This window comes from Gossypium raimondii, chromosome 8 (assembly GCF_025698545.1).
Source record: "Gossypium raimondii isolate GPD5lz chromosome 8, ASM2569854v1, whole genome shotgun sequence".
In the NCBI taxonomy this organism is placed as follows: domain Eukaryota; kingdom Viridiplantae; phylum Streptophyta; class Magnoliopsida; order Malvales; family Malvaceae; genus Gossypium; species Gossypium raimondii.
In genome coordinates, this window is record NC_068572.1 from 34,335,970 (window position 1) to 34,408,058 (window position 72,089).

The window sequence follows — 72,089 nt, forward strand, 5'->3', positions numbered from 1 at the left end:
CAAGGTGCCTCTCACAAGGGCGTACTGATAAATTCACGCAACACGTCATCCCAACACTTTAACAAAAAATTCAACCCATTACTACTCTGGCTTACTCAATTATACGCCAACATATCGATATGATCTACGTCGGACGAGCTATTACACATCTCTTTAGGGTCCTCATTTTCAACTGTTGGTTCGTCTCATTTTCAACTGTTGGTTCGTCCATGTTGTCAATGTCAGATTCATGCGCAAGGTAGTGAACTTCTTTAAATGTATTCGGCATCCTTCCAAAATATAATTTCAATCGGTGCCCGTTCACCAAGAATGATTGACCATCCTGAGTTATTAATTTAATAGCTCTGTTAATTAACACTCGATTGACTGTGTATGGTCTTGACCATCGTGATTTCAGTTTACCAGGAAACAATTTCAAACGGGAATCGAATAGCAAAACTTGTTAACCCGGTACGAAGCTATTGCGTCTAATCATAGCGTCATGGCGGAGTTTGCTTTTTTCTTTTTACAACTTACAACTTCGCATTTTCATATGCCAAAAATCAAAACTCCTCTAACTCATGCAATTGAAAAAAAACAAGCTTCATTTGCCAAGTCCAGATCCAGATTCAATTCTTTGATAGCCCACTACACTCCTTTTTTCAACTCAATAGGTATCAACCTACAAACGTGTTATCACTTATAATAAAAATAGCAGACCAAAAATGTAAGAAATTAAATCAGTGGTGTCTGCAAGTAGGGGTGAGTGTTCGATCGAATCAATCGAATGAAAAAATTTCGAGTCAATTGAGTTGACAAATCCTATTTTATCATCCTAACGTGCTTTGAAATTTTCTTAAATCGAGTCGAGTGAGATGGAATTCGAATCGAATCGAATATATCTTTTCGAGTTAAATTTAAAAAAAATGACTTTGGGACCTTGTAGCCACTATCACCCATCATAATCAAATTTGTTATTAACTTTCATCCCCTCATAATTTATTTATTAATCTTTTATATACAAGTTAGCTTCTTTGTTTTCTTAATTGCTTCAATTATCTTCTCATTCTTGTCACTATATATTTTGAAATTAAAAATATATTAAATGAAAAATATGATTTTTAATAAAAATTATCTTAAAGATAAAATGTGAAATTGATACCAACATAAAATTTTAATACTGAATATTTTATGGCATCATCAATAATTCAATTTTCACATAAATTTATAAAGATTTAATATGATTAAACAATTCAATAATATAAATAGTACAAAATGTGAAATTTAATTTAATAATATAAATAGTAGATATAAATAAAATTATTACTATTTAGGTTCAAGGATTTTTTGGATAATTTTTATTTGGAGGTAAATGGTGATAAGTAAAAGTTTAGGGGGAAATAAAAAGTTTTGAGGGTTGGGGGAGTAAAATTTTGGGAGGAAAGTAAATGGGGGTAAATTTTGGGGAAAATATTAAAAAAAATTGGGGGGGGGGGGTAATGGGTTTGGGATAGAGAGGGTGGGATGAGAGTAAAAGTTTTGGGGTGAAAGTAAAAAGGTTTGGGGGTTTGGGGTAAAAATGTAAAATATTATACTTTTGTATTCGGTTTATTCGAATTATTTGAGTTACTAGAATTCAAAAACTAAACTCGATTTGATACTAAAATTTGAAAAAAAAATCAAGTTGACTCAAATAACTTGATTCGTTTAACTCAAAATTCAAAAAAAAATTGATTTTTTCAAGTCGAATCGAGTTTTGCTCACCCCTATCCGCAAGCGTACAGGTCAAAATGTAATATAGTAAAGTTTACAACGAAACACTAGTAAGTATTTCGAGGATCGTACCCAAGGGATTGCAAATTGGAGAAATTATAATTAAATTAATTGCAAAAAATAATTACTAATTTAATCGAGTCACAAATTAGTAGTGTGAATCAAAATTAATATTTTAATTAAACTAATTAAATTAACTAACTTAAATTACCCTAATAGACTTTCCTATTCCTAGTGTTGACAATGCAAGTCTCTAGCATATGATCGATTAAAACCCTAATTATCTAATTAAATAATTAATTATCCTAGATTGAGTTATTTATCACCCTTAGCAAGAATACCCTTCTAGTCTCATTTACACTAAGGATTACCACTTAAGTCACTAACCGTGTTCACACTTGCGAATAAAACAAATGATTTTATAAAACAATTTTAAAGCGCGGTTTTAAGTGCAAGTGTATAGTGCCAGTTGTAATATTTGTAGTTCCGATGGAACACAGAGTGTTCCAAGGGGTCGAACCCAAAGGATTGTCAAGTGGGTATGTATCGCCCCAAAATTTTAATTTTGGGTATTGTGAATATGTGACACAAAATATTTGTCTGCTTTAATGGTTATGTGTTCTGGGTGTGTTTAGGAGGTCTCAAGTTCAAGCTAGAACTTGGGCAAATTTTGGTATTTTTTTTGAATAAGCCCTATCTTTGGTCAGTAGGCTTTTAAGTAAAAGTTGGCAAATAATTAACAGAATGGGCATGCTGGTTTGGTGGATAAGTGGACTGTTGGTGTGAAGGAGGTTCTGTGTTCGAATCTTGGTGTGGGCATTATTTTTGCTCGTATGTCCAGGAGAGTTTGAGATGTACTAAAAATCTGAGTAGTGGATTTAGTAGGGAGACTGATGGAGAGAAATAAGGGATTGGGGTGGTTATCAAATATTTTGTTCATCTTTTTTTTTTCCTTTTTTTTACTTTCCCCAAAATCCCTCCACCCTTTTGCCATTTTTCTCTTCATTGCTGCCGAATTTCTGCTCTCTTTCACCCTTCATCTTCTTGATTTTTCTTTTCCCACTTTGCCTCGTGTCGTTCCACATTTGTCTACGATCATTCGGTAAGTTTTAGATAAGTGATTTGTCTCTGTTTGTTAACTTCTTCTGAAGTGTTATGTTTATTCCAATTAGGGGAGGATTCAAGGGCTCGTAATCACCAATCGAAGTCTTAGTTTGTGTGGGAATTAATGTTCATCGGTTGAAGGTAAGGTTTAGTCGCTTATGGGTTAAAACATCGATACAAGTTCGATTTGGGATCACATTATGTAAGATTAAATTAGTGTTATTTGTTCAATTATAGACTTTTGAGTGCTCGAAGACTGTTTTAGCATCAAACAAAACCAGGTGTGTACCCAAAACGTAGAAAATGGGATTCAGCGAAAAGCCGAAATTGCTTGCTATTTGAACAGCAGCAGTACGCTAACTTTGAAAAATCACCATACATTGTTAAAATCAAATTAGAGGATGAAAAAAATATGAAATTAAATCTTATTGAGTTTAGTTTCTCATAGAAGAAATGGTGTAAGTAATGGAATTGTAAATCGTGAGATATAATAAATTTTGTGAGACAATATCAGAATGAATTCGGGTTCCCCTATTCTGATTTTAGAAAATCATCAAAAATTGGAGAAAAATAATTAGGGGTTAAAATTTACATGTTTAAATTTAAATTATTAACTAGTCTATTTTCAATAAAAACAACTGGAAACATCATCCAAATTTTTTACTAAGAGATAATTAATTTTTAGCAAAGAAAGGTCAAAACTGTCAGACAGTAGAACAAGGGTAAGATTGAAGATTTTATTGTACTTATTGGATGAACCAAAAATTCTGAAAATATTATGGTAGAAAGATATTTTAGTCTAGTTTCAAACACAGCAAGCGGATCTTAATTTGGAATTCTGTAGCTCAAGATATAAATAATTTAGTAACAGTGACTCAAGTTGACAGCTTTGAAGGAACATATAAGTAAATGGTGAAAACATATATGAATATTTAGCTAGCACAGGTTACATTAAATGGACCAAGTGGCCAAGGCCAATTTGGGCCGAGTGGGCCACATGGGTGTGTGGGCCCACACGGACAAACCACATGGGCGTGTGAGCCTATTTTCACTGAATTGATTGCTACCCAAGTCGACTATGAACCTACTGTAGGGTCGGTAAGCATCACTTAGACCCCTAATTGTACGAACTGACTATTTGATTTATATATGTGTTCAGCATGATGATAGTATGCTTGTATACTGAACTGGTTATATGTATTGATGTCCTAAGATAGCTTGTCATGACTTGTATGTTGCATTACATGGGGTTGGGTTAATTATATTTAGAGGAAGTGTACTGAAAGGCTCTTAAGCCTAACATACTGGCAGCTCAGGTGCAAATTACTGTTTTGTGCCGCATTTGATACTATCTGGAGTGTAGGGATGGGTGGGTTGATTTGATCCCCACATGGAGTGTAGGGTTGGACGGAGATGGTGTGTAGAGGCTGGTTGGGTAGGACTTTGTTACTAAATACTGCATGACTGCTCACGACATCGTGATATGCTAAGGCCCTCTCGCATATTTGGTATCAGATTGAGATGGGCTAAGGCCCAAATCATATCGATCATCAAAAAGGCTTAGGCCCAAGATTGTTTTATCTGTGCACTATGATTTGCTATTGTTTTTTTTTTCTGTGGGATTACACACTGAGTTTTCGTAAACTCACCCCTTTTGTTTAAATGTGCACAGGTAATCCCCAGATCTAGACGGATCAGTGCGGTGGAGGACTCGGCGATGACCACGATTTTGGCCTTTCATGGTTTTTAACACATATTTTCGATAATTGGTTTTATTTCTATTCCAATTTTACTGGCTAAGTTTTTGGGTTGTAATTGAACTTTCGTACTTTGGTTTTGGGTTTTAATTTTCTTTACCTTATGGATTACAACTGCTAATAGTAGGAAACCTCAATTTTTAAAGGAACAAATGTTTTTCCTAAACGCCCGATTGTTTAATCTGTTTTAAAAGCTTTCGCAAGGGAATAACGTTTTGAAACTATCGATTAAATGAGCAACACAATTTTGGAACTAATAAGATATTAAGATAAGGAATTCAATGGAAATGGTTTTAATGCGATGACACGGTTTACAAACACCCTATCATGTGACATCGCTAGATCCGGCCATAACGTCTCGGTCGGGTTTGGGGTGTAACAGGGTAAATGCTTATCAACTTAATTACAAATTAAGAAATTACTATTCTAATCAAGTTGGATATTTTTAGTGCAACTCCAAATAAAATGATTTATAAACTAAAATCAAACTATTAACTAAACTAACTAAGCTAAACTTTCTTCCTAATGTTTTAGATACTGTAAATGATTAAATGATGGTCAATTGATTAGTTGAGTGCTAATTAAACTAATAAACCTACATCGATTACATTGGTTGCCACTCTTAGTTAGGAATCTCCTCTTGGTCTTATCCTAGACTGAAAGATACCACCTAAGATTACCTCTCGGTCTCACTACTCGGCACGATTATTTCGAACTATCTAAGGATAAACTCTCCTCTCTGTCTTGTTTATCTAGGTTTTCTGCTAGAGGCGTCAATTTTAACATATTAAGTATTTTGATATAATCGAGCAATCAATCAATCAAGAATAGACATTAAATTAAGCTAACAAACAACCAAATCCAACCATCCAACAATTAGCACATGATAAAGCTTAACATCTAAACAAACATTTCATCGAACAATTAATAAGCACAATATAGAGATAAGGATAAGATATGTTCATTTAGATATGTAACAAATGGCACCCAAAAGCTTCATCCATCTTCATTTACAAAGTCCTTTACAAGAAAGAAGAAAGAAAACTACAAGAATAAAATCTACTCTAAAAAAAAACAGAAAACCTAAACTAAAAAATGATTAAAAAAAACCTAACCTAAAAACTATAAACCCTAAAGAAACTATATAGCCACCAAAAATATAAATTTAAAGGCTTATAAATTTGTATTTATAGCCTACTAAAATTTGACCTAACAATGACCATTTTGCCCTTCAGTTAAAAGAAGACATAAGCTTATTTGGACACAAAATTGCCCTTACAACTTTTTCACTTGTTAGGTAGTGATATCACGGTACCGAGGCTTAGGTGTTGTGATACCCAAAACAGTCTTGAGATTGAGAGTCTTGGGGGTCTTAGTATCGTGATACCGATGGTCTTATATCGTGATACCACTATACATGGCCTCTATTCATCTAATTTTAGCACTGTCAAAGGTATTACGACTTTCATGCTTCAATATCGTGAAACACCATTCTAAGTGATTTTTTCTTCATGTTCAGGCCACTGTCGACTCCCTACAACACTCAATCAACTTGTTAAGTTCCCCATGGCACGATTGGTCAATTTGGATCTCAAAAATGGCTTAAAACTAATAAAAAATTTATTAACAAAACTAAAAATCGACAAAAACATATAAAAGACACTTAAATTGCTTGAAAATAAGCTCCTTAAGTGCAATGGAGAGCCTAATTTGACATATCAAATTCTGGAAAATCAGTCACCCTTTCGATCTCTTCCTAGGCATACAAATACCCTCCCGGTCTCACCGCTTGGTACAAGTTATGCATGACAGGATACCTTTTTAGTTTCACCTATCTAGATATTCTATTAGGGTCGTCAGTCCCTAATATACTAAGTACTCTTGAAAAAACAACCAATTTCAGATAAATAATTACTTAACAGATAAATTAGTTTAGTAATTGAATCACGCGAGATATGAAATAAGCACAATAATTTATTCAATTATTCATACAAACGCTAATTGATAAGGTTGATAAAAATATAAATAAAATAACAAGATATATGAGAAAGCTCATGAATATATATTGAAGCGCGGTTTCAGAGCAATCTCTGCTCACAATTGTCTTCACATTAGAATAGAAAAGTTCTAACTAAACAAGCATGAAAATAAAATACAAAGAAAACTAGATAGGGAAAATAGTATATCTAAAATTGTACACAATTCTGGTGACCCTAAGGTTGCTTGTATAGGGAACGGTCTACTTCGTGATCACTAAACCCTAGATACACTTAGATACCAATTAATGCAAAATTCTAATAAATTCAAGGGTCCAAATATGGATGTAACACCTTATACTCAACCTGGTCGTCAAGCTCAAATATCAGGATGTCACACCACCGTCTCATATCATATTCACAATAAATAGCCACATTATTATGAAATCATGCTCTTTATCAGTTATCTTATAAATTTTTAGTCAAACATATAACAACCATCATTAAAACATGTCAAACATACTTTAAATAAACTTATAGTAATAATTAAACAAGTCTTAGGGTCACCTAGCAAAATTTCCAAGACAATCCCGTAGGTATCAATACTAGAACATTGGTATCAATATTTTCTTGGCATGGTATTGATACCATTTGCAAAATTGGTACCAAATCAGTATTTTATTTCTCGTCTAAAATCAAAGTCTCAAAAAATATCGGTACCTTTGCAAAAGTATCGATAACATTACCCCAAGTATTGATACTCTTGGTATCAATACCAATTTATGATTCTAACTTCCTGCATATTTCAAAATCACAGAGGTATCGTTTTTACAACATGAATATCAATAACCCTTCATAAAAACGATATCTCTACTCCAGACCAGAAAAATACAACATTTTAAAGAATATAAGTGATTCCAACATGTATCAATTCATCCTACTATCATATTATCATCAAATAAACATCAAAACGACCATAATAGTAGTCTTAACATCGAAAATAAGTCCAAATGATAATCGGCATAGTATGACTCAATTCTCAAAATCCTAAGAGCAATTAAGCTATGGAACTTCCAAAACAACATTTCAGATATCATTAAAAGTCTACCACATTGCCTTATTCTTAAAACGAAAACAAATAATGATAACACCTACGAAAACACGAAAATAGACTTGCTTAGATCACCCCTCGGAACCACACCGCTCACACCAGCACTTAACTACTCTACAAGGGTTTAAAATGAGTGGGTGAGCTTAACAAGCTCAGTGAATGCCTAGAACTACTATCATGCAAACAATTCATCAAACATTAACAAAACAACCATATAGCACAACCTCAGTTGTTCCAACTCTAGTGTCATATTATACTCACTCATGCATCATTTACTAGTACATTTACATGGTAATCACATTCACTTTTAAGCATATATCACATTACACATATAATAACATAACATTTAAGCATATATCATAATACACATATGATCACATAACATTCAAGCATGTATCACAATACTCATATAATCACATAACATTCAAGCATATATCACAATACTCATATAATCACATAACATTCAAGCATATATCACAATACTCAAAAACATGTTTATAGACAAATTGGCACTTCAGCTATGAAACATAAAAGTGAGTTTTATCATCACTCATCGAATACACGGATCTCCAACCCACCACATAGACTTATAGAGTCAAACATGTCCTAAAAGTGAAGCATAAAGCTAACACTCTCCTTATTTCCCCTCAGATGTCCCACTGAGTGGAACTTAGCTCATATTCCCTTATCCCTCTAACATGTCTCAAGGCCTCAACGCCCAAAATCACTGTACGAATAGGTGAGTACTCACAATCCTATGGCATGCTAACTATATCCAACTATTTCGAGATCACAAGGCCAAAATATATGAAATCAAACACATATCACTTACCGATTATCTGTGCACTATCACTGCATGTTTGCATCTTTAGCAAAACACTGTCTCTAATATTTAACATATACATAACATGTACACATTTTCACTTTCACAACGATTATCATAACCACATATCACATGTTATAGCATCTCATCTCAATTCACATATTCACAAACACATAAGCACATTATTCACAAGATAGCATAGTTATGAGAAAGCTTACATTCAGAATTTAGAGTAAGGGTTTACGATACTACCAAATTCCAAAATAACGCATTGAATCATGTCCATAAGAAATTATTCCAAACACTCACCAATTACGCTTTCACTGAAAAAGCCAAAAGCTCAAACTAGCTTTTCCTTGCCTTTATATCTACTCGTAGAAAGTCCTATCGATTCCAGCGCTACAACTAAGTAAATCACACAACAACACAATCAACATTCAGCCAAAGACTTACATCAAACAATTCAAAAACACAAACCTAAACTAGGTTCTCTTTTGATCGAAACCTTTAACATAGGAAACTTAAAATTTGAATATCTCGGTCTATACTTAATATTTTTTCCTAAAATTTATTTCATTCATCTATTTATTCACCTACGATTGATTCTCAACCTTTAAACTACATAAAACTACTCAATTCATGGTATTAACTTTTTCGACATGTTTTTTGCTATTTTCTAAAAAATTATTAAAACATTGGAAATTCTTAATGAAACTTCAAAGTAAATTTAGAAACCTTCTAATCATGTTAAACCAAGTTGAAAAATAGTTTGAAACCATATTTTTACTCAAAACCCTAAAATCCACCATTAACAAGCCAATTTTTGGCTTTTATTCAAAACATGCAATTTAACGGAAAAAAAAACTTAGTTTTAAAGACTAAATAACATGTAAAACTATTTAGGAGTTGAACAGTTACCTTAAATGGCAAAAAATCAAGCTTTTGATCGACAACCTGAAAAACTTAGAAGCTTGGCAATGGAGGAATCAATGGTGATTTTGGGTGTTTTTCTTGGTATTTAATGGAGGTTTAAGGCTTGAATGTTGATGGAAATCAAGAGATTGTAGTTTAGAAATCAAAAATTGATTGGAAGAGCAAGAGGAAACAAGGGACAGCATGTAAAATCTTTGGAGAGAAAACTATCGTGAATATGAAACTATAAATGGGGGTTTTTAGGTTGAATTTAAAAATTTGGTCTAATTGCCTCTTAAAAGCTCTAAGTTTTTACTTTTTTACAAATCAGTCCTATTTTTAAAATTAAAGGTATTTAAAACTCATTTTCAGAAATTGATTTAATTTTCTAAAAACCATAGTAAAAAAATTACCGATAAACCATATTGCAAAATTTCGAACACTCTGAAGCTAAAATCCCTAAAATAGCCCTAAAACTCTTAGACCCTATTTGGGGTGTTACAATGGAAATATCCCAAAAGTGTCATCCAAGGAATCAACTTCAGTTTGGCCCGCCATCATCGCGTCGTCATAACGTGGGAATGCTCCTCGTCACGATGTCGCCATCGTGAAATCCCTCTTATAGTTGTCATGACGAGAGGAAGCTCCTCATCATGACGTCAAGTGAATTTCGAGCCTTGGAAGCTTCATTGTGCTATCAGGCTCCCTTGTCTCGAGGCTCGATCATCATCCCTTGTATTCTTAGACCTGAATTGGAATTCTACACACTTAAATAACTCATTAGTCACTCACAAGGCCTGTGTCAACCTTACGAGTCACCGAAATAGAAAAAAATGTATAATAACACTTATTTTATTAATATTTAGTTCCTAACTTATTAATAAGAGCTCAAGGTGTCTCGAATCGTGAAAAAATTTTCTTTTGGAGGAATTTAATAACAAATTTCGTGACATTTGTTGGAAGAGTAACAACCTCCACCCACTTTGACACGTAATCCACTACTAGCAAGATATATTGGTTCCCAAAAGAGTTCGGGAATAGTCTCATGAAGTCAATCCCCCATACATCAAAAACTTTTGCTTCTAAGATTCCTTTCTAAAGCATTTCATTGCATTTGGAAATATTGCTCGTTCTTTGGCATCGATCACATCATTTCGCAAACTCATATGCATCATATATCATAGTGGGCCAATAAAAGCAAGATTGAAGAATTTTTCCAATGATTTTTTTGCCCTCGAAGTGTCCCCCACAAGGAGAAGTATGTTAGCCGCTAAGAATATCCCCCATTTATTCTTCTACAACACACCTTCAGATGATTTGGTCAGCACACTCCCGAAACGCATAAGGTTCCTCCCAAATGTGTTCCCTAGCATCATGAGCAATATTTTTCTTCTGTTGACTAGATGCTCCTACAAGGAAACTCTTTGTACCAAATAATTAACAATATTCGCGTACCAAGGCATGGATTCAACTTTGTCCTTTACATGATAACATTGGGTGATAGTTGCTCATCTATAAAATATTTGTTTATGGTGCCAGTTTCCCCTTGTCCATCTTTGATCTCTAACAGCAATAAGTGATCAACCACTTGATTTTTTGTTCCTTTTTTGTTCAAAACCTTCAGATCAAATTCTTGCAAAAGTATAACCTAATTCATCTGTCAAGATTTAGTATCTTTCTTTTTCATCACATATTTCAACGTCGAATGATTTGTATATACATAAACCTGATTAGCCATCAAATATGATCGAAACTTTTCACAAGCGAACACCACAGCTAACATTTCCTTCTCAATGGTTGTGTAACTACATTGAGTAGAATTCAGTGTTTTACTCGTGCAATAGATGACATGAAAGATCTCGTCTCTTTTCTGTCCTATCATTGCCCCGGCTGTGTAATCACTAGCTCACATATGATCACAAAGGGCTTATTCCAATTTGGACATGTTATGATCGGAGCCGTAACTAGTTTCTGTTTCAGCACCTCGAAGGCTTCATGGCATGTTGTGCCAAAGACAAAAGGAATATCCTTCCGGAGGAGATGAGTTAAAGGTTTAGCTATTTGGGAGAAATCCTTAATGAATCATCAGTAAAATTCCACATGTCCAAGGAAATTCCTAATTTCGCAGACTGTCCTCTGAGAAGGGAGTTTTTCAATAACCTCAATCTTAGACTAGTCGACTTCCAACCCTTTCTTAGAAATATGGTGCCCCAAAAAAATCCCTTCATTGACCATAAAATAACACTTTTCTTAATTCAAAACTAGATATGTGTCTTCACATCCTTCTAGAACTCGTTCTAAATTAGCTAGGCAATTAGTGAAGGAATCCTTGTACATAGAAAAGTCATCCATGAACACATCCAACCCGTCTTCTATCATGTCAGTGAAGATTATTATCATGTAAAACATGAAGGTAGCTGGGGCATTACACAACCCAAAGGGAATTCTTCGAAAGGTATAGGTCCCAAAGGGACATGTGATGTGGTCTTCTCCATATCATCAGGGTGAAACGGGATTTGATGGTATCCAAAGCAGCCATCAAGAAAACAATAGTACTCTTTCCTAGTAAAGGAAAGTGGTCCTTCCAAGTAGCATCATTGAGTTTCCTAAAGTCGATGCAAACACGCCATCCAGTTATGGTGAGGGTCAGGACTAACTCATTCCTTTCATTAGGGACCGCAGTTAAACCACCCTTTTTTGGAACACACTGAGTAGAGCTAACCCACTCACTATCGTAAATCACATAAATAAAATAGAAATATTGAAACTGTATTACATTTTCAACCCCGTTTTCGATTAATTTTCGTAGTATTCTCTTGAATCTCTCCCAAGTCTGCCCTAGAGTCTCTATACTCCCCTGCTTGAGTTCGAATAACTTCTCATAAGTGGCTACCACTTCAGTCATAGGACTATTTCGCTTCAAGAACAATTGCAGAAATTCTTCCCACGAAGTAATAGTATCCGGGGGTAACATATCTAACCACTCCCTAGCTTTACCACCTAGGGCAAAAGGTATTAACAATAGTCAAATCATATCCTTTGGAATCCCAGCATAGTTGACAGTGCTACAAACATGCTCGAATCTTCGAAGAAAAACCATATGATTTTCCCCTTTATTCACATTAAATTGAAGATTTATCATAATCCATGTTATCAATGATAGATTAATCTAAAAATGTGGCACGTTAGCATTAGGAGTCGTAATAATAGGTCGTAACCAATTACGGTCGTACAACATGGTACTTAGCAATGACGCCATGATCAATGAACAGTAGATTCCTTACTCCGCAAGAAAGCTTAAATTCCTATAATCAGTGAAAGAATAAATCAAGTACAAAAATTTCATTATCCAGTTAACCAAAACAATTAATATTTGAGGTTGTATCTATAACCTCGACTTTCGTCGATTATCTCTTTAAGTACACATAATGAAAATAAAAATAGTTCAATCAAACGATGATTCCCTAGAAATAGTGCCAATAACTTAATCGCCTCTCTCTTTCGATCTCATGAACGATGGGAGAGAGTAGAAAATCAACACTTAAGAATTAAAATGCAATATAAAATTTACAGCTTTACTACAAATTTGACAAGTCAATTGTAATATTTGTAGTGTTACAATGGAACACTGGAGTATTACAAGGATCAAACCTAAAAGAATTGTGGGTTGAACAATTTCTAAATAATGTGCGTGTAAAATAAGAGTCTAACCAACTAATCGTAAAAATTTATATTACGAAAAATCATAAAATCAAGAGAAATTAATATGCTTTACTATCTAACTAGCAAGAACTAAATTGTAAAACATGCAAAGTTACAAAATTAACAATTAAATAACACACTGTGGTTGGTTGACATTGATGTGATTCACTAATCTTTGAATTAGGGATCCAAATCGCTTAAACTCCCAAAATGCCTTCATTTTACCTCTCGATCTCCATTTTACCAAATTAGACAAATTAATCCAGATTATCTCTCAATCTCACCGGTTAACTTGGGAGTAATGAATTGGTGCTCAATAAGATCTCCTCTCGATCTCAATTTCCTAAATGTTTCCTTAGGGTCCTTCATCCAAAAATCAACTCACCACATCTCCATCAACCAACCCCTTAAAATTTTAGCTACTCATGCTAGAAATAAAACTAGCAACCATGAAAATCAAAAACAAAGAAGCCATTACAGCAAAGCTTGAGAAAAATATAAAAGTTGGGATTTTTATGCAAGAAAATTTTAAGGGCATGTAAAAAGAAGCATTTAACAAGAAAATCTGAAGCAATAAACATAAAATGAACAAATTTTAATAGATGAAAAGTAAAAGAAACTGAAATACATCAAATGAAATCTAAAAACATCTTACAACCAAGGTATCAGGACTAAAATTACAAATAAACCTAAGCTATAGTGATAGCTAACTTAACTAACACTAAGAACAACTAAAACAATAAGAAAAGTTGCTTGGAAATGTAAAATCTACAGCTAAGAAAATGAAAATAAGAAACCTTACAAAAAGAAGAAGAAAACCTAAGAGAAAACCGAAGGAAAACTAAGCCTAAACTAAGGTAATGTTGCCTCTATTTTTTCTCTCAGCCAAATTTTGGTTGATATAACAGCTATTTTGACCCAATTTGTGTGCCCAAAATACCCTTGAATAGGCATTCATTGATTGGTGCTTTGAATGGACAAAGACTACCCTTTTTGTCCAATTTTATCCCCTCACGATATCAGTATCACAATACCAAGGAAGAGGATATCGCGATACCTTAGACAGTTTCGAACTTTGGGGTCTTCTTGAAGGGTGGATATCGCGATACCCAAAGTGGATATCGCGATGCTACTGAAAGGTGGTCTCCAATCTCGAGTCTGTTAAAGGTATCACAATTCCAAGGTTTGGATATTGCAATACCCTCTCCTTTGGTGTCATTCTCACCCGGTTTCAGCTTCCAACACGTCCCTACATCACTCAACCATACATTAGGGCCCCAAAATGGCATTATTGGCCAATTTGGGTCTCAAAATGAGTAAAAAAAAGGCATTTACACTTATTAACTTAAAATCTAAAAATTACAAAAAGCTACGAAAAATACGTTACTTTGCTTGAGAATAAACTCCTCAAGTATACTGGGAAAACTTAAATTATCATATCAAATTACGACAAATCACATGCCAACTATACTCGACTTTGCTCGAAACCATTAATAGGGTAACCAACATTTCAACTATATTTACATGATTCACATATCAAAGTTCAATACATAGCCAACTCATTTCATGCTCAACTCAATTCATACCATGACACATCATCACTATGTTTCAATTTCATATATGACCAATATGGCAATCTTACATATCAAATACATATCAGATTTCATGCTTTTTCTTATCTTCCTTATCTTCTGCATGTCATTTACATATGAGTTCATATTTTCAATTTTACATATTCATACCAAATCATCACATTCATATCATCATTTATACTATAATCACATCTTTCATCAATTAACGATTTCAATTAAATATCAAAGTCAGAGGTAAAACTTACCTTTCATGAGACAAAGCACCAATGTTACCTTACTGAATTTAATATTTAGTTAAACTATGAATTTAAACAAGTCATGAAAGCACAAACCATATTAACTACCCATTTATGACTCTCGTCTTTTCTTTCTCTTGAGACGCCCTGATATTATCTAAAATAATATAAAATATTATATTAATAAGATTAAAATTAAAATAAATAAATAATCTCTTGAAAATAAATATTTATTTTTATCGAACAACATTATTATATTCTATACTTATATTTACTAATTTACCAAATAATTTTCTGACATAAATTCATTTAGTAGAAAATTTTAATACTTAAATTTTCCTTTAATCATGCCTTAATTTGGATAGTCGAGGTTGAGTGTTGGGTAAAATAAATTTTAATTTGGAGCAGCTGAGTAGTACAAATTACATTTTGAATAAAAAATAATATTTTTATTTAAATTTAATTAAAAATAAATATAAAGACGTCCATCATCCAAGTCGTACCCAAAAAAAAAAAAAGTCCAAATGAGCGCGTACCTGGATTTACGGGAATAATTATTCAAAAGAAATAGAATAATTAACAAACTTGTCATTTCCTAAAGTTGTTTAAATTTAATCATCCCTAAATAATGGAGCATCTTGCAAATCGTGTTAACCCCGAATCCAATATCAAAATTCACAATTTATAACTCCTCCAAAAACCATTTCTTACTTGTATGTTTCACGTGGACCGTCATTTTTTTGTCTAACAATCAGACTCAGCTCTGAAAGTACTGCAGATGTGCCCATCAACACTTATGGAATGTAAAAAAATGCCATGAATCTAAAATCCCAATTGGCCGTTTATTAGAATCCATCTACCTACTTGCAATATGGACTCTGGATAAACCCCTTACGGAAAAAGATGGTATTATCATTGACATAAAAGAAAAGAAAGAAAGCAAAAGGAAGAGCAGGCTTTTCTCGAACCCAAAAACATGGGAGATTTGATTGGATAACAACTGCTCCTTGCCAGCGGACATGATAAATGGCCAGAGTTGGAGTTTAAAGCACCCACTACAAAATGTTGTCTGCAAGTATTACGGAATCTCAAATATATATGCCCATTTCTCATGAAAATTTACTATGGGGAAGAAGATATAACCAGGTTGGTAGGCGATGAGAGATATGCAAACACATGCAGCAAAGACAGAGATAGGTAGAAATCTTCAAACCATACCAACCAACCAACAGTGAAACTACAAAAGGATTTACTGCCGCTCTATCTGAATTGTTACGTGACTGATATTGTATTCTCTCCTGATGTAATCTATAACCTTGTTCAATACCATGTCAGCATTAGCTTCACGCTTAATTAAGACGTGGCAAGCTAATAACACCTTACCAACAGTTATGGCCCAAATGTGCAGTTCATGTATGGCAACAACCTCGTCCATCTCACATAAACCCTTCTCCAGCCTCGTGGCATCAATTTCTCGGGGCGTGCTCTCCATCAGAACTTCCAAAATGTTTCGCAGCATCCTGATGGTTGTTGCCAATACAATAATGGAGAATACGAGGGTGCATATCAAATCAATTATTTTCCACTCAGGTTTGTACCAAATTATTGCTCCACCAATCATCACTCCGATGCTCTGAATGGAATCCCCTAGTACGTGAAGATAAGCCCCTTGTATATTGATGTTTCTTTCCTTCTTCTGAGATGCTCCACTTTCTGGGTTCTTTTCACAATCTGAGTATGTCTTAAGAAGAGGCACCTGGTGGTCAGCTTCAGCTTCGTGAGCATGATGGTGCTCATCATGTAGTTTACTATTCCCACCATGATTATGGTGAAGGTGATGGTGAGAAGTTATACTTAATCCATGACTATGTGGTTCAGTGTCATGGCTATGACTGTGACCATGGTGGTCATGATCGTTCCCACCATGGCCATGGTGATGCCCATGATCATGACCCAGCAAGATAGCCATAGCTATATTAACCACTAAACCAAATGCAGAAACCACGAACATGAGAAAGCCTTGTACTTCCCCTGTATCATGGATAAGTCTAGCTATGGCTTCATAAACAAGGATGCCAGCTAGAAGCCATATCATCTGGATGGAAACAAGGGCACCAAGAATTTCAATCCTGAAGAATCCATATGTTTGACGAGGAGTAGCCTCCCACCCTGATGCCCAGAGAGAAAACAAGGAAATTGCAAATGCTGCAACATCTGACAAGAGATGAGCTGCATCAGTTAAGATTGCAAGACTGTTGGCTTTAATTCCTCCGGCTACTTCAACACTCATAAAGACAATGCACAGCACTACTGCTGTTAACAATTTCCGCATAGAGGCTGCACGTTCGTTTGCATCTTTAGAAATGGTTTGAGCATCAGAAAACCCACATGCTGCGCCTCCACAAATCGTATTTCCACCTAGGCTTGTCTCTGCAGCTGGCACATCTCCACGTATTTCAATTATCTGCCCTTGTTCAGAATTTTGCACTTCCATCTGAAAACTGTATAAACAACGAGTTGAGAAATTTTTTATTCACAAACTGTAGAACAAAAAAACAAAATGAGGTCAAGTCAACAAAGTTATCAAGATTAGAAGGACTTTTATCAACAAAAAAACAGCTTATTTTCAATATCTCTCATCAACCCCGGCATTTCTCTTAGCCTTCTCCTTTGCCTCTCTTTCTCATCATATGGTATCTTTACCTAATAAAAATTTCACCATGTTACCAACTTCTCAACCAAAATCTGCCAATAAACCATAGATATCTTCAATCCTTTATTATGATTCGCAAGTGGTTTTAACGTATGAATTTCCAACACGCATCTCAAAACAATTTATCTAAAAAAGTGGAAAAAATTTGCAATCCAGAACTACTGACATCCTCATCAGCATCAAGTCATAGTAAATACAAAAGTAGGCAGGGAAAATAGCAGAGAGACCACGATAGGAGAGTGGCATGTAGCAATGCAGGATAACTTTTTTCTTGGAGATTATTTTTAAGGACAGTGGCCTCCGTGCTTATTTTCCTTTAAAAGTATCCGATTTGATACACATTGCATTGATATTTCTCCTTTCACTTAAAAAGGACAGCGATATATATATTTAGCCTTAAAACTCTTATACTAAAACAGGGGACACACAAAAGAAGAGGAATGAAAGGTTTTCTTTATGCCCAAGATTCATGAAGACTAAAGAATCAAATACAAACTTAGCAGCAAATATCACAATTGCAGCCCATGTATTGGATCAGGAAAAGCGTCACACGTTTTAATATGTATATACATATATATTGATACATGTATACAAGATTGTATCAGTTTTAAATCTAGAGTCAAACAAAAAAAAAGGTAATTCCAAAGGTGGTTATTCAGAATCATTTTCAACGAATAAACGGACTTAAAGGAATCAGTGGAGTAATAAAATAAAAGAAATAGAATTACCTTCTGTAGTGGCTCTTCGTTCTCGCTTTTGATTACTCCAGCCTTCTCCGAAGAATAAATCCCAATTTCTTTTGCATATTACAGAGGTACGATAATGATGAGAATAAAAAATAAGAAACCAGCAAAAAAATAAATTATACAATTAAATATTGGTGTTGTAAGAGAAACCCATTTTCTGGAGATTTAGAAAAACTTTTAAAAAGTATATATATTTTTCTTATTTCTCAGGATCTGGGAAAAGCAGAGAAAGAGAAGGAAAGAAAACCCAGATTCCAGACATATTGAATGGGATAAGAACAAACTTTGAAAAAGAATAAATAAGAAAGAACGGAAAAAAGCACCTTTAATTGAAGTAATGGTGGCTCCACCAGATTGAGAGGTTTGATGCAGTAAAAGCAAGAGCATATATTCATACAAATCGAAAGATTGAAGGTAGAGTTTGGAATGGGAGTGGGTGGGTATAAATCTTAAGTTAAGCTAAGCTTAAATTTAAGAACAGAAAAAGGGTTTTTTACAATAATATTATAAATAAAAATAAAAATTTACCAAAATATTAGAAATTTTTTTTATTTACCAAAATATATAAATTTTTTTTATTTACCAAAATATATAAAAAACCCAAAAAAATTGCAAAAAAAATCAGATCGATGTGACAATTAACTGGTCACGCCAATGAGATTGGTAGCACCAATGGTGCCATACTAATTGGCGGCACCACTCAGATATAAATCGACCTCTGTCCAAATTGAAGAGAAAAATCAAAAGAAAAAAAAGAAGAAGAAGAGTTGGCGAAAAAGAAGAAAAAAGAGAGAAAAGGAGGTATTTTTTAAAAATAATTGATTATATTGTTGTTATTATTTTGTATATTTTGTAATATTTTTGTTTTAGTTTAGTTATTAAGATTAATAAAACTCAAAATAATAGTATTAGTTAGTATTATTATTATTATTATTATTATTGTTGTTGTTGTTGTTGTTGTTGTTGTTGTTAGTATTAAGATGTTATTAATGTATTAAGATGTAACTTAGTAATATTATTGTTAGCGTAAAACCGATATTATTATTATGGTTACTTATTATTTTTATTTACTGAAAATAAACTAGTTAGTAAAAACTAGTATTATTATTATAGTTAGTTAGTTAGTTATTATTTTAGTAAAATTAATAATTTTAGTGTGTATTATTTTGAGTATAAAATTATTAATATTATTTTGAGTATAAAATTAATAATTTTAGTGTGTATTATTTTGTGTATTATTTTGAGTATAAATTTTTTTAAGTAATTGATTACTGTTCGAGATTTTTTATGAGATTTTTTTTTTTATTTGATAGATTAAATATTGAAGATGGATGCTAAGTTTCTTGTATGCGTTTATTTCGATGGAGTCATATTGACAACAAGTGTTGGATGTGTATTTGAATGTCGGCAACAAATAGCAATGAGATTTAATAGAAATGTATCGTTCGATGAAATGAAAGCAATGATTAATGCAAAATCCATAGACGTTGTGGGAGAAGGATATCAAAATTTTCTACAAGTTTCCGGTTTAACAAATCCGGTCAAATTCGTTAAATGGAACTTGTAGACGACGAAGACGTGGAGACAATGGTCGATCTCTCTGTGGAATGGGAGTGAGAAGAATGCACCGATTCACTTATTTGCCGAGTTAGTCGATATGGAGCAAAATGCATCGATGAAGAAGACGGGTCAAGAACCGCGGATGGTGGCTCCAATATCATACGTTGATAGTGAATCAACTATGGGTGGGATCGATGTCGACACGAATATTACGTACCGATGTTGACATGGTTGGTGGTGAAGAAAAAGGTGCCGGCGAAGAAGAAGGTGGTGGCGATATGAAGAGGTCGATAGTGACGCTGATCCCGATGTGGATGATGTACCTGATGATATTGACGCTGAAGATGTCAACAACGATGAAGGCATTAACGCTTCTTCAGTCGGGGAGCAGATGCGGCATATTGTGATACACAATAATCCTGGGCCACACATGTCGCTCATAGACCCCGACACAGCTTATGTATCTGAGTTTCCGGAGTACCCTGAAATAGGTCATTCTCACGGGCTGGCCGTAACATCTGATGATGATGAGTTATTCATAGGCTAGAGATTCAGTTGTAAAGAAGAGTGCGTATATGCCATTAAACGGTACAGCATGAAGATATCGGTGGATTATAAAGTCTCCGTCTCTACTCCGACAATATATGTTGGGGAGTGTTGGAAGGCTGCGGAAGGCTGCAATTGGCGGGTACGAGCTGCATTCATTAGAAGTTCTCAGATGTGGGAAATACGAAAATTTGTTGGTCCTCATATATGCACATCAACACGTATGACAGAAGATCATGGAAAACTTGATTCGAAAACTATTTGTACGTGTATCATGCCAATGGTGAAGGATATGCCGACCATTAGAGTTTCGATACTCATTGCGGAAATGCAAGCACGATTCCAGTATCGAGTCTCATATCGGAAGGCATGGGTAGCTAAACAGATGGCGATGGAGCAACTGTATGGGGATTACGATTCGTCGTATAACGAGCTTCAAGGTTGGATAGCTGCTATGCGGGAGTACGTACCGGGGACTATGATTGAGTTGCAGACAAGTCTATATTACGGCCCGGATGAGCAGTTACAGCCGGCAAAAAGAATTTTCCATCGGATGTTCTGGATGTTCGATCCATGTGTGCGGGCATTTCCCCACTGCAAGCCACTTGTGCAGGTGGATGAGACCTGGTTGTATGGAAAATATACACGATATCGCTTCTTGCGATTCGCAAGACAAGATATGAACGCGTTCTCGATAGCATTTGCTATCGTAGGTAAAAAGAACATGGAGTCTTGGGAATTCTTCCTAACAAATCTGCGGAAGTATGTTATTAGGAACGATAACATTTGCATCATCTCCGATAGAGGGAAGGGTTTAATTGCAGCTATTAGGCGTTCCGGTGTGTCATGGAGATCCGTTTACTGCATTCGTCACATTGCGTCAAACTTCCATAAAGATTACAAGTATGCAGACCGGAAGAGACAAGTCGTGGCAATGGGTAAATGATAACCTTATCTTTTCAATCTAAGTTGTAATGTTTGATGTTATGGACTTACTAGAACTTATTTTTCGTTAATACGTATGCAGCGTACGAGTTAAAGCCACATATTTTCCGGAAAAGAATGAACCGACTTGAGAGTGACATAGAGGGGCAGACAAACACATTTTTCCGGCAATGGTTGCGCACAATGGAGCCGTGGCAGTGTGCTCAAAGTTTTGACGAGGGCTTTCGTTATGGCCACATGACCACAAACTTAGACAAGGGGATCGATGCTATCTTGTTGAAAACACGTCATCTTCTGATTGCATCGGTATTTTCTGCTACTTTCTACAGGTTGGCTACGTTGATGCCAAGAATGGGGGGGCAGCAAGTCGACCAGATTCAGGCGGGACATGTGTTTGTCGAACATGTGAGGGATGCAATGGTCGTAAATCGTCGGTTGGCAAGGTCAATGAACGTGAAAATATATTCACGACGACTGGAAACGTTTCAAGTTACTGGGAACATCGGTCGTCGAACTAGGTCCTACGGAGTTGATCTTCGGAACAGACGGTGCGAGTGCATGAAGTTCGAAACACTTCATTATCCCTGTGCGCATGTCGTGGCAGCGTGTGCTAAAGTCAACCTTGATGCTAAACAATATGTCGATGATGTGTACACGCTGGAGCGCACATTGCGTGTCTGGGAGAATGAGTTCCCCGTCCTGCCGGACCTATCTACGTGGGAGGTGCCGCCGATCACTTTTGAGCTTCTCCCACGCAGGCTACAGGAATCCAAGGGTCGTCTGATCAAGCGAATCCGTAATGAGATGGACATTAGGGAGAAATCTGACAGAAAGCATTGTGGAATATGTAGGTTAAGTGGTCATAGCCGGAATAAATGTCCTAACCGAAACTTTCATGTCAGGCAGTCGTCGGGATCGAGGCGAAATTGAGCTACTGACCCAAAATTTTTATGTATATTGTTATAAAAGGTAATTTTAAGATTATATCGATTTTTTTATTCGGCTTATGCTTACGCTTAAATTGTATCCAAATTGTAACATTACCATTTAAATGTTAAAAAAAACCATGTGAGCGTTGTGGAATTATTAAGATTATATCGAAAATAGAGGCATTCATAATTTGATTGAGCTTTAATATAATGAAAAAAGTCGTGGCAATGGATATTTATACATAAAATTCAGAAGTAAGCAATACCTAAAATACAAATATGGCATTTATGGAAAAAGTGCATTAAACCCCTAAATTTGATGGTTCGATGGTGTTGTCCGAGGGGTATACCTATGCGAAGGTCGACGCTCACGGCCTGGGCGACGACTAACATCCTCATCGTCCGCAGGTGGGGGCGTGGAAAACGTAGAGGAAAGGTCTTGTTGCTCGCTCGTCGCGATTTAACTTGAACCATCATGAGTCTTATAATGTCTGCAGATCGTGTTTGACAGTAGGGCATGCCGTCATGCCAAGGGATCCAAATAGTTCAAAGTCGTGGCGATTCGCCTGTCTGGCTTCGGATAATATTCACCGCCCACCGAATCCGGACGATAGCCATGTGAATCCATATTTAACTGTGATTGTCCGGGATCTGGTTAGGGGTTCTGCTCGGGCTCTGCCTGTTGCGGAGAATAATATGCCATCGGCTCCGTATCCAGCACGCTCGTTGCGTCCGATCCCCAAACTTGTTGCACGTAGGGGGGATTACAGTCGATTGCGCTCCAAGTAAATACGGCTTCCCGCAGCTATGGCACCATTGTGCATACTCCAATGATGGTTGCAGGTCGGTAGCCATAACCATCTGAGGAATTCGGCGCAATCGATCATTCCACAGTGCGACGTATTTCCGGTGAAATATTCCCCAGTCCAATTGAACTCTTCCTCTCTTTGTCAAGCCGTGATCATCCCCCAATTGGCACGGCGGATCCGGGATAGGTTGGATGCACCCAAACTGCCGAAGCACCCGATCACCGTGATACTACTCGACGACGTTGAAATTTATTATTAGTGTGTTAGTACACCATATGTGGGAATCAACGAGTGCGGACGAGAGTACAACATTCAAAATTTTCGGCCTCCGATACGGCATCCATATAAACTGCATAAGTAATAACATTGTAACGAGTTAGACCAATAACATGTGAGTAAGATATAGAAATAGAATAGATGCCATTAATAATAGAATAGCAGCTTACCCCTTCCTGGGCATGTTGTTCAATCCTGAAGCGGTATATCGGGACATCACTCGACTTCCCGATGCCTAGACGGGTCCACCTACAAAAATTAGTACAGGGTTTAGGGTTGGTAACATTACCATATATATTATTCGGGACAAATAATGACAATTTGTAATATTTTTTTCACCTGAGTGCCAATGGATACAGATAGGGTTGGTGAGTAACGCGTGCCAAAAACGGCATCCGATAAAGCGCCCATAACTGCAGCAGTATGAGGCATCCGCCGATGTCTTTAACTTGCGGCTCTGTCGTCCGACAAAGCTCCCGGTACAGAGTTGCTAGAACGGCAGAACCCCAGCTGTACGATCTAGCAGTGGAGAAATCAGCTAGCAGGGGCAAGTATGACAAATGCACACTGTCGCCGTTTGCATCAGGCATGAGTACTGCCCCTATCATATGCATGATGTACGCCGAAGGCAGACATCACCACCTTCATCGGCGGTTCTTGATAATCCGCATATTTTGGCTTTTAGCCATGTAAATTTTATGCCGGAAAAATATTTATCACCATCCTCTGGTGACTCTCCTAGGGGTTGATAGCAAACTGTAGCCGGATCGGTGAATGAAGATACTCCCGTTACGGGACTCCCGTCAATTGGGAGTCCAAGCTGCACTGCAACATCCTCCAAGGTCACCGTGCACTCCCCGCACGGAAAATGGAAAGTATGGGTCTCTGAACGTCACCGCTCCACTAGCGCAGATAATAAATCAAACCGCAAGTCGGAGGACCGGATCAATGCTACTGACCCAAATCCGGCTAGCTCCAGGTACGGCATAAATCGTGCATCCGGAGCTATCTTTAAAGCACTGACACGGCCCCTTAATACTCGGAACGAGTCCTGATAGTGTAAAATTACAAAAAAATATTACGATAACATAATTTATTTGTATATACTGCGTATATCGTTTTTAAATAAATAGAACTCCTGATTAACAAATAATAAATCATACCGCGTTATTAGCCGCATCAGATATGTGTCTAATATCGGTTCATATCAATCGAGCCATTGTGATGCCTGCAAGTTGAAAAAAAAAGTTAGTAAATAAATCTTACTTCGGCCATTTATTCATATTTTTTTCTTCGCATTTTATTACTTTAAAAATATTATAATTTCTAATTTTATAATTTTACATTATTTCAAAGGCATAATGTTTGAAATTTATTACTCTAGTGTGTTATTTAAATTAATTTGGTGTAAAAATTAACCTTACCCCTGCCTTTGCTCGTATTATTTTCTCGATTTTTATTACTTTAAATAAAATTATTTTATTCTCGTATTTTATTGTTTTATATTATTTCAGACATTTTCTTTGAAATATTTTGTATTAATTATTTCTGAATTTTATAAAAGTTAGTAATACACTCTTACTTCGCCATTTGTTCGTATTTTTTCTCCGCATTTTATTACTTTAAAAATATCATAAACTTAGTCTTTTAAAATTTTACATTATTTCAAAGGCATCGTGTTTGAAATTTATTAATTTAGTGTGTTAAGGGAGAATAAAAGAAAATAATAAATAAGTAGGGATTAAAAGGTAATTAGCCACATATTTGTGCCGCCTTTTTTTCCCCTCCATCACCCTTTTTTTTTCCTCTATTATTTTGGTAAATAAAGAAAAAGTTTATAAAATTTTGGTATTTTTTTTGTAATATTTTGCTAAAAAAGCCGCAATAAACCCTTTCCCCTACCCTTTGGTCGTATTATTATTTTTTCGATTTTTATTACTTTCAATAAAACTATATTATTTTCGTATTTTATAATTTTATATTATTTCAGACATTTTGTTTCAATTATTTGTATAAATTATATTATTGATGTTTTTAAAAAAGTAATACACTCTTACTTCGCCATTTCTTCGTATTTTTTATCCGTATTTTATTTTTTTTAAATTTCGTAATTTTTATAATATAATTTTACATTATTTCAATTTATTATGTTTGAAATCTATTACATGTGCATTTTTCGCATTTTTCCTCATTTTATTATTTTCGATAAATATACAATTCCGCTTTTTCTTTTCTTATTTTATGTTTTCTTAAACATACTTCTTTGTCATTTTACTTTTAATGTTATTTTCCTAAAATTTTAATTTCAAATTCCTAAATAAATTTCATAAAAAATCCCTAATCAACATACAATGTACATACCATTATTTTTTCTTTCTAAACATATTTCATAAAATATATATGCTAAATAAAATAATAAAATAACTATAATGAAATAACATAAATTTTAAGTACACAAATATTACAAAAAAATTAAATTTATAAATAAAATTACCTTTTTTTCTTTTTTTCCTTCATTCCCTCTTCTTCTTCTTCTTTTTTTTCTTCTCATTTCCTTTTCTTTCCTTCTTTCTTTCTTTTTTCTTCTCTTTTCCTTCTCTTCTTCTTCTTTCTTTCTCTTTTTCTCTTCTCCTTTCCCTTTCTTTCCTTCTTTTTCTTTCTTCCCTCTCATTTCTTCCTTTCTTTCTCTCTTTCTTTCTTTCTTTCCTTCTCCTTCTGCCCCCCCACCACCGACCCCCCCTATTATTAACTGGTGCCGCCAATCCCATTGGCGTGACCAGTTAATTGTCACATCGATCTGATTTTTTTGGTTTTTTTATATATTTTGGTAAATAAAAAAAGTTATAATATTTTGGTAAATTTTTATTTTTTTATAATATTATTGTAAAAAACCCACAGAAAAAATATAAAAATTTCCTTCATTTTCCACCCTAGGATTTCGACTGACAATTCAATCCTTTTCCATCCTTTTCTCCAAGTCCTTTTGGTAATATAAAGTGAATAATAATAATAATAATAATAATAATAATAATAATAATAATAATAATAATAATAATAAACTACCTCTTAGATATTAAAGAATGAGTAAATTTTATTTTGATCACTTAATTAAAAAATTATAATTTGGTTATTAAATTATTTGAAAGTTTTATTTAAGTTACTAGACTGTTAAAATTAATGCTATATGGTTTTCTTTATTCGCATTGTCTACACTAATCAAAAGACTTTTTTCCTTCTCTTCTACAGTTCAGTTTTTTTCATGAAACAACTTTTGATATCACAAGTCTACAAACCAAAATTCAAACAATTTTCTTCTCCAAACTCCGACATTGACCTTTAAATCAACTTAGACCTAAGATATGTTCTTTTACTCATTGATGGGTACCAATCCACCAAACTAATTGTCGAATCGTCACTTGGAATTTATAGTTAAAACTTAAAAAAAAAAAACTTAACAGCCTAGTATTTTAAATAAAATTTTTGAATAGTTTATTGATTTAAATAAAACTTTTGAATAGTTTAATGGCTTAAATTGAAAATTTTTAAATAACCCAATAGCGAAATTATAATTTTTAAAATTAAATAACCGAAAATAAAAAATTACCCGGTTAATGATGGAAAAACTTGGATTTGAATTCGCTTTTAAATTAGGCTTTTAGCCACCAAACTATAACATTTTCTTCATTTAAGTAGTTAACACTTTTTTGGTTAAAAATAATACCTAAATTAGCAATTTGGTGTTACTTTTTCCAAAAATATATGATATCCAAAACATTTCATTATTCTTTTTTATTGATTGATATCATATTTTGATATAAAAATATATATACTTAAATGAAAAATACGATATAATTTGAAGGAAAAGTATTCAAGCTCACGGTTTGATAAAATTTACACATATCTCTACGTTTTGGAAAATAACCATTAACCTCTTTAGGGCTTGGTAAAATCTACTAACCCTCTCTGTTATTGTTCTATTTATTTTTGTTATTTTAATTTTGATATTTGATATTTTCTATTTAAAATAATAAAATTTAATTAATTATAAAATGTATTTATTATTAAATTAAATTATAAATTGTATTATACTCTTTTAATTTTTGTTTTAGTAGTTTTTATAGTTAATATTTAAATCTTAATTTATTTATAATAACTACCGGACAATAGCCAATTTCTCAACTTTATGGGATTTTCGATAATATTTATAATATATTAGTATGGTTCAACCATGCTTCGTGTTGGGTTAATTATTTATTTGTGCCAAATTATAAAGTAAAAATCTGAAGATTAAAATATACTCTAAGTAAGATTTGTAGAACCAATCAGTGGTTGAACTAGTCAGGCCACTAGTTCATACAGTTTTGATTAAATAAATCATTAAAAATTCGTAAAAATAATTTTAAAAAATTGATTCAACTAGTACGAACTGATTCATAGGTCAACCAATCTGATGCCTCTCTCTAGACTGACATCCCACTCAATTCTCGGTCCAGTATGGTTCAAACAACCATTACTCTAAGTCTATATATACTTCATACATTTAGAATTTAGTCTTACTACCTTTATTTTCAAGAATTTAATCACTCTACTTTTTTTATTTAAAAATCTGCTTTCACATTATATATAACATGCAACATTTTAATAAAAAGTTAACGATATTAACTATTTTAATTAATTAATAATATTATATAAATAAAGAGACCAAATTATATTAGAAAATAAAGTATAAGAATTAAATATTAAATTTAAGCATAATAGAGAGACCAAAACTAAAATTTAACCATTTATTTATAATGTAAAAAAAAAAACATTTTGAACCACGTGTCTGTGTAGGAAGGACCTTCCTTTTATATAGAGTTAGGGTAAACTACATTAGCAGTCATCCAACTATTAGTAAATTGTTTTTTTTTTTGTCATCCAACTATGAAAATTTACAAAATGGTAAGTCTTTTTTAGTCACCCAAGTATCTTGGATTTTTTGGTGTTTTCATTTTTATGTTAGTCAGCTAGTGACCAAAAAAGACAATATTGAATAGTTGAGTGACCATTTTGTAACTTTTTATAGTTTTGTGACCATTTTGTAATTTTTCATAGTTAGGTGACCAAAAAAGAAATTTACTTATAATTGAGTGACTACTAGTGTAGTTTCCCATAGAGTTATATAGATATACATGTAATCCATTCAAAATGGTAACTTAACTATTCAATTTTGTCTTTTTTAATTATCTAACTATCTTGGATTTTTGGATGTTTTCATTTTTATGACCAAAAGGCAAATTTAAATAGTTGAGTAACTATTTTGTAACTTTTCATAATTTAATGACCAAAAAGAAATTTACTAATAATTAGTGACTATTTTATAAATTTTCATAATTAAATAGCCAAAAAAAGTTTTACTAATAATTGAGAAAGTGTAGCTTACCCATAGAGTTATATAAATATACATATAATCAATTCAAATTTTATTGTGACGTTGATACGTTTTCTTTTAAGATTTCTTGCATTTTCTATTTTACCATTTATCATGTAATTGAAAATTTTTATAAATAACAAATAAATGCTAGATATAATGGTAAGATATTGTATTGTCAAGAGAAGACTTGGATTCAAATTTTGGAGACAATATTATTAAAAAGTATAAATATAAACTCTAAAAGATTAATATTCATAAATCGTTTAAAATTTTAAATCAATATAAAATCTAATCCGATAAAAATTTTCAAGTGAAAAGTTTTAAAATTAGAAATTCAAATTTTAAAGGAAAAATTCAATGTAAAACCAAATCTTTTCCATGTTTATTTAATCATTCTAACTTTTATTTACAAAAAAATGATACATTCCGATATAAAATGAAATAATATAAGTGAAAGTATCATAAAACCCTTGAATTGAGTGTTTAATTATATATTTTTCTTTACTCAAAAATTAGATAAAATAATAATTAAAATTCCAAATTTAAAAATCAACGTAAGACCGAATCTTTTCCATATTTATTTTTCATAACTTCCATTTAAAATAAAAAGGTAGAATGATGCATGCCAATATAAAATGAAAATGTAGCTAAAAACATCATAAATATTTTTGTATTAAGAGTTGAATTACATTTTGTCCTCCTTATTCATACAATAGGCAAAATAATTTTGAAAATTCCAATTTTAAAAGGGAAAAAGGTAATTTAAGAGAAAACCTTTTCCATTTTTATTTACTCTAACTTCTATTTACAAAAATAAAGAAGGTAAAATGACATATTCGATATAAAATGAACCAGTGGTAGGTAAAGGTATTATAGAGACCATTATATTAGGAGCGGATTGTATTTCATTTCTTAGATTAAAAAGTGGATAAATAATTTATGTGGGTTAGATTAAAGAGTAAACTGATATTTTGTTGAAAATTTTATTGATTTATAATGTTAAAACTAACTTATCAATGTACTTTAATATGAGGTATATAGTACGTCATATATAACTATTTAATTATTCCGTCATTAATATTAATTTTTAACAATAAAAATAAATAAAACAAAAAATAGGCAATGTAGGGTTAGAATAGAAATATAAAAGATGATTATCACGAGAAGATAAAATGAGAAAATTGAAAGTGGTGGCTGCCCTGCAAAGTCCAAAGTGACGCCCATCACTCGCACTCCCTCCTGCTCCTTTTCTTTTTCCACATCTCCCACGTGTCCTTGCACATTGCTTCTATTTACACATGTTTAGATAATAATGGATTTCATTCGATTCAGTATAATATCAAAATCCATAGGGCAGTTAAAATGCTAATTCCAGCGTCCAACATGTTTGAAAAGATAATGGTGGAAATGTAAAAGGAATTACAAGTTTCACACCTACAAACTGAGGTATGGTGATTTATGTATTGGTTGTTTTAAGATATACGTAATAGATCTGGTTGGATTTTGTTTGTTTCGGCCTAGAGACAAGCTCCCCCAAATTGGGCATCAACATCTGGAAAAGATTAACCAACACCACACTCCTTCCCCCCAAAATAGCAAAATTGTATCAATAAAACAATAGATTTTCAATATGAATGTAAATCCCTCAGAAATCTAGCTCAAGGAATGATGACATATAACATCACTGCTACTATAGAAAATGTTTCTGTGCAGTGACTTCAATGTCAAAGAACTCAAATGTTTTAATTGTTTTATCCCTCCATGACTGATTTCAATTTGCAGATCATAAACAGTCACTATTGTTCTACCAATTGTGTTATCTATGAATGAATACCATCACTATTTGACTTCCCAAGATACTCCACCTCCGCAATCATACTTACCACCTTCCTATACATGTTTAAGTTTCCACACCATTCATAATAACCTCCTCAATCAGAAAAACTGACAACAAGAGCTTAAATTCAAGCATGACACAATGCTAAATTAGAAAACATGGAATCACCCCTCATATCAAACAAGAAGTTTGATAATTCATTAGTGAGTGGTGCCAAAAAAGTATACCTACTGCCCAGGGATTTAAATTGCGGTTGCGACTACGTTTTCGGTTGCATTGCATTTATCGTGGTTGCGGACATAATGGATACTATTGCGGTTACTGTGGGTATCGCGATCGTGAATTTTTTTAAAAATTCATAAACTTATTGTAAAATATAATAATTATAATTATAATTATTATCACTTTTAATGATTTTTAGAGCGTTTTCTAACACTTATGAACTTTTATTAATATGAGAACACAATTTTTATAATCATTAATTTTTCTTATATTTATTTACAAATTTTCTAAGAATTTTATATTAACTAATAACAAAGTAAAAAAAAGAAATATTAAACATTCATCATATTTAATAAGTTTGAAAGTTTTATAGATAAATAATTGAAAATTCATACATGAGAGAGATCTTCAATATTTTTAACAGATTTGAAGATGTCAAGATAACAAATCATTCTATGCTGAAAAGGAAAAGATGAATGTATAGATTCTCATTAATTATTCCTATTTCCTACCACTTATTCTCACTCTCATTCTACTTTCATATATAGTTTAACATGCTTCGATTCTTAATTATCTTTTCATAAAATATATTACATTCATTTATCTAAAGATGTATTTTAAATGTCTTAATATCATTAAAATTAAAAACATTAACAAAAGTTTTCTTTAAAAAAAATACCTTACAGATAGTGGTAGTGGTACGATTTAGTTTTCACCAATTAGTGGAATGATGAGGAGGATTAGATCCTTCACCTTCACTTTGAGAGCGTTCTTGACTTGATTCTCTTAGCCTTTGTCCAAAAATATAAAAAAAAAAAACATTTTCACCTTGGTTTTCATATAATTGATATGGAGGATATATTTGAGGAGGAAGATATATGAGAGGTGGAGGTGGGTGATACATTGGTGGTGGTGGATGCATTTGAGGCTAGTATGACACACCATAATTAGGAAATGGTGGATAATAACCATATGGTTGTGGATAACCATGTGAAGGTTGAAAATATGGAGGTTGTTCTGGTGGATAAAAACCTTAAGTGCTAATAGATGAATCACTATACCCAAGGTTACTAGAATTCAATCTCCTACCAGATGAAGAGCCTATAGAAGTATGCTTCTTGTCTTTTCCTTTTGATGGAGCTTTAGGTTCACTTCTATCTCTCCTAGGTTCAGGAAACATATTTCCATCAAATTCTGATCTATCACGGAAATGTCCACTAGTGGTACCAACCCCATATTCTCCTCTATACCGACTAGAAGACCTAATTTCACCTCTATCTCTACTATATCCATCATCATCATCAATTGAACTTAAACCACCACCATCGGGTCCATCGCCATTCTAACTTGGAGTTGCACTAGAACTTGAATGAGATAAATTTTTTTCTTGAGATTGATCAACATTCATTTCATCATCAGAGGTATCCACAAGCAACACAGCGACATTTTCACCATCTAACAACAGATTCTCTTTCTCATGAAGCCATTCTGATAGTGGATCAACATCTTCAAAGATATGAAGGCTGATAGGATTAAAACTAGCTTTTATATCATCAATGCTCATTATTTTTTGATGCATTATCTGAAGCCTCATATTATAATAGGTAAACACTAGTTTCTTAAGTTTTTTATACTTCAACATATTTCTTGCCTTGGTGTGAATATAACTAAATGTGCTCCAATTTCGTTCGCAATTTGATGCAGAAGTTATTTGACTAAGCACTTTAATTGCTAATTTTTGTAACTCAGGAACACATGTGCCGTATATTATCCACCACTCAACTACATAATATTATTTAAATTTCAAAATAACTTTGAAATGTACAATATAATTAAATAATATAAATTAGATTAAATAATTTAATTAACTATTTACCCGGATTCATTTGCTTCCAAGCTCTTTGGGCTTGTGGAGTACCGAATGTCTCATGTTTATCTCTAAATAGTAACAACTGCATAAATAAAAGATAAAGTAAAAAAAAAATTCTATTTCAAATTATGTAACTAAGTTACAAATAATAGTACTTGAATCTAACTTGATTAACCATTCTGACTTGAGTATCAAGAGAAGGTTCTAATCTTTCAATTACTGATCTTGTACCTTCTAATGTTTCTATTAGTACATTCTCAGAATGCTCCACCCCAAATTGAAATTGAGGATTGAAAAAATAACCTAAGCATAATTTATAAGAATATCATCAAATAATATTCTAAAGCTTAAAATAATAAAATATAAAAATAGTTCTTAGTTATATGAAACATTTTATCTTACCAGCTGAATGTAAACTGAAATGCATAAAATTCCATCTATTGTCAATAATATTTTCGTACTCGGTGAAATATCGACAATCTTGTTGAATTGCTCATTTAGCTCTATCAACAACCTCATAAATAAAGTCCATTGTTGGTTTTTCATCACCATCCACAAGTCTCAATTCTTTTACTAGGGGCTCGTAAACTTTTATGAGGTCGTTGGCTTTTTTCCAAAAATATTTTCCCAAAACAATTTTTTTGGCTTCATAAGCAAGCTCTGACTTTTACTGTCCCCATTTTGATTCTTTAAATTCCTATATATTCATAAGAAAATTTTAATTCACGCTTAGTGCACTTTGTGCAGAAGTGTTTTGGGATTCAAAGTTTAATTCATATGCCTAAAAATAGAATAAATTTACGGACAAGAAAGTAAAATCAGATTTCACAGAAACGAGATAAAAAGAACTAAATTTACAGAAATCAGTGTGGTCACTATTAAGTAATCTACGATGAAAATAAAAAAAATAAGGGGGTTTAATTAGTCTGAAAGAAAGAAAATAAATTTAAATAAGAGAAAATAGAATGATGTGTTGGAAAATAATTATTGAGTGATGAATGATAAATTGATACTCAAATTAAACAATTGTATCTCTTGGTTTAATATTGTATTTTTTCATACAGTTGTATCTTTTGAAAAATGTATCTCTTGGTTTAATATTGAATTTTTTCATTTATTGTCTCTATTCACTCATATCTATTAATTTTTCAACAAATCTCTTCATTCTTTTCCTCTCCTCTATATAAAGTCAAGTTAGGAGATTTCAAAAACGTATCATCAAAAAACTATCAATATTTTAAATTCCTTATAAATTCATTTCTCCTGGTAATAGAGAAAGGCAAGAGTGCTCAATTGATTATTGTTGTTGTGCTACTACTGTGATTTTTGGTTGTTGTATCCTGGGAGACAGACGTCCAACATTACTCAAAGCACCGAGGAGAGGTCGAATTTGTCTTAAGGAAACTGTTTATACAGGCCTCAACAAAATTCTTCTTCTAATTTTTAACTTTGTCCAATTACAAGTATTCTATTATGTTACTACTACTACATTGTATTGCATTATTATTTTTATTAACATATTAATACTACATATGATATCAAATTTTCTTACAATCTTAAGACAGATTAATTGTTGTAATTTTAATCTAAAGCGTACAGATTACCATCATAACTTATTTAAGATTGGTTTATACTTCTGTTTTGGATTTTAATTTATTTATAAATTCTAGTTCTTTATTCCGATTATAAAAAAATGTCTCACACGTCAAACAACTCATCCAATTTAAAGGCTGAGGCAATTGTCGTTGCTCAAGTTCAGGATGCAAGCCAAACGTTACCTGTGGCTATGAGTCACAATGAAAAGCCTGCGAAATTCACTAGAGAGAATTTTAAAACATGGCAACAGAAAATGTTGTTCTATTTGACCATGTTGAATATGACAAAATTTTTGAAGGATGATCCTTCTATTTTTAGAGAGGATGAGGAAGATGCTATTACCGCCTTCAACATTGTCGAAGCACGGAACAACTTTGATTTCCTATGTCGTAACTATATTTTGAACAGTTTATCTGATGAACTTTACGAAGTATACAGTATTAAGAAAACGACTAAGGAATTATGGGAATCGCTGGACCATAAATACAAAACTGAAGATGTTAGTGCTAATAAATTCTTAGTTAAAGTTCTTAAACTTTGTAATGGTTGATTCTAAAGCTGTTGTAAATCAGGTGCAGAAATTCCAACTAATCATTCATGGTATTCTCGTAGAAGGGATGGAGATAAGTGAATCCCTTTAGGTGGCAACCATTATTGAAAAACTTCCCCCTGTTTGGAATGACTTCAAGAACTATCTTAAGCATAAGAGAAAAGAAATGACGGTGGAAGATCTGATTGTCAGACTTCGAATTGAAGAAGACAATCGAGGTGCGACTAAAAGGCTAAAAAAAGCAACCAATCCTAACATTACCAAAGTAAACGTAGTGGAAGTCAATGAGGACTCCAAGAAAAGAAAACATTCTCAGACTGGGTCTAGACTAGGACTAAAAGGCGGTGTTTTCAAGAAACCAAAATTCTAAGGAAAATGCTTTAATTGTAATAAGATGGGGCACAAGTCATCTGGTTGTAGGCTTCTAAAGAGGGTCAGAACAAACGAGGCCAACGCTGTGGAAAATATTTCTAAAGAAGTATCTGATCTTAACCTTTATGTTGTGATTTCTAAAGTCAACTTGGTTGATTTAAATCAAGAGAATGGTGGCTTGATACTGGTGCCACACATCATATTTGCTGTGACAAGGACTCTTTTGTTGAGTTGGTTCCTTGTGAGAAATGGGAGAAACTCTATATGGGCAATGCCACAACTTCCAAGATTAAGGGGAAAGGCACTGTAATTTTGAAGTTTTGGCAAATAGTTGAAACTTTAAAATGTGTCGTATGTGCTCGACATATGCAAGAATCTTATCTCTGGGACCCTCCTAAGTATGCATAGCTTTAAGATGATATTTGAATCCCAAAAGTCAGTTTTGTCAAAAGGGGGAACATTTGTGAGAAGGGGAAATGTATTAAATGATATGTGGAAACTCAATGCTATATCTGTAAAAGCTAATAGTATGAATAAGAATAATGATTCTTCTTTTGTTTATATGTTTGAGTTATTTGATTTATGGAACGGTTGACTCGGACATGTTAATTCTAATACTTTACATAGACTAATTAACTTAGAGCACATTCCTTTATTTCACATTAATCATAATCATAAATGTGAAACATATGTTGAGGCAAAACTAACAAGGCCTTCTTTTCAATCTATTGAAAGAAATACTGAATCACTTGATCTAATACATAGTGATATTTGTGACTTAAATTTTTTCAAACTAGAGGAGTGAATAAATATTTTATTACATTCATTGATGATAGCACAAAATATTGCTATGTATATTTGCTTAAAAACAAAGATAAAACTGTAGAGAAATTTGTTCTCTATAAGTAGTGTAATAGCCTAAATTTGCCCGGCCCACATACATTTCAAAAATAAATAAATAAATAAATAAGGTCCAAATGTCCATTACATTGACCCAATTTAAAAAAACCCGAAATTACATACCCAAAGTCCAATTAACAAAAACCCAATACCTAAAGCCTGACACGGCCCAACCTAGCCCAAAACATTCCCTAAACACAAACCCTAGCAGCAATGGCTCACAGCGCAGCAGCAGCAGCACCTCTCAGCCTTCCCTCGCATGTGCGCCGCCGCCATGTGCCACGCCTCCACGTCCACTGCTCCGTACGGCCGTACCTGCAACAAACAGAGGCAGACAAAACAACAACAGCAAGAAAATACAGGGATAGGAGATTTTTTCTGTAATTTTCTATTTTATTTTTCTGTCGTTTCTCGGCTATAAGGCCATCTTCAAGAATTTGTAAACGGGGAATATCAACACAGACGCGCATATTGTATAGAAAAAAAATATTCAAAGAAATAAAAAAAAAACAGAGGTTTCGAAAAGTGATCGGAGTTTTTCTTCTGACTATTCCTTTTTCAATTTTTTTAATGTTTAGATTGCTGTTTTAAAAAAGGGGAAAACCATTTCAAAAGGAAAGGAATGAAAATATCGCAGTGAGTTTTAGGTTTTTTCTTCTTTCGATTTCACTATTTCCCTTTTATTATTTTATTGTTTATTCGTCAAAAAATGATTTAGAAGACAGAAGATTACCTGAAATACTAAGTCTCCGCTTGCTCCGTCGTGATCGGAACCCTGGGGAGGTTCGCGAAGCCTCAAAACAACCCGAATGTCCGAGCGGCGCATGCAGGAGGAGATGGTTTAGGTTTTTTTAGTTTGATTTGTGAATGGAGACGGCGGGGTAGCATTTAGGTTTTTTTTGAGGTTTTATAATAGTTTTAAAACGACACCGTTTAGAGTCTGTCACAGTGACTCCAAAACGACACCGTTTAGTGGCCATACTCGATGACCCGACCCGAGCGTGGCCAGACCCGCGCGTTTTGGTCTTGGAGGGGACATTTGCGCCATCAGCCCTTCTGATTTGTTTCGGGGGTTTAAATCTGATCTTTCTTAATTTTTTAAATCGGCCCTGAATGTTTGATGTGGTTTCATTTTAACCAGCGCAAAAACGTAGCGTTTTGGAGGGCTGGGAGTATTTCCGGATTAACCCTCTATGTTATTCGTGCTTTGTATTTTGATCCTTACCTTCTTATTTATTTCGGATTTACCCCTAAAATTTTTTTAATTCAAAATTAGCCCATTGTTTTATTAATTAGTTTAATATTAATTTATTATTATTATTTGTTATTGATATTAGCATTATTATTATATTTGGTTACATAGTCGGTTACCCTTTTTTCTTATATATATATATACGTTACTTTATTATGCATTATTATTTTAAATTTTTGTGTTTTATTATTATCATATATTATTTTTCTAACTTTATGATGAATTATTTTCTTAAATCTAATATAATATATTTTTAACTTTTATTTTGTAATATGCTTTTAAAACCCTATTTTATATATTTTGTTGATTTCAAATTCTTTATATATATATATATTATTACGTATGTATTATCATCTTTATTATTATCATTATTATTTTTCTTCTCATATATTACTTATTTAAATTAGTATATGTATATAACTTTAAGTATTTTTATATAATATTTATCTTTAAATTTATTGGGACACTATTATTTTATGAAGTACTTGTGTTTAATTGTATTTTATTTATTTCAAACTTTCATGTATATATGTATATTACTTATTTTAAGCTTATTTTAATATATGATTTCCCTCTTTCGTGTTTCTTAAGTTAGTTAAAAAAAAGGGCTCGTACGGTTTCATGTGTGTTAATTTATTTGGTGCTCTGATTGATTTTATATTCATTAGCCTTTGAATGTTAATATAATGTGTAATATAAGATGGTTGCCCTTATGTATGTAGTATTGCTTATACGCATTCTATTGGTTCTTTGTTGTTCATTAGCTTACACTTAGCTTACGAATTTTTCTTTCGCGATACATATTGTCATCTTATTGCGTTTTATTAAAATGACTATATACTATTTTAAGCATCAAAATTGATTTATCTACAAAATAACGCAATATTCGAAATTTGGAATCCTCGAGAGAATTGAGCCCTAATGTATTGAGTTCCAATTTTTCTCGTTGAATCTAAATAATCGAAAACTTTCTTTAATCAAAATTCATAAATTAAAACTCATTCTCGGGAATTCGATACGTCGTGTCTTAACGTATTGGATGTGACATGTCATTTCCTCGAAATGAAGATTTAAAAAATAATAAGGGCAATATTCAATGCTCGAAATTTTGAAAAAACGTACCCTAACGTATTGGGTTTCGAATTTTCATCTGACTTAAAGCAATTGAATATCCTTTTTAAATTTTACCACACAAGTTTTGAAAATCAAAAGACAAACTTATTCTCGAGCACTAAAAATGTCGTGCCCTAATGTATTGGGTGTGTCATTTTATTACTCTGAGACAAGGAGGTCTTAGGTATCTGCATCGATTTATCCAAGCATCTTTTATAATATTAACATTAATAAAAAGGGAAGGATCGTATTTTAAAATCTTTTCGAATTCTCGACACTAAGACATAAAACAATCAATTCGGTACCAATTTTAGGTGTTACGAGGGTGTTAACCCTTCCTCGTGCGTAACCGACTCCCGAACCTATTTTCTCAAAATTCGCAGACCTAAAATTATTTTCAATGTAATCTGATCACACCTCAATAAAAGATCGGTGGCGACTCCCATTTCTATTTTTAAAGTCGATCCCCATTTTTTCAAACCTTAAAAATGGTTTCGACAAGTAGGAAGTTGAAACCCAACTTAAAAAAAAAATTAGGAGGGTGAGAAGTGACTGTGGTGGTGAATATGTTGAACCATTTGGTAAATTTTATGCACAATATGGTATTATTCATGAAGTGACATCACTATACTCTCCTCAATTCAATGGAGTAGCAGAGCGTAAAAATCGAACCCTAAAGGAAATGATGAACGCAATGCTTGGAAGTTTTAGGTTGTCACAAAACATGTAGGGGGAAGCTGTTTTATCGGTAAATTACCTTTTAAATAAAGTGCCCCGTAAGAAAAAGAAGAAAACACCATATGAGTTATGGAAGGGCAGGAAACCTTCCTACAATTACTTGAAAGTGTGAGGGTGTCTTGCAAAGATAATGGTTCCTTTGCCGAAGCAAATGAAAATATGTTCTAAAACGGTAGATTGTATTTTCATTGGTTATGCACGCCACAACAATGCATATCGGCTTCTTGTACATGAATCAAAGAATCTTGAAATTCACAAGAATATGATATTAGAATCTAAAAATATCTCATTCTTTGAAAATATATTCCCTTGTAAGACTAGGGAAGATGGGTCAAGTTCAACAAAATGAACTTCAGAAACTATTGATAGTCAATAATTTCAACAAGAAGTTGAAGTCAAGGCAGAACTAAGAAGAAGTAAAAGGGCAAGAGTGGAAAAGTCCTTTGGATCAGATTTTCTAACCTATATGCTAGATACTGAACCTCAAACTTATAGTGAAGTTATATGCTTATTTGAAAGCATTTTTTGGAAAGATGTTATCAAGAGTGAAATTGATTCCATCATGAAAAATCATACGTGGGAATTAGTGGATTTACCTCAGGGAATTAAACCACTAAATTCTAAATGAATTTTCAAACAAAAAATGAAAATAGATGGAACAATTGATAAGTACAATGCCAGATTGGTTATAAAAGGTTATAAATAAAAGAAAGGCATTGATTACTTTGATACATTTTCTCCTGTATCAAGAATAACTTCTATAAGGATGATACCTGCTATTGCCGCTTTGCAGAATCTAGAAGTTCGTCAAATGGATGTTAAAACAACTTTTCTTAATAGATATCTTGATGAAGAGATTTACATGGAACAACCTGAGGGTCATGTAGCTCTAGGGCAAGAAAGAAAAGTCTATAGATTGGTAAAATCTTTGTTTGGACTTAAGCAAGCACCAAAGCAGTGGCATGAAAAGTTTGACAGTGTCATGATATCAAATGGATTTAAAATTAATGAGTGTGACAAATGTGTGTATTTCAAAACCACTGTTGATGGATATGTAATTATGACATACTCATTGTCGGAAGTAACAATGAAATGATAAAACGCACCAAAAATTTGTTAAATTCAAGATTTGACAAGAAAGATATGGGACTTCGGACAAGTGGTTTGCAATATGTAATTAATGCACGAATTAATTGCAACAACAACTCTAATTCACTCCTAATGTTTCCAAATGACTCCTAAGTTGTTAGAAGGCATAAATACAAGTCAATAACTCCACATTGAAGACAAGAAACAATCTTGTAAAGTCAATTGCACAAAATTTCATTCTTTTCATTAATATTCTCTTTGTTCTTCATACACACACTTGAGTAACCATATTTCTTATTCTTTTGAAGTGTCGTATTTTTAGTGAGCTTTATCATTATAATATCTTCCATTAAGTGATGTCTTTAATCCTTATTCTTATATCTCATCTTTGTAAGGAATTGCTTAATATTTTTGGGTAAAAAATCTTAAAGGAAGTGGCTCTATCTTGCCTAGTGAAAAGGTAGTGTTTTGTAAAGGTTAAACCTTGTCATTGAAATGTTCAAATATAGTGAATTTGTGAAATTCTTAATAATGGTAATTTAAGGTAATGAAAATAGGCAATTAGGGTCAGAGCACTATAAATTCTTGAGGCTCCTTTGTTTGCCATATTTCTTTAAAGTTTTCAAAACACCAATTCATCACCCTCTTGGTTATTATTGAGCTTAACAATTAACTTCAAAATAATAATAACTTGATATTTTATAAAAAAATTAAAAACATATAAACTTACTAACATATACATCTAGAATGAATCGGATAAATGGCTATTCAGATTCAAATATATCTAGACAACCATATGTCCAGAGTCATTCTTGATGTGAGAAAAAAAAATATTTTTAAATAATTTTTAATTTTTTTTTAGTTTATGTTTGCCATGTGGCAATAGAGGCTGTTACGTGTCACCAATGAGTTGATTATTAGTACCACGTCAACACAAATTAGTGTAAAGATACTAACTTGGATAACAAAATATAAGTTTAAGTATCAATTACCAAATAAATACTTGACACAAATTCATGACAAATTATATATTAATAAAAGAATAAAAGTTAAAGTAGTAAGCGGATAGGACAAAGAACTAGATATGCTAATAACAAGAAGCTTACAAATGTTGGAAAATATGGACATCAAATATATAATAAAAGTAATTACATGTTATTATTTACTATCATAAAAAGGTTAGCCCACATTAAAAGTGATCTAATTTGGTTAAGTTTTATTGGGCTTTAGTTATTAATGAAGTATGGGTTAAATATGTGTAAATACTCTAGTAATTAAGTTTTAATTGATGATGGACTAATTAGAAATTAGAGTTAATGTGTAAAAGTTATATATATTAGGTTAGGGTCCCTAAATTATACATAACATTACTTTTCTAATATCACATCTTTAGAAAAGATAAAGTCATCTTCTCTAGATTATTTGTGTGCTAATTTGAAAAATCAAAACACCAAGATCCGTAAATTTCAAAATATTGATAAAATTTAGGTACGCTTCCATATCTAATTTTATTTTTAATTTATTCTTGATAATTTTACATAATAAATTTTAATTTATAATTTTAAGTTTAAATCTGAAATGATATTTATATGTACAAGTTGCAGAGCATAGCGATCCTAGATTCCCTTCTGTCACTTCAATCTGAATTTTCATGGAAAATTTAGCCGTATATTTCTTCAAGCCTGTGATGATTATCCCTCCCTCGTACCTCATACCTCATGGGCTTCCCAATACACTCAGCCGCATGCTTATTTGTACGATAAATTATATAAATAATTATATAATTATTAGCTTTAAAATTTTTTAGTGACTAATATTATTGAATTTTAATATAGAGGTCGCTTTAATAGAGGTGATTATGAGCTAGGTCGGGCTGGATTCAGGCTGGGTTTAAATAAAAATTTAGGCCCGTTTTTTAGGCCCAGTTCGAAATATGGGCCTAAAAAATTGTCCAAGCCTGGCCCGAAAAAAATTGTTAAGCCCGAGCTCGGTCCGGCCCGACTCATATTAAATTTTACAACACCAAAAAATTATATATTTAATATATATATTTGATTAAAAAATATATTTGATTAAAAATTTAAAATATATATATTTAATATATAATTCGGGCCTGGTAGGGCCCGGGCCAAAAAAATTTTACCCGAAGCCCGGCCCATTTTATAAACGGGCCTCGTTTTTTTGCCCAAACTCATATTTCGGGCCTATATTTTTACCAGAACCCTCCCATTTTTCTGACGAGACGTCGGGCCAGGCTGGGTAGCCCAACCCATGATCACCTTTAGTCCTTTATTCGTTAAATTATTATATTGTGATATACTTATTTTTTATTATATAATAATAAAATTAGTCTTATAATATTTATAAATTCTAATAATTTGGTCTTAATTTTAAAAAATTCAATAAATTTAACTTTCAATTTTACACATTATGTCAATAATTATTAAAGTTCAAAATTTAAAATTAAAAATTTTAAAAATAAAAATTATTTAAAATCTATTTTTATAAAAATACATAAAATATTTATAAATAAATAATAAATGAATATATATTCTTTTCTCATTTTCTAACATGTTATTTATTAATTAAAGTAATAATTTTATAATAAAACAATTTAAAGAGAAAAAATCATGAAGAAGTTTCAAGTAGCTTTTCTTTTTTCTTTTCAATATTAACTATTACCATATTCAAGTTTGATAAAAAATTATAACCCGAGGTCGAAAAGGGTAAGGATTGATATTTTCAAGTCATTGCTTAAAATGAGTTTTTTGCATTTGAGATTATGCTTGTGGGCATACATGATTGAGGGTCATATAGGTTGAAATGATATCTTGGAAATCCATTAGGTGGAAGGTTATGTTTGTAACTCCACAATCAATTCTTAATTCGTTGGCACAACGATAAAAGATGTAAAAATCGAAGGATTTGAAGTAAAGATTATTAGTACCGATGGTTGTGGGTAAAGTTGATGTCTAGTGCATGGTAAGTTTGACAATGACTAAAGAACGAGGTTAGATATATAATAAATAAATTATTATATATAAAATAAAACTAAAAAAAAGAGAGAAAAGTTTGAATCTAATTTATATCTTAATTGTAGGGTTTTTTAAAAAATATTTTATTTTAGAAATTATTATTTTAATAAACAGTTTTCTTTAGAGGTGCTCATGGGCCGGGCGGCCCGGCCTGGCCCGACGGCCTGCCCGAAATATGGGAGGGTTTGGGTAAAAATATAGGCCCGAAATATGGGCTTGGGCAAAAAAACGAGGCCCATTTAGAAAACGGGCCGAGCATCGGGCACCACTTTTTTGGCCCGAACCCGGCCCGACCCGGCCCGATATAATAAATATATTTATTTTTTTAATTTTTTTTAAATTTAAAATATTTTTAAAATACTTTTTATAATTTTTATAATTTTAAAATATTTTTAAAATACTTTTTTTAATTTTTAAAATAAATTTTTGGTATTTATTAAAAAATGGGCCGGGTCGGGCCCGGACTTATGATTCTTTTCCCGGGCCAGGCCTGGGCAAAATTTCAGGCCCATATTTCGGGCCGGGCCGGGCCCAGCCCTAGGACCCGGGCTAGAATTTTTTATGGGCCCGGCCCGACCCATGAGCACCTCTAGTTTTCATGTAAAAAAATGAGTATTTATTTATTTATTTATAATTTTGTATATATTTTTAAAATAGAAGTTTTATCGAAAAATAAAATTTTAAATACATTTTATTTGTAAAGTTCTAAAATTTTAACTTTTAATTTTAAAATTCAAGATTAATTTGACATAAGTTATAAGCAAAGAATTAAATTTGTTGAATTTTTCAGGATTAAAACTAAATTGTTAGAATTTATAAATATCATAGAGCTAAATTTATTATTATTATTTTGATAATGAAAACTAAATTTATTATTATATTGAATGACTAAAATATTAAATTTCTGATAATATTAATGAAAAATATTTTAAAATTAAATGACAAAAGTAAAAATACTGGTGATTATTTATATAATTTACTGCAGCATAACCGACTTCTGATCAGCTGAGCACCCTGGGAGTCTCCAACCCAGTGACTCACTGCCCCCTTATCACGAGGAAAAAGGCAGATCCATTCTTCCTATCTCAACCATTAAAATATCCCTCCAATTCTCTCAGACCGAATCTACCACTACACGAATCAAAAGCTTGTATCAACAAAAATACTTATTTCCAGAACTCATATAATGCCCAAGTTTGCACGAACAAGCTGTTGAACCTTTCTCCAAAATCCTTATTCGCTACTATTTGAACCCAAACATGGTCAATTGCTTCCATCAAACTAAAGCTGACCAAAAATTTTAAAGAATTTTGTAAAAACTCTCTCTGCTGGGAATTTAAACCATAAAGCTAGAAAGAAAGGCGATTTCAAATAAAGAATTTCAATTAATCCCAAATTTTTACATATGCAGTAAGAATTTCTAGCTTCTGCTATTAAAAAGAAAAAAGAATCAATCTTGTTGAATAACTTCAAACTCATGAAGGAAAGAATCTAGTAGGAAACAAGGGTCTCAAAGCAGTGAAGGCCGTCGAGCTCAGGAGCGAAACGGGGAGCCCTCTGTTGCTTCTTCTCAACGTTTCCTTGTTGCTTTTTCTTCATGTCTTCTTCTGTTGTCACCTTAACTCTGCCACTAAACAACCTAACACCATCTTTATTAGTTGTAGAAGCAAAGGAATACCTGACTGCCTGTCCCAACAACTCACCCCACAGAGCATCAAAGGAACTAAAGATTGAGTTCATGATGATGATAATTGCTAACTACCTGGAAGAGCGTTTTCGTTTTGGTTGCTGCTGGCTGGGAGAACAAAGGGCAGGGGTATATATAGGGGGGGGGGGGGGAATGGGCAGTCTTTGATTCGGGGAAGATCGATTGTCCTTGACTTGCCTTCCAAGTTGTTTCACTTGCTTTTCCTTGGTAGTGTAGAATTAGGAGATTGTGACTTTCGGGGTAACCTACAATACATACAAGACTCGGTTCAAAAACGTGTAAGCCGGGTCTTAGTGGGACCCGGGAATCTCTGCTAACCCCAACTAAATTCTAACGAAATCAGAGCCGTCCATACGTTTACGGTCAATGCTGGAGGGAGTCTTGTGTATTTAGACCCGACAACTCCACGTTCCTGCATTCCTACTGCCGCCCCCGCATAGTGAATGGAGAAGGGTAAATAAGTAAATAGACGTCGGGGTCCGTGATTGCTTGGGAGTTGCGTTAGGAAGGTTCCAGATTTGCCTTCAATGATATGAATGGAGAGGTTCAGTGAACCTGGCGGCCAATTGGCAAACACTCTCCAATTGGCCAACTTGTATCAAATTTCAATGTTTTATATATCACGAAGTATCACACTTGAGAGGTTCACTATTTTTTTTAAAAATTTTAAACCATTATTTAGTAATAGAGCGTTAGAAAATTTTGTCTAGAATTTGTTCCAAACTTGTATAATTACATGAATGTCTTTATTGCTTGAAAGTGTGGTTTTTTTCTTTTCCATTTTTTCCTTTTTATTTTGTAATTAATATAAACATAATTTTTATAATATAATTAATATAAATACAATACAATGTAACTAATGTAAAAATGATTTGTCATAACTCTGGCATCGTCCCTCCTAGTGCAGACTCACATTGTCTTACCTAAAATATAATACACACAAGATAAGCTCATAAGAACTTAGTGAGGGAAACATCTTTTACCTGAGTAATACTTGCACATTGTAACTGATGAGTCATATCATTTTAACCTTTAACTTTGTCACTAACGAGTACTTCCTCTAATTCTATTCAATTTATTATTTTCAATCGAGTCACCATCTTATATAATACTTTACCGTGTGAACCATAGAGACATTATACCTTGCTGGTTTTACTGACTATACTTAAGAACCAAACTAATTACGCCAATCAACTTACTACAAAATCCACCACAAAGAACATTTCTTTAGGGTATGCCGCGAAAGCCATTCCTTCAGAGTGCGCCACAGAGGCGTTTCTTTCAGTTTATCACCACAAAAGGCTATCCTTTCATAATTTGTCACAAATGTTATTCTTTCATAATTCACCACAAAGGCTATTCTTTCATAATTTACCACAAAGGCTATCCTTTACTGTTGTGTTTACGATATGGATTTGCCTAAACTCATAGTACGTAAGGTTTGCCTATCATCATCCAGGGACATGCAAAGAACCCATTGGGTAATTACCATCCTTTAATTCCTTTTAGAGGGTGTCATGGCCATGAGATTTTCCTTCAGAGGTTCATATCAGTGTTCGTGTTTTTAGTCCCGATTGACCCTTTTAGACTCTACCACGGTGAATAGATACAAACTCACTTGACAGGCTCTTCATGCATTGTCATCATTTAAGACTTAACGATTTAATTCACTAACATACACCTAAACTAACACTTAACTCATAGCACACAATTTAGGCATAAACATACAGCCATACTTTGACATCAGTACTCATACACCATCCATTTCACATTTATGTATACAAAACTCAGCATAACAATTACCCATGCACCAAACATCATGCATTCAGACTTATCTAATCATTTTGTCAAATGCACAAACAACCTTCATCACCAATCATCTATATACCTCAATTAGATTACCATATCATAACTCAAAACACATTTACCTAGAAGAATTATAGACGTTCGTCTTAAGGATTCGCTTGGAAAGTTTATATCTTTCAGCACTCAGACTATACTTGCATACTCATCAATCTACTTTTAAGTCATGAAAGTTTCGTATATACTATCCTTGCTCTTGTATCATTTTTCCTATGTTTTACTCGTCCACTAAACACTCTAGGTCTATCATTGTTCAGTAAATCTTACGCATGCAATTCACAAATAGGAGCCAGAGTAGAGACTCACCTGACAGCCACTTACAGTAGTTTGCGCTAGATCCAAGCATCTGACTTGAAACCAGCAACCATCAATGCTCAAAGAACATAAAAGCATTATTAAAACCCATTCATATACATTTTACCATCTTCTCAAACATTGACAACCCCAATACAAAGCCCATTTTTCCTTTAATCTGACTATTCACCAAAGTTAATAGACTTACTCTTTAGGATTCCACATGCATAACTGAAATACTTACCCAGGATATGATGAAATCTCCTACTTCAGATCTGATATTTAGTTCCAGCTCAAAGATAACAAATTGTATTCAACTTCTAGAGGAAGCCTACAACAACATCCTAATAAGAGGAAAAAGAAAAACTCATTTTCTCAGTCTCATTTAACTAATATATATTTATAGATAAGACTTATGTTCCTATAGTGAAACTTGACACATGTCACGCTTTTTCAAAAATATCTTCATTAATGGTCTATAGCTGTAAATGCGATTATAAATAAGATTCCTGTAATGGCCCAATATTGCCCGGCCCATACACAAATAAATACCAAATAAAATAGCCCAAAACTGAATCGGCCCAATGCAAAAGCTGAAACCCTAGCAGCTCCCAATAGCCGTTCTCCCTCACACGCCTGTTTTCATGCATGCACCATCGCCACTCATGAGCCTATGTGACACGTCTGCGCCTTCGTACACCTGCAACGAATGCACACAAACAAGCAACAGAGCACAAGCAAACAAAAATACGGGCAGAAATCGAGAGCAAATCAGAGAAAGAGAGAAAATAAGAAAAAGAGAGGATTTTTTTATTTTTCTTTTGATTTTTCTGTAATTCGAGTTATAAAGAACCCAATACAAACGTTGTAAAGGGAGTTTTTTACGCACAAAAAAAAGAAGACATACTGAATACAAAAAGAACACGAAAGGTCTTCTTTTTTCCATTTTTTTCTGTTTTCTGATTCTTTTTCTTTCTTTTTGTTTACCATTAGATTATACGAGCAGATAGATAAAGTAAAAGAGCAGAGAGGACGAGGGGTACCTTGTCGTCAGAGCCGCGGGGAATCCGAATCGTCCGAACGGTGCAGAGGGGAGAGCATTCGGGCTCTCTGTTTCTCTTTATGTTTCTTTTGTTTTTCTTTTTTTCGTTTAAAAAATGACATGGAGGCTATCAGATTAGGGTTTTATTTTTGGCCCTTATCTGATTTATGAAACGACGCGGTTTGGAGTCTGATCAGTGGCTCCAAAACGGCGCCATATTGAGCTCGACCCGCGTGTGTGACCCGACCCGGAGAGGATCCGCGCATTCCGACCTTTTGGTTTATTTGCGTTGAGGGTCCCTTTATGTTTGCTCAGTTTCAATCGGTTTCCTTTCCATTTTTTCTTGATTTGTATCGCGAGTTTAACCTTATTTTCATTTAGATCCATGGTTAGACGATGTCGTTTACACTGGTGGGGAATTAAATTTCTAGATCTGTGCGTCTAATTGCTACATTGGTCCCTTTGTTTTCAAATAAGTTTCAAATCAAGTCGGTTTTATTTTATTCATTTTCAATTTTACCACAAATAGTTACTTTAGGACTAATTTAATCCCTTTTATATACGTTTTTAAAGAGGGGAAATTAGTTTTATTATTAGTAGTAATAGTAATATTATTTCTTATTATAGTTTAGAATATAATACTATTTTGTATACTTATGCGTATATAATTTATTTTATATATATGTTGTTAACTTCATATTATTACAATTTTATTTATTTTAATGCATAGGTAATTTAATTCATTAAAACACATACTCTTTTATTTATTTTCGTTCATGTACATATATATACATAACCAACTTCAAAATTTTTAGTAATAACACTTTTTTTTTATATATGCACTTGGTATATTTTTTATCATACGTACATATAGTAATATAGCATTAATTTCAAATGATACTCTTTTATGCGTAAACACCCTTTTTTTTTCGTTGTTTTTTATATTTATTTAACATTTATGTATATTATCACTAGGTATATACTATTAATTCTACTAAGTTTTATTTATATAGATTAGAATGTATATATTAATTTCAAGACTGTTTGCTGTTATTTTGCTACGTTTTTATTTCTTTGGGTTTTAAAATCCTTCATTAAAACTTATTCAAACCCTTTATTTGATTTTTTTATATATACATCCTTATCAAATTGTATTAAATATTTGTATCATTCGTTGTTATCACTCTTTTCATTGTCTCGTTTTTATCGGTTATGAATTTGCGGGTTGCTTAATTTAATGTGAATGTTTGTATAATGATCACTACACCAAAACAGGCTTTTAGCGGCATTTTTAGTGGCGTTTGGACAAAAAACGCCACTAAAAATCGAGCATTAGCGGCGCTCAACATAAAACGCCGCCAAAGATCGAGCATTAGCGGCGCTTTCAGAAAAGCGCCGCTAAAAATGAGCATTAGCGGCGCTTTCAGAAAAGCGCCGCTAAAAATGAGCATTAGCGGCGTTTTTTCAAAAAACACCGCAAAAAACCTAAGCCCAATGGCATTTTTTTCTGACCATTTGGGGCTTTAGCGACATTTTTTCAAAAGCGCCGCTAATGCTCTAGCTTTTAGCGGCGTTTTTAATAAAGCGTCGCTAATGCTCAGACCTTTAGCGGCGTTTTTGAAAAAGCGCCGCTAATGCTCAGACCTTTAGCGGCGTTTTCGAAAAAGCGCCGCTAATGCTCAGGGCTTTAGTGGCGCTTTTCAAAAAGCGCCGCAAAAACATTTTACATGTCTATTTACTATTTAATTTGTTTATTTATATTAATTAAAATTCAATTTATTTTAATTAAATATTTTTAAAAATGGATCAATTTAAAATAATAACACTTAGAAATAATTTGAAATAAAAACATAAAAATATTTGTTAAAATGGAAAAATTAAAATACTATTATTTAAAATAATTTTAAAATTTTTTGGGTACATGACTGATTGGTTTTTAATTTATATATTAAATAATTTCATATATAATTGTAAAAGATACGATAGTATTAATTTTAAAATATTTAATTAATTATCATTATAGTTTAGGGTTTAATATATATGGTTTAAGGTATATGGTTAATTTAGGATTTAAGGCCGATTTAGGAGTTACAATTTTAAGGTTTATAGATTATGGAATTAGGGACTATGGATTAGGGATTTTGGTTTAAGGGTTGTGATTTAGGGGTTAAGGGTTAGGGGTTAGAGATTAAGAGTTAGGGATTTAAGGTTTATGGATTCGGTGTCAGGTTAGGGTTTAAGGTTTAAATTAATTAGTGTGTTTTAATTTATATTAAATAAGGTTTAAGGGTTAGGGGTTAGGGATTCGGGTTAGGGTTAGAGTTTAGGATTTAGATTAATTAGTGTTTTTTAATTTATATATTAAATAAGGTTTAGGGCTTAATAGTCAGGGGTTAGGGGTTAGAAGTTAAGAGTCAGTGATTTAGGGTTTAGAGATTTGGGGTTGGGTTAGAGTTTAAGGTTTAGATTAATTAGTATTTTTTAATTTATATATTAATTAAGTTCTTATATAATTGTAAAAGAGGGGTTATGGGTTAAGGGTTAGAGGTTAGGGGTTAGGGGTTACGAGTTTATGTTTTATGATTTAGGGTTTAGGAGACATGGGTTTAGGGTTTAGATTAATTAGTATTTTTTAATTTATATATTAAATAACTTCTTATATAATTGTAAAAGAGATAATATTAATTTTAATATAATAAAATTATTATTATAGTTTAAATTATTTAAGAGATAATAGATCAATTTTATATATATTAAATGGTTTAGGATTTAAGGTTTACTTTAGATTTGTTTTATTATAGATCAATTTTATTATAGTTTAAATTATTAAATGGTTTAAATTATTAAAATATACTATATTTATTTTGAGAGTACTTGATTTTTTAATAAAATCCAGTTTATAAAAAATAGTTATAAAAATATTTTATAAAATCACATAACTAATAATTTTAGCAGATAAAATAAAAATTTTAACAGAGCAAAAGCGGCGTCAGATTGATCAAAATAAAATAAATTTTTTTGTATGCGTTTTATAAAAATGTCAAAAAGATAAGCAATCATGCGTTTATATAAAAAACGCCGCAAAAAAAAAACATTTTACTTCAAAAAAAATGGCGCCATTTTATCCCTAAATTCCCCCCTGAAGCCCCTAATTTTCCCCCTAAAAATAATCACCTCAGCACACTATTACTCCCTCAGCTCTGCGCGAAATCCTAAAGTAATGCCTCCCAAAGTAGCTAAATCCCTAGAAACAACGAACTCGCCTTCAACCTTCTTCTTCAAACCAGGTCCCCCTCTCTCTCTTGCTCCCTCTTTGCTTTTTTGCCTGATTTTTTTGTTTTTTTCTTAGATGAGTCCCTGGATGGTTGGAGTCTTATTGTTTCAACAAGGCAAGTGGGTGTTCCAGATCCATCATTGAAGCTGGAAATACATATTTCCAGGATTTTAGGCAGTTTTTCTTGGTTGTTTTATGGGCTTAAATCGAAGCCGTTTAAGATCTTCTGCTCCGTTTCACTCCAAGCCTTTGTTTCGTAGACATGTTCAATCCATGAAGTAAGTTCCTTTTTCCAAATCTCTGTCCTTTTTCTGTTTTCCTGATTTTTGAGGCACTTATTGTTTGATTATTTGTTGATTATGGGATCTGGGTACTCGGATATCTATAGCAAAGTCAATTTAAGCATGTGTTCTGTTTATTTTCTTTGGCCTACTTTAGTGGACTAAGATCATGCACCCTGCTTATTGTTGAAACACGACAGGATGCTGATTTAATTATGTTGGCCTTGGCCACTCATGAAGTTCACTTTTCAATCCTTCGAGAGGTTCATATATTTTACTTTGCAAAATTAGAACTTGTTATTTGCTTCATCTTTGCAGTTCTTGAACATATGGACCCTTAGGGAGTATCTGGAATATGAGATGAGAATCCCCAATCCTCCTTTTGAAATTGACTTGGAACGCGTTGTGGATGATTTTATATTCATATGCTTCTTTGTTGGCAATGATTTCTTACCTCATATGCCTACACTCGAGATTCGTGAGGTTTGTATGTTGAAGTAATTATTCTATTGTTGGGTTGTATTTTTATATTGTGATTTTGAATGTAACTTTAGGGCTTTTATATGAAGCCAAGGTTTTAATTGAAAGCCTTCCCCTTTTCAATTTGTTAATTTCAGGATGCAATCAACTTGTTAATGGCAGTATACAAGAAGGAATTTAGATCATTTGGTGGTTATTTGACTGATGGAAGCAAGGTGCCTGTTGATCTTATGTGTGATGGCCACTTATTATTCCAGTCATCAAATTTCATCTAGTAAACTAAAGCTTTTGACTGTATGATTTTTATTTCAGCCTAATTTGAGCAGGGTAGAGCATTTTATCCAAGCTGTAGGGTCCTATGAAGATAAAATATTCAACAAAAGAGCACAGTTGCATCAGGTTTGTTTGAGTTTAGGATCAATATGATTCTCTTTAGCTGAAACAAAAAATTAGTTTGTATTTAGCTTTTATCTGTGATCCAAATTATTCTGGAAAACTTGCGAATGGTCTTACCTTGTGAGTCAGTAGTCTCTTTCTATTTCATTCTGCATGTGGTATTCATTATGTGTTCAATCCTCTTTCATATGCCAATTGGTTTAGATTTAGACAATATTCATTTCAATGATGAAGTAGTGTTAGGTTTTTCTTCTTTGTTAGCTAATATTAATTTTAATCTGCTGATTTTAGCTGCCTGTTATTTGATTAGATTGTTGGTTATGCTGGCTTGAGTTGTGAATTTGGTGAACAAAGAACTTGCATAAAATCTCTTTAGTTTCTTTCTTTTTAAAAATCATTAACTATAACTTTACTAGTAAGAAATGAGAAATATCAAACCCACCACTTCTCAATATCCGAGCATTTAACTTTACTAGAATACCTTGTGCTCTTGGCAACATTTGGCTGCCCCTACATTTCTTAAAATTTTTTCTAATTCAAATTCATATTTACTGTTTTTTGAACAAAAATTAATAATAATTTTGTTTTGTCATTTCTTCTAATATTAATAACTAGCTACTTATACTATATTAGAGAATCAAATATTACCGAGTCAATGGAGTATATAATTTAAATAAATTATCCTTGAGATAGTACCAACCAGTTTTCCTCTTTGAAATTGCTTTAACTAGTGAAATGCTTCGGTAGTTTGCTATCTTTGTGGTGGAAATTATTGATGTCTATTTTGGACTTTGGAGCTATAATTTCATTTTTTTTATATGCAATTTTATTTTTATTATTTTTCTTTTATACAAGATGAGAACCGGTATAGTTTAAGCAATCTCATTAATGTCTTGTTTTATTCTTCTTGAAATTCGAAGAATCAGTTATTTAAGTGTTTTCATTCAGTTTACATGTTTACCTCTGTTTCTCTGAGTTTCATATTTAACTAATCCATCTTAATTGGTGGTAAATTCATGTTTTAGGCACTAATCAATTTTAACCAAATTATCTAACTGTAATTTGTACTACTTGCAGACTTTCAGCAGTATGATCCCAAAATTGTCAAGCAAATTAGCCAAATGCGGGTGAATCACCTTGGACTAAATTTGACCAAAGATGATCTGCAAAACGTGGTTGATTTAATGGAGCCATATGGTCAGATAAGCAATGGAATAGAATATCTAAATCCTCCCCTTGATGTCAGTAACTAACTTGCTTGTCATTTTAAATATGCAAGTCAATTGCTATTAATAATTTTCTGTTGGATTCTTTTTGGATTGAAAAATAATTTCTGGGGATAGTCTAAGAATCTTAAATTTTATAGAAAGCCAATAAAGTGCTTGCTGGACGAAATGTGGTGATTAATTGAATTGCAAGGTCATACATGCTGTTAATTTTTTAAGAGCTAATAAATGAGTATGACATAGTGCTCATAAATGTTCTAAGGATGTCTTTAGATGAATGAAATTGTTTGATAGTTTGAAGTTATAAATCTTTGTATTGATTTTTTCAACAATCAAGCCTGTTATACTTAGCAAATTTTTTGTGAGAATGGGTGTTTAACAGTTGTGAATTGTCTTGAAATATATGCGGTTGAGATGGTTGATATATTATCAATCATGCAATATATATCATTGTCGTGACAAGTTTTTATAGGATATATTTGAAATGGGTACAATTTATATCCTTGTTACATGGAAATATATATTTAGCTTTAAAGTTAAAATTTTAATAGAAATTTTAATTTAATTAATATTTTTTATCCTTAAAAGTATATAGTTTAAAGTTTAAATTTCAAAAAAAAAAATATAATATTTATCATACAAATAAATATTATTTAATTAAAACATTTTTTTAAAAGTCATGTTTTTAGTGGCGTTTGTCAAAAAAGCGCCGCTAAAAGTCATCTTTATAGTGGCGTTTGTTGTAGAAGCGTCGCTAAAGGTCATGATCTTTAGCGGCGTTTGTGCTAGAAGCGCCGCTAAAGATTATGACCTTTAGCGGCGTTTGTGGGACAAGCGCCGCTAAAGGTCTTGGTCTTCAGCGGCGTTTGTAGGAAAAGCGCCGCTAAAAGTCTTCGTCTTTTGCGGCGTTTGTGGGAAATGCGCCGCTAAAGGTCTTGGTCTTTAGTGGCGTTTGTGGGAAAAGCGCCGCTAAAGGTCTTGGTCTTTAGCAGCGTTTTTTTCTAAAAACGCCGCTAAAGTTAGCGACGCGGTCTTTAGCGGCGTTTTTTCTGGCTCTTCTCAAAGCGCCGCAAATACTTTTAGCACCGCTAAAGGCCTAAAAAAGCGCCGCTAAAAGCCTGTTTTGGTGTAGTGGATCAAGTCGGTGTTCATATTTGCCTATTATTAGTTTAATTGTTGTTAGCTTAAATTTAGATTGTTATTTATCTTTCACATTATATGTATTGTCGTTTAATCATGCTCTTAGTCTAATCGAAAATGAGAAAATCGAATGAACGACTAATATGTTGTCTTTCAAGTCCAATTAGGGAGATGTTTTGTCTTGGGTATCGAAGCTAACAAGTCCCTGAAGATAGAGACATAGATATGACTAACTGAACTGATAGTATATTGGATAGGACACAAGTAGAAAAGATCCTGAATTTGTTTTTGGATTTATTCACTTGTGACGTTCATAGTGTGACATACCTAAATCTTGAGTGGATGGCGGACTATGTATGTGTGACTCGTACACTTTGATGTAAGTAAAATCCTGAGTTTGAATAGATAAGGAATCGAAAGCTGTAGTGTCATTCACAATAGTGAAATTCATAGCTTGAGACATAGGTAAATGATATCCTCTCATTGGCATTACATGGTTGGTGAAAAGTAAACGTGGCCACGGGTTGTTCGTCTTTGTGATGGATAACTTGAATACTATATGGTAATGAATGAATTTTCACAAATGAAGATGTAATAGATAAAATAGGATCATATTGAGAGAGAAAATATTATCATAAAGAGATTAACAATATTCTATGAGGATAACACACTTATGATAAGGTCATTAGACGAGTACTGAGTAGTTGTTTTCATAATGGTATGTTGTTAGGGAGAGCTCAGTCACAATACTATAGTGGAATGACTTTGCGACTAAATGAGTTTATAATTAATAGGTGAAAAGCCATAACTTAATTATAAATCATTTGAGCCCTAATTACATATGTTCAATTGGTCTCTTTGCTAGCTCGTTGAAATAAAAAATGAATTGTGTGTTGAATTGAAAATGATCAGAATGAATAGAAATAAAGAAATGAAAAACATTCAGAAATGATTTTGGTTTTCTTTGAAATGGAGAAACAAAATCATTTTAAAATGAATGTGGTTTTCTCAAAATGGAAATGGAAATGAAATGAGGAACAATTCATTTGCAAATGTACATGAATTACTAAAAAATTATTGGATGAATGAGTTTATGTTTTTGAGTTGTTTTAAAGCCTGAAAATCAAAATAAATTGTTCGGTCATAATGAACAAGTTGAGTTGTAAAATATTGAATATATTTTATTGAAAATTTTACCAGTGGTAAAATCGTCATAATTTACCAGGGTAAAATTAAAAATTTATTTAATTGAGATGGGAAAATTATTTAATTGAAAAATTAATGTTTGTTTTGGAAAATAGAAAAATATGTATTGGGTTGGATTAAATTATAAAGTGTTGGGTTAAAAGTCTAGAAAACACTTAGAATTGGGCCCAATACAATGAGAGGCCTGAATCCCCATCATAACACATATAAGGGGAAGCACACACTATCAACCCCTTTCCCTCTCTAGTTGGATTAGAAAGTTGTTTTTCTATTTGAAATAAACATCTATAATTTCAACAGGGGTTCTACCTTCTCTCCTTATAAATAGATGGCATCGGTAGAGCTATTTACAACAACTTTGAGAGATTGTTATTCTACCAAAAAATAGAGAGAATTTATTCTCAACTATTAAATATATTTTTCCAAAATAACAATTTTACTGGTTTCTATTAAAGAAGAGAGAATTTTCGTTTTCACCCCAAAAAGAAAATAAAACTTTTTCTAGTTTTGTGTTTTGATTCAATTGATTCGAGCCCACGCTTGAAGCAGTTCGTGGTACGAGTATAGCGGAGAAGATTGTTTGGTTGAAAGCCTGAAATATTAATGATCCGTTTATTCAAAAACACATGTACGATTTCAGTTTAAAGTTTATTGTTATAAATATCACAAACCAGGTTGGTTTTCAAAATTTTAATTTTCCGTTATACAAAAAAACCCTTTTCAAATCAGATTTTTTTCAACAATTGGTATTAGGGATAGGTGGTACTATGCTTATAGTGTAAATCGAGATCGAATTCTTCTCTTCATCTTGTTTGATTAATTTTGATCAAATGTGACATTTTTGTAATTATTTGCATGTTTAGGAATGTATGTAAACGAACGTATATAATTATTTTATTGCTAAGAATGATAAAGTAATTTTGCCAAAGTTATGATTCCTAGAAATTTATTTGTAATTTTTTTTGGGCATGTATATTTTAGATCGTGGGCTATGATCTTCACGCACTGTTTTATTTATTATTTATTAATTTAGAACAAAATATATGAGCCGAAAATAGACATAGGAATTTTTGTAAAATTCTTCCAACAAAACCCAAAAAACAAGACGACGGGAACCCAACCCAGTGAAGCTGGCGGTGGTTCGACGGCGGCTCGACGGTGGTGGTGACACGAAAATGACGATGAAAAGACGATGGCAATAGAAATGAGAACCGGTACTGCAGCAAAAGACCGTGGTTGCAAAGTTGAAGACCTAAAGTATGCTTTGGGGGTGAATTTTAATTTTATTATTTTCTTGAATGGAATTATGAAAACTTTGACTGGTCAGAGTCATTTAAATTTTATGCTTTTATATTTATGTAGATAAGCATTATAATATTTATATGACTATGAATGTATGTTTATGCATTTATGAGATAAAAATTTCATATAGATTAGGGAAGAATGCCATATGTACTTGTCATGCATATATTGATCATTCATGATTGAAACCAGAAATTAAGAACCTTGGATGTTTTTAAAATATTGAGTATGAGAAGGTCCCTAAATAAGACCTACGACCCCCATAAATGATCTCTTGTGATTGTATGAAACAAACCTGCCCCAAGGTATATGTTATCATGTGAATCTCACTGAGGAGATTTCTTAAAAGCAAACAAAATTTTCTTATGATTATATGATAGTTGAATCGACCTCTGTGGTAGGTATTATCATATGATACATCAGGAAATTTTGTCTTCAAAGAAGAAAACTAATCACAAGATGATAAAGAAAAATTTATCTTTATTTTTTTTAAAATCGAGACTCCAAGTTTCCAACTTACTTGACTATATGCATTTATCATTAACGCTAATAATTGAGTAGCTTTAATCTCATCCTTTACTTTTATTTTTCTCATTGCAATATTTGTTCATGTAAAATTACTAAAGTACTATTATTTTGGTAATAATTTGATTTCAATTAGATTTTTTGAATTTTGTCATGCCTAATTCTTTTTCTTTAAATTATATCATCCGAGTTGCTATTTACTAATTAAAAAATTTATATGTAGTTATAAATATTAATATCATGATTATTATTTTTTTATGTTACATAAGTGATTCAGGTTAAAAGGTCAAGTCGAGACAAAATGAATTAGATGAGAAACATAAAAGAATTCGATTTGGGATCCTTCCATCCAACTTGTCACTTGATCAAATTTCAATATTTTGTATATCATGAAGTATCACACACTTGAGAGGTTCACTATTTGTTTTGAAAATTTTAAATCATTATTTAGTAATAGAGGGTTAGAAAGTTTTGTCTAGAATTTATTCCAAACTTGCATTTGATATAAACATATTTTTTATAATATAATTAATATAAAAACAATACAATGTAACTAATGTAAAATGATTTGTCATAACATAATTAGTATAAATATACTTTCTCATAATATAATTAACGTTAATTGTATTAGATATCTTCAAACTATGATCGTCATTTTAAATTGATCTTCAAACTTCAAGACGCTCTAATTATATTCCTAAACTATCAATGTTATATCAATTGAGTCTTTCATTATTAAAACTGTTAAATGATACGTCAAATCTTATATGGCTAAATTTAAAATGAAAATTTTTAAAAATAAAATAATAATAGTGTGAACGATAAAACTTTTATAAAAGCTTCAAAGACTTCAAAACTAAGATTTTTAAAATAACCATTTTACAATTCATTTTTCTTCAATTTTAATTTTCAATTATGTCAAATAAGATCGGCGTGTCATTTAACAGCTTAAATTAATAATTTTAGTAACGAAAAGACCTAATTGACATAACCTTGATAGTTTAAGGATGTAACTAGAATGATTTGAAGTTTAGGGATCAATTTAAATTGATGGTCGTAATTTGAGGATGTTTGATCCAAGTAACTCTATAATTAATATAAAGAAACTTTCCTATAAAAGATTGCAATTTGTTAAGCTTCAATTTTTTTATTGACATTAGGAGCATAAATTGAACCTTAATTATTATAATTAAGGATTTTGTAATGCCCTCTACCTAACCTGGGTCAATAATGGTAATCAGGTGTTACAACTTTAATTTATGATTGCTATATCCCTCCTCCAATCGGGTACATGTCAATGGCATAAGTCCTCCGATCGGATATGTGCAAATGGCATAAGTAACGTTGACCCTCCTACTGACATCGCACGAGAAGTTGTATTGCTTGACAACCCACTTTGATTAAGGGAGTATCGATCTTCTACGCTATTAACCACCCATTTATACGAACCACTTAGCAAGATCCTCATATCTTCTTAAAAAGGACAGTCACCCACTTTTTAAGTGTGAACACTCCTCAAGTGTGAACACACCTTTAAGGCCATGATGGACCACTTAGGCGTAACAACCATGTACTGATCTGATGAATAATAGAATGGGCCTTATCATGAATATCCTTCATGTAACAACCCGTTTCTAGTGAAATCAGAATAGTGGTTTCGGGACCACAAATTCGAGTCCTGAAGAAAAAATATTTTAATATTATTTCATGGTCTGCATTATGACAGAAGTTTCGTATGAAAATTTCATAAAAAAATTTTACTGATTTCATGATTAATTTGATGAAAAGAACCAAATTGCACAAAGTGCAAAAGTTGAATTCTAGTAGCTAAAGGTATCAAATAGCTATGGAATTCAAAATTGGAAGTCCTTATATGGAAAATAGACCATTTAGAGGAGTTAGTAGATAAGTATGATTAGTCATCATTGGAAATTCATTAAAGAAAATGACTAAATTGGAAAGTAAAAATAATAAATGATGATAAATGATTAAATAGTAAAAATATCATCATATTTATCATCTTTCCTAAAAATAAGACATGGAAACCCTAGCTATGTTGTTAAGCTTTAAGCAAGCTTATTTGGCTTAATTGGGTAAGTATCTTTATCCCGTTTTTAATAAATTTCATATTTCCGAGATCGTAATAACTTAATCTAGCTATCTTGGGGATTAATTTGCAAAGTTATCAAAGTACTAGGGTTTAGCCATGGATGAGTATGCATGAGTTATGGGGTTTTATGTTAGAAAATGAAAGGTTGTTGATAGATAAACAAATTTTGTAAAGGAAATTTTGATGAAATTAAGATTTAGGGACTAAATTGAAAAGATTTAAAATTTATGGAAAAAATTTGAATTTTATGAAAGACATGGGTTGCTAATGTTATATTTAAAAATTGGCTAAGCTTGGAATAAGGATTAAATTGCACGAATTTCATTTTTCGAGCCTAGGGATGAAATTGTAATTAATTAAAAGTATAGAGACAAAATGGTAATTTTTCCAAAGACGTGAATTGGATTGAATTGAATATAAATTGATGTTAAATTCATTCAAATGGATCCGGATGGATCAAATACGGAGTTAGATCGTGGAAAAGAGAAAGTAACGGATTAGTAGCTTTTGTGTGCATGAAATTTGTCGAGGTAAGTTCGTGTAACTAAATTGAGAATTTATATGACTTAATTGAATTGTATGCATGTGATTTTATTATTTCCATGTATATGAAATTAATCACATATCCGACGATGACTAATAAGTATTAAATCCCGTTTGAACAAATGAAATTTGATGGATACAGGGTTCTAGATTTGGTTGTGATCCTACATATGTTGCGGGCACACCACATCTCGCAAGAGCGTCCCGTTATTAACTCTCATGAGCATCCTGATATTGGCTCTCTTGAGCTTCCTGATGTATGGCTCTCATGAGCTTCTCGTTATTAGCTCTTATGAGCATCTTGATTTGGTTGTGATCCTGCATGTGTCGTGGACACACCGTAGTTCTTATGAGCGTCCCGATATATGGCTCTCCGGAGCTTCCTGATTAAAGGCTCTCGCATGAGCTTCCTAATTAATGGCTCCCCAGAGCTTTCTGATAATTATCTCGTAAGAGCTTTCTGTTACATGGCTCACATGAGCTTCCCGTTATATGGTTCAGAAGAGCTTCCCGTTTACATGTTTGTATAAACATACATGTACATGAATTGACGGATTTTAGTTTCGTACACTTTGTGTGTGTACTACCCATGTATCCATCGATATTTAAATGGTTCAACGGGTAGTGTTCTGATAAAAGAAAATGTGAATTTGATACAAATTGTTACCTGTATATGCCTGAAATACATGAAAATGATGTTACTTGACATGTTGAAAAATGAGATGAAAGATACATGTGTATGAAATTTTCCTGATGACTATGTACATTTGTGATTATGAGTTATTATATGAATTACATGACTAACAGGCTTGATGAGGATATATGTTTAGGCATTTGGCCAAATTGATTTGAGCATGTTTAGTTTGCTTACCTTAAATGTGAAATAAATGGTAAGTTATATTCCATGTTATACAAACTAAGCATTAAATGCTTACTCTATTTTATTTCCCTGTTTTATAGGAATTTGGAAGCTCGTTGGGTTGGAAGCTTGGCAGAGATATCTCACACTATCCATTGACTCATTTTGGTATATTTAGTAAATCAACTTTGGTTATAATGACATGTATAGGTTAACTTGGCCAATGTTGACATGTAAATGTTTTGTTGTGATTAGCCAATTGAATGGCTTGTGTTGGTACAAACTGGGATATATATATGCATGTGGCCTCATCAATTTGACATATATATGGGTGAATGAATTGAAGTGAAAAGTAAATTAAATATGCATATGATAATTTGGACAACAAAGTAAGTTAGTATATTTGGTTATGTGTGGTATAATGTCATATTTAAGACTTGATATTGGCTTGATTTAAATGTCTTGTATTGGCTTTTAAATGTGTTAAAATGTTAATGTAGGTGGAAGGCAAGTTTGGGTGAGAAATGTGGCCTGGAAATGGCTTATTTTCGTCCACACGAGCAGAGACACGGACGTGTGTCTCAGTCGTGTGTAACACACGGCCTAACAAATAGGCATGTGTTTTGGCCGTGTGTCCCCTGCATCTTTAAAATTTCAAAACAGAATGCTAAAAATTTCTCACACGGCCTAGCACACAGGTGTGTGGCTTGGCCGTGTGTCCCAAGTCAGAGAGCACCCTAATTTGGACACGGGCTGAGACACGGTCGTATGCCCCTATTTCGAATGTCCACACGTCCTGGCCACACAGGCGTGTGTCCCCTACACCTAGGAAAAATTTTGATATATTTTCCAAAAATATTTTAAAGTACCCGGTTTAGTCTTGATTTGATTCAAATGTGTATTTTGGACCTCGAGGACTCATATAAGAGACAATATGTTTGATTATTGATTAGTTTCTCATATGAATATTAAATGAGATGAAATGTATGTATCTGGTCTGTAAATTTTAGTAATGCTCCGTAACCCTGTTTCGGCAACGGATATGGGTTAGGGGTGTTACACTTCACAATCATGAATATCCTTTACACATTTGGTGGGATGGAGCATTTATCCTGCCACGTCACACTAGTGGACTAGAGAACCTATTTTATAAATACCTTCCCAATAATGAAGAAAGGATCAGTTTTCTTAGCCCTTAAAGTTACTCTGATCAATTATTGTCTCTCTCAATAATTAACATGTCCTCTTGTTCCTTTCTGACTCCCCATCTCTTCAAGTGAACCGACCTCTACAGAACCACCACTTACTCTTATCTTTTCCTTATTCTCCTCTCGTGCACCTTGTATCAACAATTGGTGTGGTGAGTATGGACCTTATGATGACTACTTAGACTGATGCTATTCTCAACCCCCCAAAGTCCACCAACTTCAACAACACTACCAATTCCTCAGCCCTGACAACCGACAACAACCCCACTAACACCGAGCTCCCTTCAAACCAAAATCACCCTCCTACCACTCAGACAAAAAATCGACCAAATCTTAGCCCTCTTAAGGCTTTTATCTAGTTTATGGCCTCCATCAATGCTCCTCTCTGTATTCCCTTGGCCAACCCTACCACCATTGCTCCATCAATTACCCTAGGCACCCAACCTCCTTTTGGAAATCCTTTCCAAGATCCTAAGGACCAAATTTTGCAAGAGATTTTCTTTCATTTGGTGACTTCTTCCTCTCAACTCATTGTCACCGTCGCCCATGTTGACCAAATCTCCCTTCAGTAGCAAGCCTTTGGCCCTCAACGTTAAGTCACTGATATGTAGGAAAAGATGAGCCTTATGGAGGAACAACTTTTTTATATTATTATTTTTTTGTAAATAGACATTATTAGGTTAAGACTAGAGAGACTTAGACCTAGCCATTCTTAGTTTTATTTAGTTTGATTCAATAAGTTCTTGAGACTTAATTTATGCTTGAATTCTTCTTTATTCTTTGGTATTCATGCATCTTCTGTGTTAATTACAATTGCTTAGGTTTATTAAATATGTGGCTTGTATTTAAAAGCTTAGAATGGTAGCCTTATCAATTAGAATAGTTTAATCTGTAATTGTTTAATTTATTCTAATATTAGTGACGAATTGCATAACTCGTTTCTGTTGTAGCTTACGTTTATGTGGTGTGGATGTGTGATTAAGCTTAAATGAAGTTCGCTAAGGTGATTTTGTTGGTTTGAATTAGGTCTCTCTCATTCTTAATGATGTCAATAAGTTAAATCTTAAGCACTAAGTTACAGGGCTATTTATCAGTTAGGGAAGTAGTTTTGTGATGCCTAAACCTGACCAGGATTGTCTGACCTGAATTCAAAACATCACATTAGCCACTGAGGTGGCTCTCTATTTAAAACTTTACGAACCACAATGACCAACCTTACACACCATGCATTTGCAGAATATTTCATATAGGAAATTAGACCTAAGTGCATGTTTTTTCTAAATTAATCATTTCATTCACACAATCAGAAGGTATAAGGTGTACCTTACTACTCATCAGTCTCCCTTAGCTACAAAAATTTGTTAGTTCATTTAATTATTATCACACTAAGCAAGTAATAAAACCATCCAATCAAGCAAGCAATTATAACGTTAAAAAATCCCCCAAGAAAAAAACAAACAGTCCGTAATGTCTATTTACAACCTGTTGAAAGTTTTATTTAAAATGTCTATGTGTAAGTCTAATTCTAGTACTAAACCCTTGGAATGACCCACATTGCCTTCACTTCGGAGAGTAAAATCTCAACACACATAGTCTAAAAATGCCTTGCAATGAATCACCGATTTGCCACCCTCCATACTAACCTGAGAACTATTTATCTACAAGGTAAAGTAAGGGGGTGAGCTTGGGAAGCTCAGTGAGTACACATGCATACAACACAGATATATACACACCAGACATGTTAGGACTTGAACATACTTGAACAATTCACATATAACACAATTTTCATTCACAACATAGTGATATATTGGCAATTCGTGAATATGAAACATGGTCAAATTATATACTCATTAGATAAACGGATCTCCAAAACACACCACATGACTCATAAAGTTGTATGCTATCTCCATGTAAGTGTAGCACATATGCTCACACTCTCCAAACACAACACGCTATCTACGGTGAATGGATTTATGCTTGACATTCCCTTATCTCTCCAATGCTATCTCTGGGCCACAATGCCCAACATATAATAAAAGTGTGAGTACTCACAATCTTATGCCATGCCAATGATTTCTAACGGTTTCAAGTGTTCACATTGCCAACATATCTATTTAATCACATTTTATTACACAATATAACTGGCTCGCACTTAGCATTTCACAATAATATAATTTTGCACTAATCAAAATTTTTAATATCATAAATCTCATAATTCACTTACGGGTTCATGCATGCATAAATGTGCACTATCAATAAAATTCACATGTTATAAAAATCCATAGTATAATATTTATTTTTATATTCATTTGCAAGCATTACATAATAATATACTGAATATATATTACATATATATACGTACCTATTTAGTGACCTTTGTCATGTCAAAATTTAGCATACATTAAAAGTCCCGTAAATTTATATATTAGATAAAACCATACTCATAATTATATATATTATACAATAAGACCCAAACATATATGTACATAGTAAGACCACGCATATAATATAATTTATATATAACAACCCACATATATATGTATATTATATTATATATAACACCCAAATCCATTAATATATATTATATATAAAATAAAGCTGATGTATATATATTATAGGTTCATGCATTTTGTACTATTAAAATCGCACAGTGTATATACTAAATGATTCAACCAAAATTACAAGGATTTGCACATGGAAGAGTTAGCATACCATAAGTAGGGGTTTGTAAGCCACACTTCGACTCTCTAGATTTCACAATTCATGCTAAAACATAGCATACAAATGCACTCACCTGTAGCTCACCACAACTCGTCAAACTAGACAACTTTTTGCTTGCCTTTATCCAGATTTGTTGAGGCTCCACCAATGTTTTCCACTTCTCACAAAAATATATATATTGTTAATCATTCAAAAACATTCTAACTTATCTCGTTGTGTTTATACAACGACTCTCTACGTACACATACTTATTCGACTTATTTCGTACAATCTATTTTGCTTAATTTCTTCTCTTTTCTTAATTTAATTAAATCCTTAATTTATACCTCCTAACCCCCTAACTTGTGCCTAATTATAGATCTAGGCCGATAATTTAACTCAATTTTACTAGACACTACTTTTCTCGAAAACCACCGTTCATCCTCATTCTCAAAAGACAACCATTTAATTCATTCAATTACTTAAAGATTTAATTAAATAGAATTTGCAAACCACTTAATCTCGTAAAAATATACTAAAAATTATTTTAAAAACACCTATTAACTCTTTATTTCATCATTCACCATTATTTTGCAAAAGATAGCTTTAAAACTATGGATCTTTAATTTTCTTGCTTAGATCTATGAAAATTCAAATTAAAAACACATAATAAAATAATAGATTAACCTTTAATTCAAAAACCTCCACGAATTTGCACCAATTGAGCAAAAAAGAGCTAAGTTTAGGTGAGAAATTGGAGAAGAAACAGTGTTTTCTTGGAAAAATGAAGGAATAGGGAGTATTTGGATGCTAAGAAAATATAAAAAATGCAGAAATTTTTGAGAGAAAATTTTCCAATCCAGATCTAACAAATTTTAAAAATGGAAAAAAGATGGAAAGAGCTTGAACGGCGAATGGCTTTTATAGCCAACAATTTTTTTTAAAATTGGGCTCTTTGCTCCCTAAGTCCTCTCCTATTTCTCCCTTCTTCTAATAGCTCCATTTTTAACTACTAGCATTAATTTACACATTTAACCTCTACTTTAACCACTACTCCAAATTAGTCTCTATTATTATTTTTTATTTTTATTTTTACTAATGACCCGATTATTAATACCATAATTATTTAATTTAATTATTATTTTTACTATTATTAACTAATTATTTATTTTATCCTATTTTAATTCCTATGACATAAAATCTGATTTTTCTCTCAAACCTTTACACCATGTTTGGTTGGGTGTAATGGATTAGCCATTACACCCCTATTCTGTGGCCCCACTCAATACGCCGTTTGGTTCGCTGTATTGCCCTAATACGGGCCTATTACGTTGCGGACGGATTCAACATTTTCTCTGCTTCAACGCCAATTTCTAATCCCTTCCAAAAGCAAAGATTAGCTATTACGTCTGCTTACGATTTTCTTTTCAAATTTTGCCTCGGCTTCATCTTACGCTTCGTAACTTTCTTTCCAACCATCTCTACGTTTCCTTTTTTTCCATTGATTGCAGAGGAGACCTAGATATTTAAGGTAATTTTTATTTTTCCCTCCTTCTCCTTCTTCCGTTCTTCATCTTCTTCTCCTTCTTCATCCAGGTAATTTTCCTCCTTCTACTTCTTCCTTTCTTCATCTTTTATTTCCAATTTTCCTTAGCTTTTTCCGTCGCATATCTTCTCTTCTCAGGGCTGCTGCTTTCACCTCTTTCTCTCTTTTTTGGTACTCTTTTATCTGTTTATATTTTGTTAATGTTAAGGACAGAGTGATAAAGTATTGTTTCTGGGTATTTGATTTGGACAGTAACTATGCAACGACTGGAAGGATTGTTGCAATTGTGAGAGCCTCACCGCGACTCTCTTCTTTTCTCACCTCAATCAATTTTCTAACACCAAATCACTCACGCAGGTATTTTTCTTTTCTTTTTATTTGGTTGGGAAGTTCTCTTATTTCGGCATTCAATTGATGAATCTTCTTTTTCCTTTTTCATGTATGTTTCCTTTGTTGATAGATAGTTCGAAACCATCTGTTAATGCTAATTATGGTGTTTTTATCCAGAATTTATTAGAGAAATAAGAACATTTAAGTGAAGGAAAAATTAAACATGGGGTGGTCAGTAATATTCCTTGTGTTTCGATATGTAAATAAGTTGAATCAAATTATTATGGCTGATCACCAAGTTTGTAAATAAGCATGCAGGGATGGAAATGGCTCAACTCATATGTGGAGGTTGTCGAACATTGCTAATGTATACATGTGGAGCAGCAAGTATAAGATGCTCTTGCTGTCACACCATTAATGTTGCACCAAGTACAATTTAATGATTCTGTGCATGTGATATAAATTTGTGGTTGTAATGTTTGGAATTGCGAAATGATTACATTAAAGAAGAATGGAAAATTATTTTTGTGCTTTTAAGAAAATATAATGCTTGTGGGTTGAAGATCTGCTTCTTCAATTTGTTTACAGATTAGAAACGAGTTTAAGGAATCTTGTTCATTTTCTTTTCTAAAAAAGGGAATGCGATTCCATTTCTGATCGATGCTTCTTTGTCTTTGTATTTGGTTTTCGGTGTTACAATGTGTCGAGCATGGATGTCTTTTATTACCTTTATATTCTTTGTTTCTATTGTCATTGTCATCTTCGTTTGGTAGTCTTCGAGCTACTTTAGTTCAAGATATCACTTGTGGATAATGGTTGTTCTAATCAAATTTGAGAGTGAGTACAAACCATACAGATTTTCTGCTTTTGTTTCTTCATTCATCTCATTCCATTGGTTTTCCAGTTGCCTTGCAATCGATTAATAGGTTACCTTATGTTTTGTCGGTTTTTTCTCTTTTTTCACCTTCGCTTTCTGGGACATACCTCTCAAATTTGGTCTTACTGGCCATTCACTTATCAAATATTCAAATTTTATGTAGCATTTCATGCTGGGGTATAGATTTTCTTACATTGCAATATATTAGACATCAATGGTTTAATGGTATTGATTGCCCCTGATCAAATAAATATCAGTCAAAAGGCTTTTTCTTTGCTAAGTTTTCTAAATTTAATCGGAAGGATTAGAGCTTATTATCCGCTTTTGCCCATCCAATAAATATTTTTTTGAGAACCTTTGTGAGATACTGTATATGCATGAGTATGTTTATAGGGAAAAAGTTAGAACTGTCATTGGCATAATTTATGTTCTTAATGGTAGTGTATGTGATGCGGAATTATGCAATTAGTTTTGAATTTGCTCAACTGTTTAGTTTTATGTTTGAGTTGCTTCTTACTTGACTTTGTTAAGCGGTGTTTCTTCTTTGCAACTTATAAGTTTAGAACAAGTTGAAAAATCAACGAGCTTCACTCTTCCATGATGAGAATTTTTAGCATGGTCTTTTTCGTCGAGGTGCTATATCATGCCATGAACTTTAGCTTCATTTCTTTTATGCAATAGATATTGAGGGTTCTATATCTCACGATTGGTGTCATGATGTATTTATGTCTATTTCTCTGAGATAAAAAAGCTCCAAGATTAACGAGAGTGGTTTCCAATTCTTGGTGTGCATCATGAAACTCATGGCCCTTTTGCCTCTTTTACGGTTGTCGTCACCTAAAATTACTTCTCATCTGTGTAATTTAAAGTTGATGGATACAAATGCTCACTTTGTTATATTATCGAGAGTATATCTCCAATTCGAGGTATATTTGATGAGATAATTATTGTGTTACGCTTGGAACTTGTTTGTTAGAGCTATTGCGTTTCTTGTTGTTAAGTTCTTGAAGGGAAATTGGCATGAATTTATTGTAAATTTTATTTGTTATTGGTTTATTAGTATATATTATCCTCTTAAATGTGAATGTATCCAAGGGGTGTAATGTGCGCATGCACTAAAGTAATAACTTGTGTATTCTTGTGTGCTTGAGCATTAGCGGCTACTTTTAGTTCAAGGAAAAAGGTGCCATTTCCTATATGGGACTTTTGGTTGTATAAGTGTTTGTGGATTGATGGATCCATATCTTGATAAGCTTAATGAAGGAAAAATAGAAATTGGCTCCTTGTCTTGGCCTTATCTTGATAAGCTTGTACTTTATATAATTGCTTTTGATTTGTTGTCTTGCATGAAGTGATCTACTACACCTTCAATGGAGAGAATATTTGCTTAAAAGTATAGGATACAAATGATTAAATTGTAAAGTTTGGATATTGACTAATTTTAATTTACCAAATTATATCATAACCTGCTTTCCTTTTTCGTTTTAAAAGAAGCACGCTTTACTAAGTTGAGCTTATGGAATTTAATAAAATAAGTTTGTTTTATTTTATTATTAAAACATGTTATTTTATAAGATTTAAGCTTAAATTTAATCAAAATGATATAGAAGAATGGTATAAGATTGATATAAAATTAATATTCCAAAAGAATATAGGAGATAAAATGTTAAGTTAGTTGAAATATAAAATTAAAATAACTTTACTCGGATGTAAATGAAAACTCTCATTACATAAATATATATTGATGTATTTTATGGCTAAACAAAATCAGTCCCTTGATTAGTCAAACAATTAATTAGTTTAGTATCCTGAAGCTTCAAATAAAGTGGGGAATTATATATTTTAATAAATTATATTTAATAATAATTATTTTAAATTATATTTTATAGTATTATATATTATGATTTTAGTAAATTCATATAAGAATATTTAATATTAAGAATTTTATTAAATTATATATTTTAATAAATTATATTTAATAATAATTATTTTAAATTATATTTTATAGTATTATATATTATGATTTTAGTAAATTCATATAAGAATATTTAATATTAAGAATTTTATTAAATTATATATTTTAATTAAAATATATTTAATAATAATTATGTTAAAATATGATTAAATTATTTATTATTGATGTTAATAATCTTATTAAAATTTAATAACAATAACAATAATCATTTACCTAAACAAATTTCTGCTAAGGGTATTCTAGTCATTTTAGTTTTTTTCCCTTATGCTATTACACCTCCATTCCATTCAACCAAACACAAGAATACTATTACGCCTCTATTCCATTACATTCAACCAAACAATTGAATTGCTATTACGCCTCTATACCAATACAGCGAACCAAACGTGGCCTTAATGTAATGTCCAATTCTACTAACCCGATTTTCGAGATGTGACAAATTTCAAACAAGCTGGCTCTTGATTACCAAATAGGTAAGGAGAGATTTGTTGCACAATGCTGAGTCAACAACTGCAACTAATTTATTAAAAGTATTGAAGTTATCATTGTGTCGATCATCGAACCTACGAATCAAATAAAAATTTCACCTTTGGCTAGAGTCTCTTCTCATCGATTTTCTTTTCTTTTCTTTTATGATCTCTTTTAATTTTGTTTAATTTTATTTTTAGTTTTTAATTTTAAACCTATAACACCCCTATACCCGTCCCGACTGTCAGGGCAAGATATAGAAATGCTATGTTTCTTGCCAAAACAACCATGGCTATAATCTAATGAACTGGGTTTCATGTAGTAAATATTTTAATATTATCAACTTAAAATTCCCATATTAAGTTGGTCTTAAATAAAATCTTATAAAATTATTACGTAAAATTTGTTTCAACATTTTTTTCCATACAAAGCAGGGCTCAAGTATTGATACTGAATATAAGGTATCGGTTCCCTAGCTTAAGTATCGATACTCCTATCCAGGTATCGATACCAATTTGAGGTATCGATACCTTTACTATAATATCGATACTTTGACCGAAGTATGCATACCTTCCTTAAGGTATCAATATTTTACCCCTGGTATCGATACCAAATCTTGATTTGATGTTTGGAAATAAGAGAAATTCATTATGGAACAATTTGCATATTTATTCCCTAACTTCTCTACTCATTTCAAATTAGCCCAACATGTTCAAAATATGCGGTTTATCATCCAAGATCATTATCCAACAACCCATTTCTTAAATATATATGATATTTTCTTAATTGATGAACTCTATGTGCATACCTTTTGTACCAAAATATATAGAGTTAACACAATTATTGAAGTTTTACAAATAAGTCTTTTAGAGGACTTGTATTAGCAAAAATAGTTTACTTTTTCTCGCATACCATCATTATTGCCAATATTTATCAGTCAATTCATCAATTAAAGACTTCCTTAAAAGATTCATTCATTTGATACTTCAACACTATCATTTACAATAATTTCTTAACAATATAACTCTCCTATTATTTTGCCTCCTCCTCCTCTTCATTCCACATCTTTTATGTATATATAAGAATCTTTAGATTTTAGTATAACATGTTTATATGTAACATTAATTATAATTTCACTATTTACTTATGTGTTCATATCAAAGTTCCCACTTGTGTCATAGTCACTAAATTATTTATATCTTGAGCTAAAATTTTGAAATTAAGATCCGCTTGATGTTTTTGAAACTAGACTGAAATATA

General features: G+C 32.4%; 3 protein-coding genes and 1 long non-coding RNA gene across 5 annotated transcripts; 1 reads left to right on the top strand and 3 right to left on the bottom strand.

Moving 5' to 3' along the window:
• Positions 1–15,615: 15,615 nt before the first annotated feature.
• Positions 15,616–18,907, bottom strand: LOC105791285 (metal tolerance protein 1). 2 transcript variants are annotated; one of them, XM_012619298.2, is made up of 3 exons: positions 18,748–18,907; positions 18,407–18,474; positions 15,616–17,466 (listed from the first exon to the last, which is right to left on the bottom strand). In XM_012619298.2, exon 3 carries the CDS (start codon positions 17,457–17,459, stop codon positions 16,215–16,217), a length of 1,245 nt encoding a protein of 414 aa, XP_012474752.1. In that variant the 5' UTR covers positions 17,460–17,466; positions 18,407–18,474; positions 18,748–18,907; the 3' UTR covers positions 15,616–16,214. The 2 variants fall into 2 exon arrangements, with proteins under 2 accessions (XP_012474752.1, XP_052490909.1); XM_052634949.1 differs by lacking the exon at positions 18,748–18,907 and having other exon boundaries at positions 18,407–18,704.
• A 17,244-nt stretch (positions 18,908–36,151) lies between these two features.
• LOC128042864 (uncharacterized) lies at positions 36,152–37,130 on the bottom strand. Its single transcript, XR_008198345.1, has 2 exons — positions 36,983–37,130; positions 36,152–36,564 (listed from the first exon to the last, which is right to left on the bottom strand). It is a non-coding gene; the product is annotated as an uncharacterized LOC128042864 (long non-coding RNA).
• A 7,711-nt stretch (positions 37,131–44,841) lies between these two features.
• LOC105791286 (uncharacterized) lies at positions 44,842–45,287 on the bottom strand. Its single transcript, XM_012619299.2, has one exon. The coding sequence runs from the start codon at positions 45,214–45,216 to the stop codon at positions 44,968–44,970; it is 249 nt and encodes an 82-aa protein (XP_012474753.1). The 5' UTR covers positions 45,217–45,287; the 3' UTR covers positions 44,842–44,967.
• Positions 45,288–51,535: 6,248 nt separating this feature from the next.
• On the top strand, positions 51,536–54,366 carry LOC105791287 (5'-3' exoribonuclease 3). Its single transcript, XM_012619300.2, has 5 exons — positions 51,536–51,935; positions 52,257–52,421; positions 52,556–52,633; positions 52,731–52,817; positions 53,892–54,366. The coding sequence occupies exons 2-5, from the start codon at positions 52,299–52,301 to the stop codon at positions 53,943–53,945; spliced, it is 342 nt and encodes a 113-aa protein (XP_012474754.1). The 5' UTR covers positions 51,536–51,935; positions 52,257–52,298; the 3' UTR covers positions 53,946–54,366.
• Positions 54,367–72,089: the final 17,723 nt, after the last annotated feature.

Bases quoted from the DNA above. Each gene is read 5' to 3' on its own strand.
- LOC105791287 (XM_012619300.2), top strand. From the start codon at position 52,299: ATGAGAATCCCCAATCCTCCTTTTGAAATTGACTTGGAACGCGTTGTG. The intron at 52,422-52,555 runs GTTTGTATGTTG...TGTTAATTTCAG, and splicing joins CTACACTCGAGATTCGTGAG to GATGCAATCAACTTGTTAAT. The intron at 52,634-52,730 runs GTGCCTGTTGAT...TTTTTATTTCAG, and splicing joins ATTTGACTGATGGAAGCAAG to CCTAATTTGAGCAGGGTAGA.
- LOC105791286 (XM_012619299.2), bottom strand. From the start codon at position 45,216: ATGAACTCAATCTTTAGTTCCTTTGATGCTCTGTGGGGTGAGTTGTTG.
- LOC105791285 (XM_012619298.2), bottom strand. From the start codon at position 17,459: ATGGAAGTGCAAAATTCTGAACAAGGGCAGATAATTGAAATACGTGGA.